The sequence below is a fragment of the Neoarius graeffei genome, chromosome 15, assembly GCF_027579695.1.
Source record: "Neoarius graeffei isolate fNeoGra1 chromosome 15, fNeoGra1.pri, whole genome shotgun sequence".
NCBI lineage: Eukaryota > Metazoa > Chordata > Actinopteri > Siluriformes > Ariidae > Neoarius > Neoarius graeffei.
The window spans coordinates 54,593,265-54,665,353 of record NC_083583.1 but is presented as its reverse complement, the minus strand read 5'-3'; the positions used below and the strand labels follow the sequence as shown (position 1 = coordinate 54,665,353).

The 72,089-nt window shown below is 40.9% G+C and overlaps 3 protein-coding genes across 4 annotated transcripts in view; 2 read left to right on the top strand and 1 right to left on the bottom strand.

Moving 5' to 3' along the window:
- Positions 1–3,425, top strand: part of reep6 (receptor accessory protein 6) — a 15,944-nt gene extending 12,519 nt beyond the window's left edge. Inside the window, exons 5-6 of the transcript XR_009656600.1 lie at positions 1,835–1,858; positions 1,944–3,425. The gene's annotated coding sequence lies outside the window, so the exon portion shown is untranslated. The remainder of the gene's footprint in view (positions 1–1,834; positions 1,859–1,943) is intronic.
- A 9,816-nt stretch (positions 3,426–13,241) lies between these two features.
- c15h19orf25 (chromosome 15 C19orf25 homolog) lies at positions 13,242–18,520 on the top strand. Of its 2 annotated transcripts, none has more exons than XM_060940584.1 (2): positions 13,242–13,575; positions 18,013–18,520. In XM_060940584.1, exons 1-2 carry the CDS (start codon positions 13,431–13,433, stop codon positions 18,183–18,185), a joined length of 318 nt encoding a protein of 105 aa, XP_060796567.1. In that variant the 5' UTR covers positions 13,242–13,430; the 3' UTR covers positions 18,186–18,520. The 2 variants fall into 2 exon arrangements, with proteins under 2 accessions (XP_060796567.1, XP_060796566.1); XM_060940583.1 differs by having other exon boundaries at positions 18,010–18,520.
- A 5,272-nt stretch (positions 18,521–23,792) lies between these two features.
- On the bottom strand, positions 23,793–49,958 carry apc2 (APC regulator of WNT signaling pathway 2). Its single transcript, XM_060940582.1, has 14 exons — positions 49,818–49,958; positions 44,742–44,832; positions 44,242–44,524; positions 42,567–42,675; positions 40,064–40,177; positions 38,032–38,127; positions 35,670–35,762; positions 35,164–35,545; positions 34,954–35,052; positions 30,162–30,301; positions 29,984–30,061; positions 29,771–29,887; positions 29,472–29,686; positions 23,793–29,382 (listed from the first exon to the last, which is right to left on the bottom strand). Exons 1-14 carry the CDS (start codon positions 49,956–49,958, stop codon positions 23,793–23,795), a joined length of 7,548 nt encoding a protein of 2,515 aa, XP_060796565.1.
- Between the last annotated feature and the right edge of the window lie 22,131 nt (positions 49,959–72,089).

Here is a 72,089-nt window from a genome sequence, read left to right as displayed (position 1 = left end):
AGATGGGACAAGTGTATGATAGGATTGTTTTCAATAGGCTACTCAATGCAAGCACCGGGAGTGAGTGAGCTAAAGCTTGCCGCTTAGAAAATGACGGCAATTTATTGAGAACATGTTCACACTGATATTTTTAATGCCAAGTTGCAACTTAACAAAAGTGTGTGCCCCTTGCTGACACGGCCGCAGACACAGACCCGGGTGGAGAAGGACAAGGAGGAGGGGTCGAGGGGGGATTTCACGCTTCTCACGATGTCTCTCAGCTGGAGCCATTTGTCCTCCGCTCCAATACAAACCCCTCGACATCAGTGCCGCGTTTGACTAAATGTTTCGCGCTGTAGAAAAGGTAATGTGAGTGGAGGGCAGCGACTGGGACTGAATGTGCGGATGCTCGCGGTTAGATTTAGGCTACGTTTACATTACGTCGAATCAGCGGATCATCAGATTAACGTTCTTAAAACGATTCGCGTTTACACTAAAACCGTTAGCCGTGCACACAGCAACGCCAATACGCGGATACGCTCGGCTCCGCAGGCATCCTGCGCTCCAAATCACTCCGCCCTGAACAGCGAGTGCCCTCTGGAGGGTGCGCACTCCGGCCCTGCGCAGCTCACACAGCGCCCAAGTGAAGTGCACAAGCCACGATTCAGGACTGAGCCGCTGTCTGTGATCCCAGCGCATATCACTTACTACTTGCAAGTGGAAGGATGGCAAGCCTAAAGACAATCATAACTACACAATGGGCAGTATTTGCATCAGTATTTGCAGTATTTTCATACTTTTATACTCTTTAATGAAAGGTGATACAAGGCGGAAGTCCGGGCCGTTTTTCAGCAGTCGCGTCACATGACCAACGCCAGCGAATCAGGAAGGTGGATGTCACAGTGACGTTGTCCAATGAGACGCCAGCTAGAGCTCAGCACAGCGTATCCATGTATTTTGAATGTTTACACAGCACCGGAGCTGACACGATCTGGATTGAATACGTGGACCCTGGCGGATTCCCGTTTCCAGGCGTTTCCAGGCGGTTTAATGTAAACAGACAGTGCATCCGCGAAGAAAATGAGACAGATACGGTCTAGTGTAAACGTAGCCTTAGAATAGATTCTAATAATTCCAATTCTAGAATTTTAAACTCATAGGTTAACCGACTTTAACCGGCTACTGAGGCTCGGTGGTCGGTCAAGATTTTTTTTAGTTTTCGCCATCCCTAGTAACAATGGCCTTGAATTTCCTCCATTTGTACACAATCTGTCTGACTGTGGATTGGTGGAGCCCAAACTCTTTAGAGATGGTTTTGTAACCTTTTCCAGCCTGATGAGCATCAACAACACTTTTTCTGAGGTCCTCAGAAATCTCCTTTGTTCATGCCATGATACACTTCCACAAACGTGTTGTGAAGATCAGACTTTGATAGATCCCTGTTCTTTAAATAAAACAGGGTGCCCACTCACACCTGATTGTCATCCCATTGACTGAAAACACCTGACTCTAATTTCACCTTCAAATTAACTGCTAATCCTAGAGGTTCACATACTTTTGCCGCTCACAGATATGTAATATTGGATCATTTTCCTCAATAAATAAATGACCAAGTATAATATTTTTGTCTCATTTGTTTAACTGGGTTCTCTTTATCTACTTTTAGGACTTGTGTGAAAATCTGATGATGTTTTAGGTCATATTTATGCAGAAATATAGAAAATTCTAAAGGGTTCACAAACTTTCAAGCACCACTGTAAGTCTAGGCTAACGCTGTACATGTTCTTTTCACTTTTCTTTTCACATTTCTCCTTTTCCATCATTAATTTCTCTCTTCATTTGCACGCCTGTACAGAATGAACCCAAGGTTGACTGAACTGTAAGTGCTCCAGTATTTTATAGTCTGTCTCAGCATTTCTCAGATGGTTTCGGCTGACTAATACATCTCACATCTGTTTCTACAGTCACCGAAAGTTCCACTTCCACAGTCACAGGACACCGAGGAATAAAATCTCCTGGACGTCAGCAGACAATGCTATAATGAGCATATGCAGTTTACTTGAAGCATGTTATTCAGCTCTGGAAAACATTAAGAGACCACTTCGATTTCTTTTTAAATCAGCATGCCTATGTATGGCAGCCATTTCATTCCAGTGTCTGTGCTGGAATTCCAACACAAGCACACCTCACTTTCCTTAATGAGGTACTGATGAGGTGATCACCTGAACCAAATCTTATTTAACGAAGAAAAGTATAAAAACCACTGCTGTGGACATCACTATCCTCTTGCAATAGGACCAGTTTGGATGGCAAAAACAGTGCTAGCAGTACCTTAAATTTAACTGGAATACAAAAATATATATTAATCATGCCAAAGGAGTTAAAAAGAAAAGTTTTGAGTGAGAAAAATAAGGGTTCAATTCTGGATTTACTGACGGAAGGATACAGTAAGTGTCCGCTAGCTTCCATCCTCAAGTTTCAAAAATTATCAGTTCATAAGAACAAGGTCAAGCAGCAGACACTGGAGAGAACAAAGTTGCAGACTGACAGAGGGTGAAAACAACTCTCTACTGACTGGGATGATCATCAACTCCTTCGAATGTTACTCAAAAAACGTACAATGACATCAAGTGGCCTACAAAAAGAATGGCAAATGGCAGCTGGGGTTAAGTGCATGGCAAGGAAGTTTCGAAATGAACTCCTCTGGGCGGGGTTGAAGTCACGCAAAGCTAGAAAAAAGCCCATAAGGAGTGAACCATAGAGGACTGGAGTAAGGTCATCTTCTCTGATGAGTCCAATTTTTAGCTTTTCCCATCACCTGGTCGTCTAATGGTTAGACAGAGACCTGGAGAGGCTGACAAGCCACAGTGTCTCACAATCATTGTGAAATTTGGTGGCGGATCAGTGAGGATCTGAGGGTGCTTCAGCAAGGTTGGAATGGGGCAGATTTTGTTTGTGAGGGAAGGACACATGAATCAAGCCATGTACAAGGTTATCCTGGAAGAGAACTTGCTTCCTTCTGCTCTGATAATGTTCCCTAACTCTGAGGATTGGGTTTACCAGCAAGACACTGCTCCATGCCACACAGCCAGGTCAATCAAGGACCACAAGATCAAGACCCTATCATGGCCAGCCCAATCTCGAGACCCAGACCCCATTGGTCATAAGCCATCAAACAAAGCTGAGCTGATTGAATTTTTGCGCCAGGAGTGGCATAAAGTCACCCAAGAACAACGTGAAAGGCTGGTGGAGAGCATGCCAAGACGCATGAAAGCTGTGATTAAATGTCAGGGTTATTCCACCAAATACTGATTTCTGAACTCATACTAAGTTCAAACTTGAGTATTGTGTTGTTTAAAATTGAATATAATCTTGATTTTTGTGCATTGTTCAAGGTCAGGAAACACTTCATCTTTTTTGTTATTTTGACCACTTGTCATTTTCTGCAATTAAATCTTCTCAGTGACAATATTTTATGTGGAATTTGAAGGAGATGTTGTAAGTAGTTTATGGAATAAAACAAAAATGTTCATGTTCCTCAAACACATAACCATAAATACCTATAAAACACCAGAGAAACTGATAATAGAATAGAATAGAATAGAATAGAATAGAATAGAATAGAATGCCTTTATTGTCACTGCACAAATGTACAACGAAATTTAGTTCATCACAGGAGAGCAAAGCCACTGCATACGTATGCGCTGCCACTCTTGGGCACTTCAGCCCAAGACCGTCCTATGTTAACCTAACATAGGATGGCCTTGGGCTGAAGGCCCACTGCAAAATAATAATTTTGCAGTGGTCTCTTAATTTTTTCCCAGAACTGTATAATACCACTTAAGGAAAACACAAACAGGCTGATGGCAGTTAACCATTGGCTTGCACATATTTCAATCCTGAGTTACTTGAAATAATAATGTTATAGCATTAACTGTTAATCCATATTGCTTTCATACAATCTTTTAATCATTAGGCACAGCAAGTAGCAGTGCTCCAGGTCATGTGTTTGATTGTCCCATGTGCATGTGGGTTCCCTACAGGGTCCTATGATTTCCTCCCCCTTCCCAAATACATGCCAGTAGGTCGATTGGCTATGCTAAATTGCCCTTATGTGATATTCCTGCCTCATACCCAGTGTTGCCGGGATAGTCTCCGGATCAACCATGAGCCTGACCAGGATTACACAGTTATGAATGAATGAATGAATGAATGAATGAATGAATCCAGAAAGTAACTGCAGTGTGCTTATAGAAGTTTCCAGAAAAATAGGTATTTGTTTTTGTAAGTTTTACTCATTTCACTCCCACCCCCTCTCAGTTTATTTACATTGTTCATTTTAATTCATTGATATCTCAGTTTATTTACATGGTATCTAAATTATACTGTCAGAATAATCAGCCTTTTTGGTAATTGGAAATGTTATTTATTATTCATTTCATTATATGTTGTTTCAGTAATTAGAAATCAGATGTTTTTAATGACAATTATTTAATGTTCCATTTTCAATAAATTTGCTTTATGTGACAAAAGGGACTTTTTTTTGACAACTTTATTTCAAACAGTCAGTAAATATTGACAAAGGTAGACATGAAATCACTTACATTCAGAGGCCAGGGTTGAAAATCATTAACAAGAAAAGTTAAATCATTAACTAGAAAAATGACCAAGCATGTGTACCATGCTTGATCACTTTTCAAATGTAAATTTCTTGCTGCTGTAGATAAAATATCACCATCTAAGACTATTCGTGTAAAGGGTAATACAGAACTTTGGATGACAGGTGAAATTTTACATCTGATACATGAAAGGAATAATGTTTATAGGAAGTTTAGAAGGACCTCAAACTGTGAATATTATAAATGATACATTTCACTATGTAACATTGTTCAGTACAAGAAAAAAGCAGCAAAGATTGATTACATTAATTCCAAGCTAACTGAATATCATTGTGAACCCAAAAAGATGTGGAATATCTTGAAAAATATTGGTGCATCAACTAAAAACAAGGCTCAACCGAGCACTGTTGGTCTCGATATTGACAATGAAATATGCTATGATCATGTAAGTGTATGTAACAAGTTCAATGAGTTTTTTACAACTGTTGCGTCATGTCTAGTCCGTAAATATGGTAGAACTCAACTCATCTCATCTCATTATCTCTAGCCGCTTTATCCTGTTCTACAGGGTCGCAGGCAAGCTGGAGCCTATCCCAGCTGACTATGGGCGAGAGGCGGGGTACACCCTGGACAAGTCACCAGGTCATCACAGGGCTGACACATAGACACAGACAACCATTCACACTCACATTCACACCTACGGTCAATTTAGAGTCACCAGTTAACCTAACCTGCATGTCTTTGGACTGTGGGGGAAACCGGAGCACCCGGAGGAAACCCACGTGGACATGGGGAGAACATGCAAACTCCACACAGAAAGGCCCTCGTCGGCCATGGGGCTCGAACCCAGACCTTCTTGCTGTGAGATGACAGTGCTAACCACTACACCACCGTGCCGCCATGGTAGAACTCATGTTCAGCAATTTTGTAACAATGTGGTAAATGGTTTTTGTCTTTCCCAGGTATCTATAGAGGATGTTTGCAAGATCTTGTCTAATCTAAATTCGAGCAAGGCTACTGGTTTGGACCAGTTATCTCCCAAAATTGTTAAAGATGGTGCCGAGCTCATCTCTGAACCCCTTGCCCATATTCTAAATTGATCTCTTTCTTCAGGTAAAATCCCAGATGATTTAACCTCCTAGGGCTTAGCGGTCACATGCGTGGACAGCACTTTTTAGAAATTCGGAACAAGAATCCACATATGTGGACATACTTTTTCTCTAAAAGTACATCTTATCAAAAGATGATGCTTAGTTTTTATTCTAATCAGGTTCTAATAAGCCCAAATAGCAAAGAGAAATAAAAAATGCATGTAAAAAAACAGCTTGGGCCTTAGGAGGTTAAAGATGGCAAGAGTTATTCCACTACATAAGAAAAACAGTAAAACGGATCCTGGTAACTATCGACCTGTGCCAATCCTCTCCACCATTTCCAAATTATTTGAGAGAGTGGTGTATGACCAACTGTACCATTATTTCTCTGATCGGAAACTCCTATATGAGTTTCAGTCAGGTTTTTGATCATCTTTCTCGACCGAAACCTGCTTGGTCCACCTTATGGATTATATAAGATTGGAAAAAGACAAAGGCAATTACATAGGGATGGTATTGCTGGACCTCCAGAAAGCCTTTGATACAGTGGACCACAGTATTCTACTTATGAAACTGGAAGCAATAGGGCTTCACAAATCAGCTATAGACTGGGGCCAAGTTTACATTAGACCGTATTTGTCTCGTTTTCTTCGCGGATGCACTGTCCGTTTGCATTAAAACGCCTGGAAACACCGGGAAACGGGAATCCGCCAGGGTCCACGTATTCAATCTAGATCGTGTCTGGTCCGATGCTGTGTAAACATTGAGAATACGCGGATACGCGGATACGCTGTGCTGAGCTCTAGCTGGCGTCGTCATTGGACAACGTCACTGTGAAATCCACCTTCCTGATTCGCTGGCGTTGGTCATGTGACGCGACTGCTGAAAAACGGCGCGGACTTCCGCCTTGTATCACCTTTCATTAAAGAGTATAAAAGTATGAAAATACTGCAAATACTGATGCAAATACTGCCCATTGTGTAGTTATGATTGTCTTTAGGCTTGCCATCCTTCCACTTGCAAGTAGTAAGTGATATGCGCTGGGATCACACACACAGCGGCTCAGTCCAGAATCACTGCTTGTGCACTTCACTCGCGCGCTGTGTGAGCTGCGCAGGGCCGGAGTGCGCACCCTCCAGAGGGCACTCGCTGTTCAGGGCGGAGTGATTTGGAGTGCAGGATGCCTGCGGAGCCGAGCGTATCCGTGTATTGGTGTTGCTGTGTGCACACTAATCGTTTTAAAAACGTTAATCTGATGATCCACTGATACGGTCTAATGTAAACCCCACCTGGTTTGCCTCATACTTACAGAACAGACAGCAACGTGTTGAACTGGGGAACACATTATCTGAACCAGCAAATATTACCTGTGGTGTACCCCAAGGATCTATTCTTGGTCCGCTGCTGTTCTTAGTCTATGTAAATGATATTGCCTCAGCTGTTACATGTAAATTGCTCCTATATGCAGATGACTCAGCCCTTATTGTGGCAGACAAGAGTCCTGAGGCTATCCAACACTGACTCTCAAGGGAAACGGAATCAATCAGAGAATGGCTGATTGACAATAGGCTCTCCCTACATCTCGGCAAAACCGAGACAATTCTCTTAGCTTCAAAGAGAAAAGTCAACAAAATAAATTCCATTCAGGTGCAATGTACTGGCGACAAACTTGCATGCTGCTCGCATGTCAAGTATCTGGGTTTAACTTTAGACCAATCTCTGAATGGAGAAAGCATTGTGGATAATATAGTTTAAAAATCCAATGCTAAACTAAAGTTTCTCTATCGGCAAGTAAATTGTGTGACCCAAGAAACAAAGAAATGGCTCGTATTGGCCCTTATTCAAAGTCACTATGACTATGCCAGTACTTCATGGTATTCTGGATTATCGAAAAAGTTCCAAAATAGACTACAGGTATCCCAGAATAAATTAATTTGGTATATTTTGAATGCACCAGCCAGAAGTCATATTGGTGCTGAGGAATTCAAGCAGGCCAATATGTTACCAGTGAGTATGCATGTTGCCCAGTTGAAGCTTAATCTTCACAAAGGAAGATTAAGCTTCAACTATACAAAGGAACTCCATTCAGTCAATACAAGATCTAGTGCATCATCCTTGCAGATACCTAGGGTCAAGTCTTTTGGTAAATCTAGTTTCCTTTACAGGGGTGGCACGGTGGTGTAGTGGTTAGCACTGTCGCCTCACAGCAAGAACGTCCTGGGTTTGAGCCCAGCAGCCGGCGAGGGCCTTTCTGTGTGGAGTTTGCATGTTCTCCCCGTGTCTGCGTGGGTTTCCTCCGGGTGCTCCGGTTTCCCCCACAGTCCAAAGACATGCAGGTTAGGTTAACTGGTGACTCTAAATTGACCATAGGTGTGAATGTGAGTGTGAATGGTTGTTTGTCTCTGTGTCAGCCCTGGGATAACCTGGTGACTTGTCCAGGGTGTACCCCGCCTTTCGCCCGTAGTCAGCTGAGATAGGCTCCAGCCTGCCTGCGATCCTGTAGAACAGGATAAGCAGCTATACATAATGGATGGATAGTTTCCTTTACATTCAGGCATGGAACAGTCTTTCTTCAGAGTTACACTACATACAAGATCTGACTAATTTTAAGAAAGCTGTAAAAAATAAATAAATAAATTATTTTAATCAGATATCACACCAGGAGAGAAACACTTTTGAAGAAAAGAAAAGAAACTTTTATTTGTCACATGCACGCTTCAAGCATAGCAAAATTCATCCTCTGCATTTAACACATCTGAAGCAGTGAACACACGCACACACACCCAGAGCAGCCACACTAGAGCACCTGGAGAGCAGTCAGGGGTTAAGTACCTTATGGCCCTTTTGCACTACCCTTTTTCAGCTCACTTCAGCTCGCTTCAGCTCACTTCAGCCCGACACGGCTCGCGTTTCGACTACCAAAAAACAGCACGACTCAGCTCGCTTCAGCCCTGCTTAGCCCCTAAAACTCGCACCGTTTTGGAGTGGGGCTGAAGCGAGCCAAACCGTGCTGAGTGAGGCTGGGGGCGTGAGCAGACACTCCCCTGTGCGCTGATTGGTGAGGAGGAGTGTCCTCACATGCCCACACACGCCCCGCGAGCGCGCTGGGATCTGTAAACACCGCAAACCCGGAAGAAGAATAATTACGAATTACGAGAATTTCTGAAGCCTTATGCGCCTCGCCTCATCTATACGCTCTTGTCAGTATCTGTTAGCGTTGTCGGTGACAACAAGCCACAGCACCAAGACCAGCAACACGAACGACTCCATGTCCTCCATGTTTATTGTTTACTATTCGGGTCGTGAGACTACCGCTTAAAAGATCACTGATGTCACTGTTTGCGCTGCTTAACAACATCACGTGACGTCCACCCACTTTCCCTAACTCCACCCAATGTGTCCACCCACTTCCAGCCAGCACGGTTCAGCGCGGTTGTAGTCGAAATGCAACTCCAATAGCCTCACTCAGCTCGACTCAGCACGGCATGGCTCAGCCCGACTCAGCCGCGTTTGTAGTGGAAAAGCGGCATTACTCAATGGCACTTCAGCCCAAGGTCGCCCCATGTTAACCTAACTGCATGTCTTTGGACTGTGGGGGAAACCAGAACACCCAGAGGAAACCCATGCAGACACGGGGAGAACATGCAAACTCCACACAGAAAGGCCCCCGCTGGCCACTGGGCTTGAACCCAGAACCTTCTTGCTTCTGGGCTCGAACCCAGAACCTCTCATCTCATTATCTCTAGCCGTTTATCCTGTTCTACAGGGTCGCAGGCAAGCTGGAGCCTATCCCAGCTGACTACGGGTGAAAGGCGGGGTACACCCTTGACAAGTCGCCAGGTCATCACAGGGCTGACACATAGACACAGACAACCATTCACACTCACATTCACACCTACGGTCAATTTAGAGTCACCAGTTAACCTAACCTGCATGTCTTTGGACTGTGGGGGAAACCGGAGCACCTGAAGGAAACCCACGCAGAAAGGCCCTCGCCGGCCACGGGGCTCGAATCTGGACCTTCTTGCTGTGAGGCAACAGTGCTAACCACTACACCACCGTGCCGCCCATTATTATTATTATTATTATTATTTATAGTTTGGGTATCTACTTAGTATAGTTACCATGGCTGTCTGTGATAAGTCTCTGGGACCACAATGGAAACAAGTGTTCACACTTTTTTGTGTAATCCTAGTTTTTATGCCATGGTCATACTGTATTTTGTATGTACTGCATTTTAACCTAATAAATAAATAAAAAAAAAACACACAAGAGAGACAAAAGGGACCAATCCAATGAAACAAAGAAAAAGAGGAAAAAGATAAAATAAATAAAGAGATAATAATAAAAAATAAATACATACACATGCTAATCGTTAAGGAATAAAACAAATCAAGTAAAGACATTCAACATAGTACATATAGTAATTGTTTTAGCTGTTTTGTTTTTTTTTTGTACAGAGGAAACTGTTGCAATGTACTATACTGCTCCATTTCTGTCTCGAGCACCAAGAAATGATGCTTCTTGTTTGAGAATTTACATTTACAAAAGGAACTTGTTTTATTAAGGGTTGTTTTACAATCAGGGTACAAAGTTTGTGTCACAGGGGTCCAAAATTCAAATTGATTCAAACTGGTTAAAAAAAAAACCTATCAAACCTGCACTTTTGGAAATTAATACACATATGAACATAGGCATGTGTAATAGTTTGTATTATAACAAGATTAAGTGTGGCTTTAAGCAGGGCTGAGAGAAACAAATGAAGTGATTCTCGGAGAGGACATAGTGCTTTTAAATATAAGGCTGTAAGCTTTGTGTTAGTTGTCTCTAATATTTACACTACCGTTCAAAAGTTTGGGGTCACTTTGAAATGTCCTTATTATTGAAAGAAAAGCACTGTTCTTTTCAATGAAGATCACTTTAAACTAATCAGAAATCCACTCTATACATTGCTAATGTGGTAAATGACTATTCTAGCTGCAAATGTCTGGTTTTCGGTGCAATATCTCCATAGGTGTATAGAGGCCCATTTCCAGCAACTCTCACTCCAGTGTTCTAATGGTACAATGTGTTTGCTCATTGCCTCAGAAGGCTAATGGATGATTAGAAAACCCTTGTACAATCATGTTAGCACAGCTGAAAACAGTTGAGCTCTTTAGAGAAGCTATAAAACTGACCTTCCTTTGAGCAGATTGAGTTTCTGGAGCATCACATTTGTGGGGTCGATTAAATGCTCAAAATGGCCAGAAAAATGTCTCGACTATATTTTCTATTCATTTTACAACTTATGGTGGTAAATAAAAGTGTGACTTTTCATGGAAAACACTAAATTGTCTGGGTGACCCCAAACTTTTGAACGGTAGTGTATGTCCCAATATCTTGACCACATTTTAGGATGAAAATAATCATTTTAGATATGTAATTTTATATTGAAAAGTTAGCTGTCTCGGAGAGGACATTTTTTTTTGACACAATTACATACTAATTTGATCAAAATAGTCTGAAAACTTACTAGCATTCAACATTAAAACTTAACTATGTTTCCAATGATATGGAACCAAATATTTGTTTTATGGTATAAAGAATGATGTAAGTGCATCCCTTTTGGAGCTACCTGTGGTCAAAATAGCACTTTTTCTCAATGACACGAGTAATTTTGCTAAATATGACATATATTGCCATACATTCACCAAAAATAACGTTATCACCAAATTTTTTTTTTGCATGGTAAATAGAGCTATCACAGGGCTACAATAAACAACCAAGTTTATTTAGTCAAGCCTTTTGATATTGAAGATAATAAGTGTTAAATGTGATTTTTAGCTTGCGTACCCTGATTGTAAAACAACCCTTAAAGTGCCATTCCACCATTGGATGTATTTTTTTGGCATAAAATACAATATATTTTATGACAACATGACTAGACAGAGAAATCTTTTAGCTTCAAAATGATATATCAAACATCATTTTTTGACAACGACAAGTATATTAATTTTGCGACCAAAGTCACCTACCCTTTTAATTTCCGCGCGGTAGTGAAACGTGATGTCATCGGCAGGTTCCCCTTCTTGTGTACCACGTCACGTGTGACGTGGCACAGATTATCAGCAATGGCGGATAGAACGCGATTGTCAGCTTCGGAAAAGAAGCGAAGGAAAATAGCAAGTGATGCCCAAAGGAGACGGTCGATGGTGAATGTTTCAAATATGTTTTATTTGAGCAATATATATATACAGTATATACATAAAGTATGTTGCATATCTTTCACACGCACATGTTTCATCATTTGTTGCTCTTTTTCCTTTTTTCCCCATGAACACCCGTACACACACAAAATACTCACAGGACCAAAACACAATAGAACGAAAGAAAACAAAAAACATGAATTAAAAAAACAAAACAAAAAAAATGGGCAGCACGGTGGTGTAGTGGTTAGCGCTGTCGCCTCACAGCAAGAAGGTCCTGGGTTCGAGCCCTGTGGCCGGCGAGGGCCTTTCTGTGCGGAGTTTGCATGTTCTCCCCGTGTCCGCGTGGGTTTCCTCCGGGTGCTCCGGTTTCCCCCACAGTCCAAAGACATGCAGGTTAGGTTAACTGGTGACTCTAAATTGACCGTAGGTGTGAATGTGAGTGTGAATGGTTGTCTGTGTCTATGTGTCAGCCCTGTGATGACCTGGCGACTTGTCCAGGGTGTACCCCGCCTTTCACCCGTAGTCAGCTGGGATAGGCTCCAGCTTGCCTGCGACCCTGTAGAAGGATAAAGCGGCTAGAGATAATGAGATGAGAAAACAAAAAACTCTCCATTAATTTAGTCTCACAGTTCTATTCCCGACTCTCTCCAGCCCCACCCCATTCCTCCGTCAAGCTTGTTGACATTAAGTGTACCATGATTTTAATTTGCCAGATACTTAATTAGAGGTGACCACACCTTATCAAAGTAGGGGAGTTTGTCCATAAGAGTGTATCGTATTCTTTCTAGGTGGAGTGTGTTCATAAGATCACTGAGCCACAACTTTGTAGGAGGGGCCTCTTTCTCTTTCCAGTGCATGAGAAGCAACCTCCTTGCAGTAATAAGACTGTAGGAAAGGAAACATTGCTGAGCGTTGGTCAACTTCATAGTATCATCAGACAACGGTCGATGGTGAATATCGGCACAGCAATCGACAAGTGGAAATCGCGTTCTATCCGCCATTGCTGATAATCTGTGCCACGTCACAAGAAGGGGAACCTGCCGATGACATCACGTTTCACTACCACGCGGAAATTAAAAGGGTAGGTGACTTTGGTCGCAAAATTAATATACTTGTCTTTGTCAAAAAATGATGTTTGATATATCATTTTGAAGCTAAAAGATTTCTCTGTCTAGTCATGTTGTCATAAAATATATTGTATTTTATGCCAAAGAATACATCCAATGGTGGAATGGCACTTTAACTTAGCTTGATGTCCATGAGGTCATATAACCACTGACCAATCACAGCGCAGCGGAGGGCGTGTCTATGCTGGAGGAGGAAGTGGCCGCTCCGAGTCACTAGATGGCAGAGCGCGCTTGATCACCAGAAGAAGAAGAAGCTGTGTACCGCATTGACTGACGCGTCAGATGGTTTGTCAACAGATCCTGTTGTTTATTAAGTATCTTAACTGAGCTTGTGCATGGTGTGTGTTCTCGGGTCGTCTCGGTAAACGTGAAATGCTGTTGCGTGTATTTGAGCAGAGTTAGTTAACATTACTGCAGGAGAGCGACATGAACATGGGATCCAAAGGAAAGAAGAAGAAGATGGTTCTTCCAACTCGACCTGACCCGCCTTCAGTGGAGCAGATCATTGAGGACATAAACCGAGCCGAACCCAGTGATCCACTCTTCGGGTTTTTACAAATCCCAAATGAAGGTGACATATTCATGTTAAAGTCTAAAGTACAGGTTCCCAACCCTGAGCCTGGAGAACCCCCTGTCCTGCTCACTGTAGTGTTTTTCCTGCTTCCAGCACATCTCATTCAAATCATCAGTGAATTAAAAACCTTTCCTGGGTCGAATCGGGTGTCTTTGAGAGCAGGGGACACAAGGGTGGTCTGTACAGGACCAGGGATGGGAGCCTGTGGTCTAAAGGAATAAAACTGTGCTTTCATCTCATCTCATTATCTCTAGCCGCTTTATCCTGTTCTACAGGGTCGCAGGCGAGCTGGAGCCTATCCCAGCTGACTACGGGCGAAAGGCGGGGTACACCCTGGACAAGTCGCCAGGTCATCACAGGGCTGACACATAGACACAGACAACCATTCACACTCACACCTACGGTCAATTTAGAGTCACCAGTTAACCTAACCTGCATGTCTTTGGACTGTGGGGGAAACCGGAGCACCCGGAGGAAACCCACGCGGACACGGGGAGAACATGCAAACTCCACACAGAAAGGCCCTCGCCGGCTACGGGGCTCGAACCCGGACCTTCTTGCTGTGAGGCGACAGCGCTAACCACTACACCACCGTGCCGCCCATAAAACTGTGCTGTTATTGGAAAATAATCAAATAAATGATAGACTGGATAGCACAGCTATTAATTTAAAAAACCCTACAGGTTGTACTTTAACCGTTTATAGTTACATTTAATGCTGTGGAACAAACCAATTTAGTTCCTGTCATGTATTAGGAGCTATAAACAGCCGTTCTCTCACCAGCTTGTTTTTGCTTTTTTGATGTTATTTAATAAGGCAAAAAATCCAAATAGCTTGACCTCTGATCAAAGTTACAGAAGAGTTGACACTGGCAACTCCTTAACATCACAACACCTGAAGATGTTTGCATCCATACAGTGGTGCTTGAAAGTTTGTGAACCCTTTAGAATTTTCTATATTTCCGCATAAATATGACCAAAAACATCATCAGATTTTCACACAAGTCCTAAAAGTAGATAAAGAGAACCCAGTTAAACAAATGAGACAAAAATATTATACTTGGTCATTTATTTATTGAGGAAAATGATCCAGTATTACGTATTTGTGAGTGGCAAAAGTATGTGAACCTTAGCTTTCAGTATCTGGTGTGACCCCCTTGTGCAGCAATAACTGCAACTAATAAATGGTTCTGGTAACTGTTGATCAGTCCTGCACACCGGCTTGGAGGAATTTTAGCCCATTCCTCCATACAGAACAGCTTCAACTCTGGGATGTTGGTGGGTTTCCTCACATGAACTGCTCGCTTCAGGTCCTTCCACACCATTTCGATTGGATTAAGGTCAGGACTTTGACTTGACCATTCCAAAACATTAACTTTATTCTTCTTTAACCATTCTTTGGTAGAACTTGTGTGGTTAGGGTTGTCTTGCTGCATGACCCACCTTCTCTTGAGATTCAGTTCATGGACAGATGTCCTGACATTTTCCTTTAGAATTCGCTGGTATAATTCAGAATTCATTGTTCCATCAATGATGGCAAGCCGTCCTGGCCCAGATGCAGCAAAACAGGCCCAAACCATGATACTACCACCACCACGTTTCACAGATGGGATAAGGTTCTTATGCTGGAATGCAGTGTTTTCCTTTCTCCAAACATAACGCTTCTCATTTAAACTAAAAAGTTCTATTTTGGTCTCATCTGTCCACAAAGCATTTTTCCAATAGCCTTCTGGCTTGTCCACGTGACCTTTAGCAAAGTGCAGGCAAGCAGCAATGTTCTTTTTGGAGAGCAGTGGCTTTCTCCTTGCAACCCTGCCATGCACACCATTTGTTGTTCAGCGTTCTCTTGATTTTGGACTCATGAACATTTAGCCAGTGTGAGAGAGGCCTTCAGTTGCTTACAAGTTACCCTGGGGTCCTTTGTGACCTTGCCGACTGTTACACACCTGGCTCTTGGAGTGATCTTTGTTGGTCAGCCACTCTTGGGGAGGGTAACAATGGTCTTGAATTTCCTCCATTTGTACACAATCTGTCTGACTGTGGATTGGTGGAGTCCAAACTCTTTCGAGATGGTTTTGTAACCTTTTCCAGCCCGATGAGCATCAACAATGCTTTTTTTGTAGGTCCTCAGAAATCTCCTTTGTTCGTGCCATGATACACTTCCACAAACGTGTTGTGAAGATCAGACTTTGATAGATCCCTGTTCTTTAAATAAAACAGGGTGCCCACTCACAGCTGATTGTCATCCCATTGATTGAAAACACCTGACTCTAATTTCACCTTCAAATTAACTGCTAATCCTAGAGGTTCACATACTTTTGCCACTCACAGATATGTAATATTGGATCATTTTCCTCAATAAATAAATGACCAAGTCTAATATTTGTGTCTCATTTGTTTAACTGGGTTCTCTTTATCTACTTTTAGGACTTGTGTGAAAATCTGATGATGTTTTAGGTCATATTTATGCAGAAATATAGAAAATTCTAAAGGGTTCACAAACTTTCAAGCACCACTGTATACACAAACATGAATCACAGTATTTAGTTTATAATCACCAGAGGTGGACAGTACCGAAGTACATTTACTTGAGTACTGTACTTAAGTACACTTTTTGAACATCTGTACTTGAGGTTTTTTTTTTTTGGAAACTTAAGACTTCACTACATTTGAAAAGCAAATATTGTACTTTTCACTCCACTACATTTCTGTCAAGGTCCTCATTACTATGGAGCGGTTTTGAAAGTGGATGTTTTTTCTTTTCTAAAACGTGATTGATTTTTTTTCGCAGGTGACACTGAGACAGCCGCTCAGTAATCACTAGGGTCGCGTCACGTCCATAGACTGTATAAAATCAAGTTCAGTGATTTCTCAGCAGCATTATTTAACACGATCAGTTGATGGCAGAACAGAATGAGGCGGTTCTTCTGGGGAACGCACGCACTCGTGGCCATACCTAGAACCCATGTTTCAGTTTTCTGAAAGGATTAAAGATTCGTTTTGTTTTAAATGTTTGCTTTGTTTACCTAAAACGAACCACATCACGGCCGACAAAAACTCGCCATGCAACCTGCGGAAGCATATTGAGTTATTGAAATGTTTTATTCCAAGAGAAAGCTTGCAATGAAGTTGTCTGTGCTTTTAGAGTTAGCGATAACGTTGCAATAGCTATGCAGTCTGGTTAGTCAAATGACTTTCTATGGATTTTCCTGCCAAGTTGCCATAGCTTTGTCTACGGCTAACGTTAACGCATAGCAAGTTAACTTGGACACTTAGTTAGCATGTAAAAAAGGAGTTATGCTAATATAAATAATGCTAACTTATCTGAAGTCCTTTCAGAAATGTTTTAGCATAATCTTGCCAAATAAACAGAATGTAGAAATGTTTCTTTTCTCGTAGCGTTAGCTACACAATATGATTTTGAGTTTGAAAAGAGTTTGCTAGCATGTCAGGTGGAGTTTCACTGACTAGCTAGCTTAACATTAAACCACCATGATGCACAGCATGCGTTCATTTTGTGAATTCACATTTCTGACTGGCGGCATGGTGGTGTAGTGGTTAGCGCTGTCGCCTCATAGCAAGAAGGTCTGGGTTCGAGCCCCGGGGCCGGCGAGGGCCTTTCTGTGCGGAGTTTGCATGTTCTCCCCGTGTCCGCGTGGGTTTCCTCCGGGTGCTCCGGTTTCCCCCACAGTCCAAAGACATGCAGGTTAGGTTAACTGGTGACTCTAAATTGACCATAGGTGTGAATGTGAGTGTGAATGGTTGTCTGTGTCTATGTGTCAGCCCTGTGATGACCTGGCGACTTGTCCAGGGTGTACCCCGCCTTTCGCCCGTAGTCAGCTGGGATAGGCTCCAGCTTGCCTGCGACCCTGTAGAACAGGATAAAGCGGCTAGAGATAATGAGATGAGACGTTTCTGACTTTGGTAACAGCATTAGGTTTTGTAAGCGTTGTGGCAATAATACAACGATGCGTTGACAGAAGATGTACTTAAGTATTTTTAAAAGCAAGTACTTCAGTAAAAATTTGACTGGACAACTTTCACTTGTATCGGAGTAACATCTGACCAGTGGGATCTGTACTTCTGATTTAAGTAATGAAGTTGGGTACTTTGTCCATCTCTGATAAACACACAGAATATACTATGCACAACAGTGTGAAAGACTATGTCCTATATTGGTTTATCAAAGAAAATGATTTAAAACTAAACGGTTAGAATTTTAATAATGGTATAGGCATTGATTTTACATCTTGATAGTTTTGCTCTGACTTAGTATCCGAGATAAATTTGCTACCAAGTCCAGTGAAAAATGGAAAGGTTGTCATGGTACGATTTTGCACAGTAGTTTCAATCTTTTTCTTTTTTAATCACATTTGTATTGTACGTGGAAAGAAAGTTTCATTAATCTAATGCCATCTTCTGTATTTGAAAGCAGGATCAACGAGCAATGAAGTGGAGGCCCACTACATGCAAAGCCGACACTACCTGGAACTGAACGAGCAGCTACAGGAGGCTCGCGCTAACCTAGCACGGAGAAGAGACGAGCTCAGGATGGTGGGGGAGTCTTTAGAGCAAAGTGTAGCAGCTGTGAAGGACCGAGCACTCTGATCTGTTATCATGTGCTCCTGCGGACTTTTTACTTCTTGGTATTGACTTACTACGTGAAACGGCCAATATGGGGACTTAACTGCCTTTGGAAGTACTTCAGTGCCTCAATCAATGCACTGATATGTTTGCATGTTAAAACATCTTGAAGTCCTCCATGGATCACAAGACATTTTCAGTCACTATCTGAGGCCCAAAGGCAGCTTTGGGGGGGGGGGGATAATAAAAGTTAAAGGGAAAATAAAGTTCATGTTGTGGGGATTTTATGTGGATAACTGTTGTGTAGAAAAACAGACTGGATGCTGTGTGCCCATAAAACACTGCACCAACAAAAACTATCATTACCCTAAGAATTCTGTCATTCCTTTTGACGTTACTGCTTAGTCATGCTGTATCTTAAAGGGGTACCAAATATAATATATACAGTTGCTGATGTGACAAAGTAACGTATTCTATCAAATTTATATACTAGAAAACAACGAAATATCTTGGTAATTGTAAATATAATAGTCGGTACGCTAAACGGCACAAGAGTCGCCATTTTTAAAAGACCGTGACGTCAGCGCTACCCACTGCACTAGGAGAGAAGCGTGTAATCATGGCGTCGGGCGCATCAAGTGAAAGCGACAGGTCTGTCGAATCATACGAAGAGATCCCGCAAGACACACTGCAAGCAGGCTATGGCTTAGAAGGGTACCAGTTTGAACCAGTTTGTGTAGCCGATCACTTACAATTCATCCTACTTTCCGATTCACACGTGCTAGTCCCAACCTCAATGAGCCAACACAACTGGGCACATACATATGTCATGAGTGTCACGCAGAGAAAATGAACGTGCATTCTGATTGGATAAAATTAATATCATGGCGGGCTGTTCAAACTGCGGAAATAGTTTGCTCAAGCTACTTTCAAAACATTATAACTTTCCAACCTTAGAACAAAAAAACTTTTCTAAGTCTTGAATAAGGTTCGTTAATGTGTGTTTTATTGTTATATTTACTCTATATATTGCCCTCTGTTCCCCTTTAACTATATAATTTTTTGAAGATGCCTAGAACAGTCTAAGCATGGCTGAATTGTTGTACTGTTTGTGCCTGATGTAATATAAGCGCTGCTTCTTCTCTACCTGGAGTATTGTTTCTTAAATTAGTGACCTTTAATCTCAACTGTCACTCCGTATCAATCAGTTGTACTGAACTCCCTGCATAATGTGCATTCATTTTGCCCACTCTTACCGACCAACAGGTTCTATTCTGGTTCGGACACCAACTTTTGAACCGTTCAGAGCATTTCGACCAAAAATAAATTGGTGTGAACCTGAAAAGTTGGGTCCCTGCTTGAACCAAAATATAGCTAGTTAGCTCATCCAACCTGGCCTGCAGTCGTTTGAGCTTATGCGATCACGCGTCGTCATCCGTCCACAATTTACAAAAATCGCTATGCCTCCTCCTACAGGATTGATTGGACTTTGATCAAACTCTCATACAATGTTCCCCAGGTGCGTGTGCATAAAAGTTGTCAAGATGGTGGCACCACCTGTCATATTTACGATTTTATGGATGTCTTGGTCAGTATGAGCTACAGCCTCATTGAGAGAAATTTTTTTTTCCCATTGTAAACTGATGACGTTAATGGGTGTGTCATTAGTTTGGAGAGGAAGCAGAGTGCAGCAATGGAAAAGGATGCATCTTAAGAAGAAATGGAACAAAAACATCTGCAACAGGGCGGCACGGTGGTGTAGTGGTTAGCGCTGTTGCCTCACAGCAAGAAGGTCCGGGTTCGAGCCCCGGGGCCGGCGAGGGCCTTTCTGTGTGGAGTTTGCATGTTCTCCCCGTGTCCGCGTGGGTTTCCTCCGGGTGCTCCGGTTTCCCCCACAGTCCAAAGACATGCAGGTTAGGTTAACTGGTGACTCTAAATTGACCGTAGGTGTGAATGTGAGTGTGAATGGTTGTCTGTGTCTATGTGTCAGCCCTGTGATGACCTGGCGACTTGTCCAGGGTGTACCCCGCCTTTCGCCCGTAGTCAGCTGGGATAGGCTCCAGCTTGCCTGCGACCCTGTAGAAGGATAAAGCGGCTAGAGATAATGAGATGAGATGAGACATCTGCAACAACATAACAAAAACTTGCAGGTAATCAATGCACTGTACCATTTTGCTCATCCTGTTTACTCCCATTGAGCAATGTGTAACACCCTCCATTCATGACTCATCCTTGATTACAAGCGTTCTGCTCAAAACTGGTTCGCTAGCTGACACCAAGGTTCAAAGAACCCTGAATGGAACCAGTTCAAGAACCCATTCCGTGTTGGTCAAAAAGGGAGTCTGTGACTCCTAGTACAAAAGCTCATAGTTAGCCCAAGGGCATTAGCTCAAAATTGAGTCCAACCCGGAACAAATTAGTAACAAGCTGAATTTTTCAGAATATGTTCAGAATACCCTTAGGAATAACATACTAAAAGTCCCCGGGAATCCACCTTGTGCTCTCTGAGAAATTCAAGATGGCGTCCAAAATGGCCGCCGATTGGAGATTTTTCAATATCTCAGGGATAAAACACAATATAAATGCAATTAAAATGTTAAATTATATGTTCTCTCATAGAAGCAATGCAAATTCACCATTGTCACACTGTTAAAATTAAAATTAACCAAGATTACAAGGTCATTAATGTGGAAATTACATGATATTTGATGGTTGACATGATTGACAGATTAGCTTAGTAGGCTACCTACATACATGAACATAATGTAAGACAACAATTAGACATCAATTTTCTTAATATTTAGTGCATCTTTAAGCTTTGATAAAATATTAAAGGGAAATTAAATTTGAGAACTCTATCTTCTAAAACTACAATGCCAAGCTGTTTCAGTACACTTCTTCAACATTCCGGCGACTTTCATGACAAAAAGGTCTGCCTCAATAAAAGCTCTTGCTTATAAACAATGAGTAGACTTAAACACTTCTCAGTGCCTCAGTTGTAATGCTTGGACCTTTGTTGTACCATCAATGAAGTAGGGAATTTATTCAAGCTTGTTTAAGGGTGGAAAAAAATTAATCTTTGAGTTTCTAGCGCCAGTCTTTACTACTAGCAATCCCAGTGTGTTCAGACAAAAAATGACTAAACTCAGCATGACCTTTTAAAAATGACTGAACTCAGCATGACCTTTTAACATGCCATTTTTCATTTTACACCACCAATTTACTTTAATTAATATTAATGAAAATAAGTGCTCCAACCCCTAGTAATTGTGTTTGTTGTTTTGTGAACAGAATAGGATGATACGGAGTGAATGAGTAACCAATGGAGCCACACTATACACAAATATACTGTTATAATAATGTGTACATTGTTATTATATAATGTTAATACACAATGTAATTAATACACACGTTGGAATTTACTCTCCTACCCTACAAAACATATATTCTGACCTTTTAATTGCATTAATATTTTGTTTTGGGCCTGAGATATGGGCAGATCTCCATTTGGTGGCCATTTTGGACGCCATCTTGAATTTCTCAGAGAGCACAAGGGGGATTTCCAGGGACTTTTAGTATGTTATTCCTAAAGGTATTCTGAACATATTCTGAAATTTTCAGCTTGTTACTAATTTGTTCCGGGTATAACCCTATTACAATGGGCTAAGTTTATAATATAGTTCTGTAACGCATACAGAATAGTCTGAAGGTTTAGCCAGGTTAAATATCAAATCAAGTTCTGTTTAAAGCGTCTGCAATAAATGCATTTACAGTATACAAGTGAACTGAGAGGACACTGAATAACTTGTAAGAAAGTGAAGAAGAAAATCAGAAGCATTAAAAAAATCACACTGAAGCTTAATGTGAACATTTATTATGGAAAATCTACCATTTACCATCACTCTATAATACCATTGGTCTCAAATACATTCAGAGTTTAGGGTTTGGCAAAGTAGACATAACGTTTCAGTGTACAACAGAGCTGGGAGATGGATTGAAAGACTTTGCTCCAACCATCATCGTCAAGAGCACCAATCATGACGTTCCTGCTGACGCTTATTTAAATGCAGTAACACTTGAAAAAATTTCACCAATGGACCTGCAACTAAGCTCTATACCTCTAACAAACGAGAGCGAAAGAAATACTGTATTTCTTTTTATTCGTTACAATTTTTGCAGAATTACGATTAAGATTTACCTTTTTTCTTCTAACTTGAGGATGTTGGACTGTAAAACTCAAAACTTTGTGTGAATGATTGCAATCTAAACAACACCCTGAATAATATGGGTTTGTTCTTTGAACGTTTCTGTCTATGAAAAACCGGCCAAGCTGCTGCAGCGATTGCTAGCGAGGCTTAAATGCATACAAATGGCTTTAATCGGTGTAGGGCTGCGATATGGAGTCATTGGACTGATGCATTTATATGTAATTGAGAGAACACGCATGATATATTTCTGTTGTAATTCTTCAAAGCCCGTTTTTAGTTGATCAACTCATCATATAGCTATCTGAGCAGAAGTGTTAGTTTTCTGTTGTCCATACACTTGTTTTGCGGTGATTTTAGCCATCGCCTTTGAATTTAAAAGCAACATCAGTTCCACTTTCAGTTGATCAGAGAGGTTTTGCATTGCTCTTCTTGAGTATTCCCCCAAATCACATTTGATTTTTCTTGCTTTTGATGACACAAGCATACCTGATCAAACACAAACTGACATTACCAAAGCATTCAACAAGCAGAAACACTGTACAACCACCTAAGTGTATTACATATAATTGTCAAACAGTTTAACAAGTAATAGAAATGTGATTATTTCCCTCCCCCCCCATAATTTCCTCTATTTTTATTCCAAGAGGAAGGTTCAACATTAATAACATACATTATGTGCACTAAGTGACTATTAAGCATGCATGCAGTAGTGCTGCAGGGTACTTTCTGCTTATTGAGAAGCATTAAAGAGACTTTGACTGCAGTTATATACAACAGCATCACTAAATTCCAACATTACGTTATGCTCTTGCGCTTCTAAATTGGGCTGATCTACCACAAATATATTTGTCTGCAATAATAAATGTGAAGGCTAAGGGCTTTTAGAATCATTGACAGTGTGGGATAATGGCATCCAAGAAATAACTGTATGTTTGTAATGCATACATGTTTGTGTTTTGTCTCTTACACTGTAACAGTCTTTTCAGGTTTTAGGTGGAACTTTTTTTTTTAATAAATGAATGAGTCCCTAATGTTGGATGATTTGCATATTATTCTTCATGAATGCCGAGCTGTATACCGTGGTCCATAAAGCAGAGTATGTATTTTGTGTGATCGGGATTTCCAACAGAACAAGCGATGTTTCGTCTACGTAACTTTACAAAAATTTCAAAAAAGGACGTCTTCATGATTATGGTAAGCTCCACATGTAGCTTAAATCCATTGTGGTTTGATGAAAGATTCTACTGTTCATGCTAATTTGTCAACACCCGACTTCCAGTGATAAAAATACAAAACCCATGAATACAATGTTGTTTGTCAAAAGCAACATCCGAGGTATATAGATAATGTTGCTCAATAAACCACCTGAGTTTTTATAGCATCAGTAATAAGTCAACCTTGCAACTACGAGACAAACTGGGCACTACGATTCAAGTTTTTCACCTGACTTCTCAGGGATTGTTGGTGCTTGGCTCTGTGTTTCTTGAGAGCAATAGGCCATAGGGCTGGGGACATAGTTGAATGGAGTGACTCTGACGGCCTTGCTGGGAGCGCTCTGACGGAAAGGACCTATGACCCCACTATGACTGGTCTCCATTGATTGATAGGTTGAAGTGGAAGCTGTGCTGTAATTTTTGAGGGATCCATCAGAATCTCCATCTTGCAAGTTATTCCCAGAAGCCAGGCTGATTCTTCTGAGAAGGGCCATCTTAGTGACCTCTTCTGAAATCACAGAACCATTTTCAATCGTAGGTGATGTGCTTGAGTTGGTTTTATTGGTTGATAGGTCCTCTGTTTGAACTGTTGCATCACTTGTTTTGCGTGATATAAGTGTAATTGTTGGCAATTTTCCTGGAAGTGGTGGCGGCATTGGTTTGTGTCCTTCAGGGGACGGCACCAGAGGGAGTGCAGTAGGTGGGAGAGTGCTCTTTAATATCTGGGGAACATCTTCATCACGGATTCTCCTCCAGGTGACTTTATTGTTATTATTCCATGACCCAGGTCTATTCTGCCTTTGTTTTGTGTCCTTCTCACTCTTGGCCTTGACACTTGAGTCTGAAGATGATGAGCGCAATGAGGAGCGACTGGTAACACGACTTAAGATATTTATACTGGGGGAGGAAGAATACCTTTTGAATGTCTCCTCTCTTGTCTCCTTTAGATTTGGCTCAGGTACAGTTCTCTGCGGCACCCTGCAGGGACTTTCTGAATTTGTTCTCCTGGCTGGACGTTTCACTGTGAAGTTCCTATCACTGGAGTTTGCCCTTGGTAGAGCCATGCTCTGCTTGAGGATGCCTTGCTCATGACCATTCCTTGGCCCTTGGGGTCCCTGCATGCTTCTTGGACCTTGTGCTGCAGGCTTCAGCTCTTGGCAGCGAGAAGAACATAAGAAAACTGCTGGGCTTCCCGGACATGTTCTTCGAGGAGATACATGTTTGGATGGAGGAACAGATCGTGAGCAAGGAGCATTCTGTCTTGATTCTTTGATAAAAGTAAGTTGTCTAAGGAAACCATTGTGATCTGATTCACCACTGCATGAATGAGCAGAAGCCATGCGAACTAAATCCAGTCGACTGGCTGGTGAAATTCTCTTCCCTGATAACTGACTATTTTGTCTACTAATGCTAGTAAGTTGGTTGGTTACCAATGGTGAGATTGCTCTTGACTGCTTTGATGAATTCTGCATGAATGGTATTCTGACAGGAGATTTCTGCGTTTTGTTGTCAGTAGATCGTGGGTTTTGATTGGACATGGAAGTCCCTCTTTTTTTGTCTGGTGGACTGTCTGGATCTGAGGTCACTGTTTTCTGATTTTGTTTAAAGGTTTGGGTAGGGGGGTTTACTTTTTTCTGAGGTTGCCTTGAGGGAGTTGAACTTTGAGACGATCCTGATGAGGAACTCTTTGGAATCCTGGCAGGAGGAGTTGAACTTCTCTTGGGTAATGATAATGGAGTAGAGTCACTAAGGTGCCCCAACCTATGAAGACTTCTGGACCGGTGTTGAGCTAAGGAAGGATTTTTTGGGCCATCAGGTTTAGGCATCACCTTCTTAGGTGGTGGCCGCTGTGAAAGCATTTTCTCTTTCTTAGGCGTGTATATCACTGTTCTTCCTCTGAAGACTACAGGCAAGTTTGGTACTGGTTTACGTGGGGCAAAATCAAGCGGCTTATTTGCCTTTTTGTTTTCTTTGACCGCCTTCTTCTTGTCATTGATGTCAGGCTTTGGGGTAAAGCTAGATCCAGATATAAATGAAAGAACAGAATCTGATTCTGATGATGGTTCCTGGGACTTTGAGGCTTGTAACTTTGTGATTATTGTATTTGCACCCTCTTGTATTGCCTGCCAGTCAACACTGTTGAGCTCTGAATCAGATGCCATTTCTTCACTGTCCAGATCATCTTCAGGATCCCAATGCCCAGTTTCCTTTTGAGAAGTTTTCTGTTTTTGTTTACCCTCTACTTTTCGTTTTCTGCTAGCTTGTTTTTTCTTTTGCTTTGGCATAGCAGATGTTATGCATTTTAGCAAAAGATCATCTTCTGAGTCCAGGCTGACAGAACTTGGTGAAGTGTTGTCTTCATATTTCTTTTGGCCTTGCTGGGCTTTTGGGGTACACTGACCTGTGCTGGATATTACGTTGTATTTATTTCTCAACTTTACATGCTGAGTTTTCCCCTGTTCCTCAAACATCTCTACATCACTCAAAGAGCTGAGAGATGAGCTGAGAGAATAACATGGTGGTGCTTCTTCCATAATTAGATTTTGTTTGATTCGGTGAAACCCATGTCTCTGGAAATTGTCCACCCGACCTTTTGAATTAGCATAGTGGAGACCTACGTTAGTTTTGTTTAAATTGTTAAATTGCTTCTGTCTGCTTCTTGCCATCATCCCATCACTGTTAGCCATATCATTATTGTGGAAGCCGTACATGGCTTCCTCTGTTGCTGCTGGATGATGCATTGATTGAAAAGCTGCAGTTTCTTGTACTTTACTTCTAGAGTACGATTTCTGACTTTGGTACACCTCTTTACTTTGTTTTCTGATTGGAAGCGCTATATGGGGCATACTTTGTGACAGACTCTGTCCCTGCTTTTGTATTTGTCTGTTTGGGGATTGGCTTTGAACTCTTTGCTGAGTCATCTTTGCTGCCATTTCTTTACTTTGTATAAGTAATCTTTGGGTAGGAGTCATATGTTTAACGGTTTTGTTCATTTGGTTTGTTACTATTTCAGACTGAGATGCCATTTTAGATGATTTATGGAAACGAGAAAATAGACGTAACTCTTCAATTCTTTTTGCCTCCGTATCAATAAGCTCCTGTGTCTCTTTATTTCTGGAACGCCAATCTCTTGACCCTTTCATTTTGATGGGGTATTGAAGAGTCTCATCACTTAAGGAAGTGGTACTTGAGAAGTAAACAGGAGTACCTTCAGCGGAATCAGTGTATGAAGAATCATCATGATGAATATCTTTTGCAGACATTCCAACCTTCCGCCCAGAACACATCTGATTGTTGTTATTCTGGAGCACCATGTACACTGGTAACTGCACAGATCTTCGAGCTTGGGTGTTAAGTACTTGGTTTGACTGAAGTGTAGACATTATAGTGGGTCTTACTTTCTTAAACCTCGAGGGCATGGCTGAATTGATGCATTCTTTGAGAATTTCAATGTCATCATCTGAGTTGCCTTCACTGTACTGATCTTGATCCATACATGACGAATAATCAGCAGCATTCCTCTTACCAGAATATACTGGATCACTGTCTTGTTGATTTAACAAAGGAGTAAGTTTAAGCTCTACATCTTTTTGAACATAGTGCTCATGCAGAGGAAGGGCACTAAGACTAGATGCACAAGAAAAGTTCTCTAATGGTTTTTCAACAGTGAAGTAGATCATTGTATCTAGGTCTTGTGGCAAGTTAAACCTTTCCTTCAAGTCAGCAATTTCCATGAACTTACGCAAGCCATTTTCCCACTGGCCTCCAATACCACCAATATTTTGCTGCTCTTGTCCACTTGCTTCAGCACAGCATGGAGTCTTACTGCGACTTGGTGGCATGGTTTGTCCTGGGCTGTCTGGGAGATCACTTGGACTCACAGTTCCACTTATCATTTCACTACAAGGATCACTTTGTATAGAACTGGCAATCGATGGGGACTCAAAGCTACCCAGTGAACTTACAGAGCTACAACGACTCATCACAAGTGGAGTCTCATGAAGGTAGTTCTCAGAGGAACTGGATGGAGTCCTGTCCTCATGTATGACTGCTACTGCTTCCCTAAGAAACGTCTTTTCATGTCTCATTGGAATCTCAATGGGATCAGAAGTACTGCTAGTAGTGGGACAAGTTTTCTGGTCAGTCATAAGAAGTTGACTATCACTGAGATCCTCAAGTGTTTCATCTTCTTCTTCCTTCTTAATTATATCACCATCTTCCACCTCAATTATTTCAAGAGATGAGTCACTTTCTAAATCATTTTCACTTTGTCCATCGAGGTCTCCATCACCAGAAGAAAGAGAGGACAGAGAGCTACAACGTGAGAAGCAGATTGGTGTATTCTCCACTGAGTACTTCTGTGGTGTCTCTAGTTGACCAATTGGGCTTCTTGAAGAGCATATAGGAGAGAACTTGCTCATATTTTCTCCAGTTGTTCCAGTGGGGATCCATGCTTGCTTTTTCACTGCCTGGGATGCCTGACCATTGACAGTACCAAACATGCCATTCTGGGTTAGTGGAACATGTTGATAGGAAGGAGAGAGTTTTATGGTAGGTATACTGGCATCAGAAGATACTCTGGTTGATACAGTTGCTGGTGTCTCTATAAGAGGTTCTTGGCCCTTTTCTTCTTCTGTGCTGCAGTCAGGCAATTTTAAATCTTTTGCCATGTCAGAATCTCTCTCAGGTATCTCATTCTGACATATTAATTTGGATAAAGTGGCACCACTATTTAGCAATTCCTTGTGAGCTACGTTGAGCTCAAGCTTGTTTGGACGTCTTTGTTCTGCTGGCTTTATGGAACTTTGAATCTGATCATTACTACTACAGCAGCCATCACTATTGCGACCACTGTTAAGGCTGTCATTGGATAAAGTTGAGTTCACTGTTTTTAGCCGTAACCGAGCATGGGCTTTGCTGAGATGGTCTTTGTGTGAGAATGAATTATCAGAAAGACGGCAGGGGGAACATAGTTTAGCTCGTGCCTCGTGGAGATCATCAGGTCCATAATTCCAATCTGCAAAATGGTCCTCAGAATTGAGACTAAAGCTATCCTCTGAGGATGTGTGCATGGTAATATCTTCCACTAGCTTATCAATTTTAGCCACAGTGTTGGTGATCTTTTTTGCTAATTTGTCAGCTGCCATGGTCACTTCATCATCAGGAGGTTGTGTCCTTTTATCCTCTGTTTGTAATGACTCCATATCTCTCTCAGGTTCTCCTTCTCTCCTGCGGGGCTGATTCTGAAGGAAGTTTGAGTTATTCAAAAACATAGACAACATGGAAAATGTTCCTGTTTCTATGCTACTTGAAACATTTGGGGCCTCATCATCATCAAAACATCCAGAATCTGAGGCATAGTCCTTGGCCAAGCTTTCAATATGTCGTAGAGGCTTGTTAATGTTCATATGCCTTGGGCTTTGCTTCTCAATTGAATCAAATGTTTCTGCCAGGTGCTTTGCATCTAGCTCAGCCTCTAGTGCTTTCTGCTTTCTCATATAAAGTGAGGGCATGCAGGAACCTGGAGATATAACAGCGATATCTTTATACTTGAGTGGACGGTTGGTGAGGAGATTTCTCAGAGCAGCAGCACTTCCCATGGCTATCATCTTGTGCTTTGAATGAATGAGATTACGTAGCATGCTAACAGCTCCGAGGTCCCACAGTAATTCTTGGTCCTTTGGACTTCGGGCAGACAGATTCCACAGAGTTCCGCATGCATTGCTCACAATTGTTAAACTGTGTGAACGCAGGTGTTGTAACAAAGTCTGCAAGCAGTTATGATCTCTGAGGACTTGTCTAGTGAGCAGGAAAAGGGAAAATGTTAGTGAGGAATTGAAACAGGGCCCCGAATAAAACATTAGATCAACAAGAGCTCAGAGTAGTACCTGTAATCATCACGGGTAGCAATAAGACTGGATACATTACGCAGGATACCTCCACCACTTTCAATGATTGCGAGGGAGTTGGTCTGACACTGGTATGTAAGAGTACTGACCAGAAATCCTAGAGCACCATCAATGGAGCAAATTGCCATCTTATTTTCAGTGCTATGTGCTGACAAATTCCATAAAGCACTTAACACACTTTTTAGGGTGGATTCCTGTGTAGAAGAATGAAGCAGGAGCTTTAATAGACAGTAGCATGCAAACGCTGTAACTGTTATCCATTAATACTTGTATTGTACCTTTGTAGCCTGAAGTGCACAGGTCATTAGTGCTGATACACTGCCAACATCACGAAGGGCTCTCTTACTGGTGATGTCAGCACGCCATGAAAGGTTCCTAAGAATACTTGACACCACCTATAAAAAACAAAATACAGCAAATTTCTTCAGGCCAAATTAATAATACATGCCCTCGAAATGAACATGTAACTTTAAATGGAACATTTGATTTACCTGATGTAACTCCTCACTATCAGATGCCAGTTGAGCAACAATGGCTTGAAGACAGCTTTTCTTAGAGCAAAGTGTGGCCTGAAGAAATAATAATAACAATAATAAAACATGATATCAATGTAAAATGTCACAAAACTTTTCTTGCTCTACATTAAATCTCTGTACTGTTTTGGTTTACCTTATTTACAACATCTCCATATGTAAGGTTAGTGAGCGCCATCCCAGCGTATCTTCGCAGTGCCATATTCATAGGCTCATTTTGCATACCATATAGTTCCTGTTCTAATTGTATAAGCTCTGCAATCGCCTGGAGTCCACCTGAAACAGAGCCGCAATGAACCTTCTGGAGAGGTACAGTAAATTTTTACACTTACAGTTACAATACACTGACAGTAAGCGTTTTTTTTTTTTTTAAACGTTATCAGTGTGCTTCCAACACACTAATCTGAACATCCCACACAAACGCTAGTCTACTAATAGACTATAGCCGTCTTATTTCACTTCCAGCTAAGACTAAATCGTGTGTAGATGTTAGGACTTTCTCGAGAGAAACCTATGAAATCCTTAGAAACCGTTGCGCAAACAACAATAATAATTAGTAATCTAGTTTAACTTTAGCAGTATAATTCCCATTAGTATCTTTGTGCTTTCATTATTATTATTATTATTATTATTAGGGCCCGAGCACCGTTCGGTGCGAGACCCTATTGTTTTTTGAAGGATTATTATTATTAGGGCCCGAGCACCGTTCAGTGCGAGACCCTATTGTTTTTCAAAGGATTCTTCTTCTTCTGCCGTGTTTGGCCTTATTTGAGGCATTTCCCTTTCTCTCCCCCCCACCCCAAATCTGTCCCTCTGAGTTACATGGAGTCAACAGGAAATCTTTTGGTGGAGACGGTGGGGACCTCGACTGGCTATCGTAGCCTGCAGGGAATCGGCCGTCAGACATTCTGTCGCATGTCCCAGACCCGGTGAAATGTAACTGAATTGTCTTGGCCAGGCCTAAGGGTCCCATCTGCATCTCATCATTGCTGAGGAGTGTGCTCCCATCACCCAATCAAGCATCCAGCCAGAGCAGGTCATGATATATTTTTTACCATATTAACATGCCGTTGTGTGTTATGCCTGATGTAAAGACTCTCGTCTCTGCGAGCCTACCACACAGATTTAATACTTGTCATTTTTAGGGCATACCTAACAACGTGTTTTCTTTCTCTCCCCCCCCCCCGAGTTACATGTTGATCCTGGGATTGAGATGCTGGCCTCTTCTGCCCCTCGGACCTGCTTGATCCATCCTGGTGCCCTGTGTCTGGTCGGAGTTTTATCGCCCCACTCCTGTGAAGGACGGCCCCATGAGGACAGTTGAGGGTTATACCTGTTAAAACTGTTAATATTATAGTCAGGCTGTCTGTTGTTGCCCAAATGAGGATGGGTTCCCTTTTGAGTCTGGTTCCTCTCGAGGTTTCTTCCTCATGTCGTCTGAGGGAGTTTTTCCTTGCCACCGTCGCCACAGGCTTGCTCATTGGGGATAGATTAGGGATAAAATTAGCTCATGTTTTAAGTCGTTCAAATTCTGTAAAGCTGCTTTGCGACAATGTTTATTGTTAAAAGCGCTGTACAAATAAACTTGATTTGATTTGATTTGATTCCCATGCACGAAAACTCATGAAATTTGATACACACATCAGTCATTGTCATCGCTACTCAGCCACAGACTTTTGGCCCCAGGCGTGGCCCAGGGACTTCATAGCGCCCCTTTTTCCATTTCACATTGAAATGAATGGGTAGAACTTTGGAATGATGATGTCATAAGGCCATTTGGAGTGAAATTACACATGGTCATTTTTAACGTACTGTACTCCTCCTCGACGGTTCATCACATTCATGTCAAACTTGGCAAACATGATGCCAAGATATTGCTGAAGTTGAATTGCTAAGGGATTTTTGATATGTTGTAATATGTTGAAATATTATAACATATAATATGCCAAGATATTGCTGAATGTGCAAGAAGGTCCTGGGTTCGAGCCCCGGGGCCGGCGAGGGCCTTTCTGTGCGGAGTTTGCATGTTCTCCCCGTGTCCGCGTGGGTTTCCTCCGGGTGCTCCGGTTTCCCCCACAGTCCAAAGACATGCAGGTTAGGTTAACTGGTGACTCTAAATTGAGCGTAGGTGTGAATGTGAGTGTGAATGGTTGTCTGTGTCTATGTGTCAGCCCTGTGATGACCTGGCGACTTGTCCAGGGTGTACCCCGCCTTTCGCCCGTAGTCAGCTGGGACAGGCTCCAGCTTGCCTGCGACCCTGTAGAAGGATAAAGCGGCTACAGATAATGAGATGAGATGAGATTGCTGAATGTTGAACTTGATATCTTGTAATATGATTCTGAATATGTGTCTTTTGACACATGATGAATTTTAACCTGCTCCTCCTAGACGGTTCATGAGATTCATGTGAAATTTGTTATATGTGATGCCAAGACGTCGCTGATATTAAATTGCGAAGGGATTTTTGATATCTTGTAATATGTTGAAATGGCCTTATGATTTTAATATCTTGCCACATAAACAGGAAACGTGTCAGAAAGCCACAGTGCATTGACTGTATGGTCGGACACTTCTTACTTCAATAGATATTATGATTATTATGATAACCTGAAGCCCAATGGGCCTGCCTGTTATAGCGCCACCACCTGGCCAAGCAGGAAATGTGCCAGAAATTGGCAATACCTTAACTGATTGATCTGACACTTTACAAAATATTGTGTATTATGATTGTGATGATATTCACGTGTAATTCAGATGCCTAGCACAGCGCCACCATCTGGCCAAGCAGGAAATGGGGAAAAAATGTTCAGTTCATTGATGGATTGATCTGAAACTTTACAAAATATTGGATATCGTGAGTCTGATGATATAACTGTGCACACTCAAGCACACACTCAGTCATATGCATATTTATGCATACACACATACACTCACAAGTATGTACTCACATGCACACACAACATCTATGAGCACACTCTCTCTCTTTCACACACACACTTTCTCTCTCTCTCTCTCCCTCTGACAAACAGACACACACACGCACACACAATAATAGCAGAGCTCCAGCGGAGCACCATACCTAAGAAAAAATGGTAAACCCATCGAGTCGATTTTTTGTGATGTGTACGTGTACCACCAGTCATACACACCGCCTAGTGGCCAGTGTTAGTAATTACCAGTCATACACACCGCCTGGTGGCCAGTGTTAGTAATTACCAGGCATACACACCACCTAGTGGTCAGTGTTAGTAACTACCAGTCATACACACCGCCTAGTGGCCAGTGTTAGTAATTACCAGTCATACACACCGCCTAGTGGCCACTGTTAGTAATTACCAGTCATACACACCGCCTGGTGGCCAGTGCTAGTAATTACCAGTCATACACACCGCCTAGTGGCCAGTGTTAGTAATTACCAGTCATACACACCGCCTAGTGGCCAGTGTTAGTAATTACCAGTCATACACACCGCCTGGTGGCCAGTGCTAGTAATTACCAGGCATACACACCGCCTAGTGGTCAGTGTTAGTAACTACCAGTCATACACACCGCCTAGTGGCCAGTGTTAGTAATTACCAGTCATACACACCGCCTAGTGGCCAGTGTTAGTAATTACCAGTCATACACACCGCCTGGTGGCCAGTGCTAGTAATTACCAGGCATACACACCGCCTAGTGGTCAGTGTTAGTAACTACCAGTCATACACACCGCCTAGTGGCCAGTGTTAGTAATTACCAGTCATACACACCGCCTAGTGGCCAGTGTTAGTAATTACCAGTCATACACACCCCCTAGTGGCCAGTGTTAGTAATTACCAGTCATACACACCGCCTAGTGGCCAGTGCTAGCCAGTAAAGAAATAAAACAAAAGAGACTGGCTAGGATATAAGAAAATTCTACAACCCAGAAACAGATGGGAGCTCCGCTTTTAGGCAGTGCCTAAATCTATATATTAGTGACCTGCCATCATTGTGCATTTTGTTGCAGACATATGAAAACTCTGCATGTACACACACACACACTGCAGACACAGGAAAGCTAAGATGACTTAAGATTACAACGTGAGATAGAGATAAGGAGGAGACACGTATAGTTTTGTACATATATAAATGTACATTTTCACACCACAGAAACACACACACACTTACAGTCTTTGTCTGTCTATCTCTCATCTGTCAAGCAGTCATGGCATTTGCAACATGCACATCACCTTTGAACATTTGATGAATATATGACATGTGACTGTTTTGTTGGGTGGCGGAATGTCCTGGGTTGCGGAACCACACGCGTGAGGGCCCGTCAAGGCCGCTAGCGGCTTTAATTATTATTATTATTATTATTATTATTATGTTTATTGCTACACAGTTCTTTTTTCCCCCTCATTATACTATCGCTGTTACATTTACACTTTTTGTTTATCACTTAGGTAATCATATCATTTAATGCCTTCACTATGTCTCAGATAATTTTTCCTCTATTAGTATCTGAGTATTGTTCAAGTTTCAAATTTGACTTATTTTTCATATATCTTCAATATTTAGTAAAAGGTTCTTTTTTTTTGTATCTCAGGCTAGGAAATTTTCTTATCTTTTATACGTAGTATTATAAGTTTAACAACTGGTATTTAGGATTTTTAATATTAGTATATGTATATTTAGCTTTTATATCAGGTGAAGAGCCATATTTGTGGAAACTCTGATATTAAACCATTATCATTGTCATTATCATGTTATTGCATGCTATACATTTTTGAATAATTAACATTTTGCTCAGGTTTATTCTACTGTCATATGCAATATTTCCCAGTTACTCAACAAAGCAATGGGGATGTGATCAAACATATGGTCAGAAATTGACATTTATTGATCATCAATATTTATCAATATCAATTTGATGTTAAATTTAGATGATAAAATATTCCATTTACCAAGTTCATTCATGGCCCTTCGATAGTCCTCCTCAAAGGAAAGTTTCATTATGGCACAAATTGCCTGGCAAATCTGGGGATCTAGGGGCTCTGGGATATCTGTGTAATTCAAATTAAGAATAAGACATGCATTTTTCAGTATTACAGAGAGCACAACACTGTGAGTAAACATTATGGCTTCATTAGGTTAGTTTATTTATCTGTACTTACCTGTGGTCTTTGTACCAGTAGGTGATGGGGTTCCTACATGGTTCTCAATCCAATCCCAGCCATTCTCACAGTGTGAGCGTATCTGCTCCAGCACATGCAGTACCCTCATCTCACGCCGTGCTTGGCCCTCATCAGGTTGTGAGTACACAATGTTGTGTAGAGCAGCACTAGCCCGGGATCGAGCCTCTCGGCTGCAGCCTGTGGCATCGGGAGTCTTTCCAGTACTTACATCATGCAGTATTTGCACAAGCAATGGGACACAGCCAGACTTGCGCATAGCAATGCAGCTTTCCTGTGAGCTGGACATGGCTAGCAAGACACGGGACATCTCCTCTCGATCTCTAGAGGCTAGCATAGACAACAGCCAGAACATCATCTCCACCTAAAGTGTACAGAACAGCATATTCAGTGCTACACTGGCGTATTCTGGCTAAAAGAGCAAAAAAATTGTGGTTTTTAAATCTGTATGACTTGTATGATACATAGTAAAAACATTAGTGCCATACTTTGTTCCCGGCTTCTCCAGGTGCCTCCATAGTGCTAGTGCTTGCTCCAGTTTCTATTTCAGGCGCTGATGCTTTGGAAAGGCTGTCAACATTCTGTAAAAAAGCAAAAAAGATACACATGCGCATTTGTTACACTTGTAATTAATAGTGCTTGAAATCATACAATTCCTTGTGTAGTGTTAATTAAAAAGAGGTATAAAATACTAGAATCTAAGATACAAAAAAATTCCATTGCATTCTGTGGCTACAGTAAAATATTTCAACTGTAATATTTGCATGGAAAGTCCACCGACAGTCAAGGCAGCAAATTCACCCTTTCGAGGATTCGAGCCAATCACTATGGCAACCTTTGCAGTGGCTTGGGATGGGGAGGCATGTGATGAGGTCTACCCAGAGTAATGTGCATTCTGCACTGAATATTCTCAAAATAATCAGGCTTATGTGCAATGGAAATAAGAAAATTAAATATGTACTGTATTGTCTTGAGAAGAAGATGCTTTGTTTATCCATAAGTCTGTGATAAAACTTGATCATTTTTACATATATTTCTTATTATTCTATCCACATTCACTGGATATGAGCAATCACACACTCTGATTGGCTACTCTATTACTAGGCTATCAGCTCATATACTGTGAGTAGAGAAAAACAAAATGGCGGAGCGCATCAAGTCAGATATATCACTTTTTTATCAAGTACTTAAAAGAAACAGAAATAACTAAAGAATGTAGTTTTTCCTCCGTAATATCTCCTGTTCCACAATCCAGCCCAGATGATGGCGGTAATGCATCTTTGCCAACCGCCAAAAAACCCTAAAGAAGAAGAAAAACAAAATGGCGGATCGTGTTGCTGAACCAACCGAGGACGAAATAAAAACTCTACTCAAAAACACAACCCCAAAAAATATTTTTTAAAAAAGCAACAAAATATGGAATGAAAGTATTTGATGGTAAGAACGTATCTTTTTATTTTTCAAGAATTATTATTATTATAGCATTTTTCATAAATTGCTACTGTCATTTTGCCAGTTTGTTTACATTCTAAGTGGAAATGATTTTGTCGGATGTTTTGTATAAAGTTTTTATTTATCGAATTTGCAAAATTAAAAATAAAAACGCTCTGTTTCTCAAAATCCAGTGAATGTGGATAGAATAAAACAGTTATTCCACTCAATCTCATCGCTATGCGCCTCGTCGGCTATCAGCTCACGTACGACTTGATTTCATGGAATAACTGTTAAATGTCACATGTGGGGTAATTAGTCTATTTTTAGTCGCTGCTACATTCTAAGTTGTATCATTAGTAATAATAAACACATATATTATTAAGCATACAGTGGGCAGGGCTGAAAATGAACACTATGTAGGAAGAATTTCCTTGCTGTTGACCAAAACTGGCTTAAAAAATAAATTAAATATCATCTCATTATCTCTAGCCGCTTTATCCTGTTCTACAGGGTCGCAGGCAAACTGGAGCCTATTCCAGCTGACTACGGGCGAAAGGCGGGGTACACCCTGGACAAGTCGCCAGGTCATCACAGGGCTGACACATAGACACAGACAACCATTCACACTCACATTCACACCTACGGTCAATTTAGAGTCACCAGTTAACCTAACCTGCATGTCTTTGGACTGTGGGGGAAACCGGAGCACCTGGAGGAAACCCACGTGGAGAACATGCAAACTCCACACAGAAAGGCCCTCACCGGCCACGGGGCTCGAACCCGGACCTTCTTGCTGTGAGGCGACAGCGCTAACCACTACACCACCGTGCTGCCCAAAATAAACTAAATGTTTCAAATAATAAAAAATATACTATAAACAGTAAGCCATAATAAATGAAACAAAGTAAATATTTGGTGTGAGACGACCCTTTGCTTTAAGAAACAGCAGTCTCAGGTACAATGAGTGCAGTTTTATGCGGAAATGAGCTGTAGGTTTTACTGAGCATCTTGCAGAACCAGTTCTTCTGGACACTTTGTCACACTCGCGTCTTAATTTTGCACCAAAACCCAGCAGCTTTCCTGATGTTTTCTTTTTTAATCTGAAAATTGCTCTCTTATGGAATATGCTGCTGAGATACAAACATTTTTTTTTCTGTAGCGTTTAATTTTGTGCTGGAAAATGAACGTTTGGACTCTAAAATGTTTTTGTAGTGACTCGATAATGTAGAAGCCATAAAATAGAAATCTATAACAAAGTTTGTATGGGGAAAAAAAAAAGGGTGCCTAAGACTTTTGCACAGTACTGTAGCTTAAGGAAGTTATTATATGCCATGCTGAGCCAGGTGTTAAGTGAAATATGATAAAGGTGCTGGGATGTTATACAGATGTTTGGGTTGGGAATGGTGATGGTCTTACTTGATTCTCTGATTGGCCATTCTTCTCCTGGGGACAGCGCACGCCTTGTGCCTCCTGTAGCTCCTTATCCAGCTGCTCTAGACGGGTCATACGGATCTGCACGGACATTACAGACTTATTGTACATAAAGTTTTAAATCAAACACTGTATACAGTATGTTTTATATTGTACGATGGCGTATTAGGGCTATTGTAGGCTTAAAAAATTGAACTGAGGGAGGGGGTAATACAGTATTCCGAGAAACTTGAAGATGTAGTTGGTGGAACTCAGTTTTAATTTTAATCTATTTGTAGTCTAAATGGTTCACAAAGAGTTTCATGGTACTCTAATAGATTTTGCTGAAGGATATTTCTCTTGGCTGTAAAAATTCCCTTGAGAAGTAAGCATGCACTGAACTATGTGTTTAGTCAAAATATGTTACTAGTGCCCCTTTTCCACCAAAGCAGTTCCAGGGCTGGTTCGGGGCCAGTGCTTAGTTTGGAACCGGGTTTTCTGTTTCCACTGACAAAGAACTGGCTCTGGGGCCAGAAAAACCGGTTCCAGGCTAGCACCAACTCTCTGCTGGGCCAGAGGAAAGAACCACTTACGTCAGCGGGGGGGCGGAGTTGTTAAGACCAACAACAATAACAAGACTGCGAAAGATCGCCATTTTTAAGCGACGAGAAGCAGCAGCTGTACAAACACGAAGTCATCCATTATTATTGTTGTTGCTGCTGCTGCTGCTTCTTCCGTGTTGTTTTTGCTTCGATATTCGCACCAAGGTTTATGCAAACGTAGCGACGTAACTGACGTATACAGCGACGTAATGACGTATACAGCGACGTAACTGACGTATACAGCGACGTAATGACGTGGCACCGCGAGCTATGGAAAAGCAAACTGGTTCTCAGCTGGCTCGCAAGTTGAACGAGTTGTGAACCAGCACCAGCACTGGCCCCGAACCAGCCCTGGAACTGATTTGGTGGAAAAGGGGTATGAGACACCATTATTTGTAACTGTCAATACTGGATTAGTAAAGTTCATTTTTTCTTGAAGATTTTTGTTCTCTGAGAAGTTTTTCACATCATGCTTGTTACAAGTAACCTGCTCTGTAAATAGCCAAGGGAAACAGAAGAAGAGCCGCTACATGTACATTACCGTTCAAAAGTTTGGGGTCACCCAGACAATTTAGTGTTTTCCATGAAAAGTCACACTTTTATTTCCCACCATAAGTTGTAAAATGAATAGAAAATATAGTCAAGACATTTTTCTGGCCATTTTGAGCATTTAATCGACCCCACAAATGTGATGCTCCAGAAACTCAATCTGCTCAAAGGAAGGTCAGTTTTATAGCTTCTCTAAAGAGCTCAACTGTTTTCAGCTGTGCTAACATGATTGTACAAGGGTTTTCTAATCATCCATTAGCCTTCTGAGGCAATGAGCAAACACATTGTACCATTAGAACACTGGAGTGAGAGTTGCTGGAAATGGGCCTCTATACACCTATGGAGATATTGCACCAAAAAACAGACATTTGCAGCTAGAATAGTCATTTACCACATTAGCAATGTATAGAGTGGATTTCTGATTAGTTTAAAGTGATCTTCATTGAAAAGAACAGTGCTTTTCTTTCAAAATTAGGGAAATTTCAAAGTGACCCCAAACTTTTGAACGGTAGTGTACTTCTTTAATATATCATATAAAATGAATGCATAACTACGTTGCCTGTCGAACACAGTCAACTATTTTGTTTTGTCTTTACTCGTCAGGGAATAATGAACAGAGATTTCGCTGTAGTTTTTGTTGTCAAATAAAAGGTTGTCCAATGAATACCTATCATCAAAATCTTTCTTGAAAAAATTAACGCTACTTATTAGCAAGAGTAAGTGACTGTGACTGGACTTGTATACGTTTGAAGATACTTTTTACACAAGTTATGTTCTATGTCATTAGTTCTACTACATAGACTAATCTGTCATACACCGAAGAACATTTTACAACTCTCAGATGCCTCATTTGCTATAAATGAAATATATTTTGAATTTTTATTCACCTGTGTTCTCTGAACCATTTCATCACTGGTCCCAAAACGTTCCTCCATGACTGAGCGCAGTTGCTGGACCTCAAATTCTAACTGCTGGCGAATAAGGTCCATTTGTATGGAGAACTGAGACACAAAAAGGAAATTTATGCTACAATAAACACACACATATTATACAGTACCAGTCAAAAGTTTGTACATTACATTCCTACTCATTCATAGTTTTTTTTTCTGTAATTTGACTATTTTGTAAATTATAAAACAATACTGAAGACATCAAAATTATGAAATAACATCTGGAACATATATGGAATTATGTTGTAAACAAAAAAAGTGTTAACCAAAATGTTTCATATTTTAGATTCTTCAAAGTAGTCACAGTTTACCTTGATGACGCATTACACACTACCGGCATTACCTTAACCAGCTTCATGAGGTAGTCACCTGTAATGGTTTTCAATTAACAGGTGTGTCTCGTCAAAAGTTAATTAGTGCAATTTCTTGCCTTTTTAATGCGTTTGAGATCAAACAGTAAATAGGAAATAATAAAATACAGTAAATAGCCCTATTCCACAACTGTAGTAATCCATATTATGTCAAGAACCTCTCAACTAAGTACAGTTATGGTCAGAAGTTTACATACTGTGACAAGAATGTCACCTTGGATTATGTCATGGATTATAGATTATGGCAAATATATCATGGCGATATTTGGGCTTTCGGTAATTTCTTTGAACTGTTCTTTTTCTGTGGCAGAATGATTGTACAGCATACAGCTTAAAAAAAACCACTAGAATTTGGTGCACAAGTTTTAGTTTTCTTTGGGTTTTCTGAAATCAACACAGGGTCAAAATTATACATACAGGGTCAAAAATATACATCCAGCACACCTAATATTTGGATAATATGTCTCTTCGCAAGATTCACCTTGACCAAACATTTTTGTTTACCATGAACAAGCTTCTGGCAGAATTCTGGTTGAATATTTCATGACTCTTCATGGTAGAATTGGTAGAGTTCAATTAAATTTGGTTTTTTCTTGGCATGGACTCGACTTATAAGCACGGTCCATATATTTTCAATAGGGTTGAAGTCAGGACTTGTTTTAAGCTTAATGTTAGCCTGCTTTATCCTCCACAACCAGCTCTGATGCGTGTTTGGGTTCATTGTCCTGTTGTAACTCCCAAGTCCCAAGCCGTGTTCAAGTTTCTGATGGTTTATGCTGAAGAATTCTGAGGGAGTCTTTCTTCTTCATTATTCCATCCACTTTGTGCAATGAACCAGTTCCACTGGCAACAAAACAGCCACGGAGCATGATGATCCTACCACCACCACCAGCTGGTACAGTGTCCCTCTGTACATGGTGGTCATTGTGGCCAAACAACTCAATCTTTGTCTCATCTGACCATACAGCTTTCCTCCAGAAGGCTTTTTTCTTTGTCTGTGTGGTCAGCTTCAAACTTTAGTTAAGCTTGAAGGTGTCAATTTTGGAGCAGGGGGTTATTTCTTGGATTGCAGCCTCATAGTCCATGGTGATCTGAACTGTAGACAGTGATCCATCAACTTCCAGTTCATGGCAGGGCTGTGCCATGGTGGTTCCCGGGTTGTTCCTGACCAATCCAAGCCAATTTCCTTTCAGCTGAGGGTGACAGTTTGGGTTTTCTTGAAGCAAAGTGGCTTGGCAAAGTGACTCCACCTCACAATAACTTGGACACAATTGTTTGAACTGATCTTGGAATTTGCAGTGGTTTAGAAATGGCTCCAAGAGACATTCTGGAGTTATGTACATCTGTGATCCTCTTTCTCAGATCTGCACTGAGCTCCTTGGACTTTCCCATTTTACTGCATGTTGGTCAATCCAATGAGTGCTGTAAACAAACCCTTTTTATGAAGGCACAGAGAAGCTACCAGCTGTAGTCAATCATGATCACTAACAGGAAGTTAAGAGACCTCGGCCTTGGCAAGATAAGAGACATTTTGGAAGTTTCAGCACCTCTGAATTAATAATCTAAGTGAGCGTATGTAAATTTTTGACCGTGTATATATAATTTTAATCCTGTGTTGATTTCAGAAAACCCAAAGAAAATTAAAACTTGTGCACCAAATTCTAGTGTTTTTCTTTAATTTTATTAAAGATGTACTGTATGCTGTACATTCTACCACAGAAAAAAAGAACAGTTCAAAGAAATTACTGAAAGCCCAAATATTCCCATGACATTCATATCCAGGATGACATTTATGTCACTGTATGTGAACTTCTGACCACAACTGTAAATAGAAATGACATCCATCATTACTTTAAGACATAAAGTGTTTTTTAATTAATCAAAAAACAAAACAACAACAAAAAACCCCACTGAATTAGAAGGTGTACAAACTTTTGTCTGGTACTGTATATTTGTGCATTCTACAGTATAAACCTCTGTATAAATTTAGTTGCTGGAACAATCATTTCATCAAAAGCAGATAACATGTCCATAAAAACAACGATGTAGAACACATCTAGAACGCTTACTGTGTCAATTCGAGGCAGCTCTGCCAGTCTCTGTGAAAGCCCCTGCAGCTGAGAATAATACCAGCGGCGCTCCTTCTCCTCTTTCTCAATTTCATTCAGCAGTGTAGTCCTGTGAATATCATACAGTTATCCAAGTATTAATAAAAGCCAAAGTAAAGTGTTCATATTCTTCTAAACAGCCACATTAAACTCTGGATATTCATGCAATTGTCCAAATTATGCCAGTCATGTAGCAGCAATGGGCGGCACAGTGGTGTAGTGGTTAGCGCTGTCGCCTCACAGCAAGAAGGTCCGGGTTCGAGCCCCGTGGCCGGCGAGGGCCTTTCTGTGCGGAGTTTGCATGTTCTCCCCGTGTCCGCGTGGGTTTCCTCCGGGTGCTCCGGTTTCCCCCACAGTCCAAAGACATGCAGGTTAGGTTAACTGGTGACTCTAAATTGACCGTAGGTGTGAATGGTTGTCTGTGTCTATGTGTCAGCCCTGTGATGACCTGGCGACTTGTCCAGGGTGTACCCCGCCTTTCGCCCGTAGTCAGCTGGGATAGGCTCCAGCTTGCCTGCGACCCTGTAGGACAGGATAAAGCGGCTACAGATAATGAGATGAGATGTAGCAGCAGCAACAAAATCAGGCCGATACAAATCAAGAGTTTCAGTTAATTCCATTACACAACATTAAACATTAGAATGGGAAAAATATTTTCTCAAATTTTGATTGGGGCATGTTTGCTGGTAGCCCTGCGATGACCTGGCGACTTGTCCAGGGTGTACCCAGCCTCTCGCCCATAGTCAGCTGGGATAGGCTCCAGCTTGCCCATGACCTTGTACAGGATAAGCAGCTACAGATAATGGATGGATGTTTGCTGGTTTGATTATTTCAGAGATTTTCATGCAAAAGAGTGTCTAGAGTTTATACAGAATGGTGAGAAAAACAAAAAGCATCTAGTAAGCATCAATTCTGCAGGCAGAAACGCTTTGTTCACAAGAGAGGTCAGAGGAGAATGGCCAGACCAATTTGAACGAACAGGAAGTGTATGATAACTCAAATAACCACCCTTTACAACTGTGGTGAGCAAAAAAGCATCTCAGGATGCACAAAACAACCCTGAACCCTGAGGCAGATGAGCTATAACAGCAGAAGACCACATTGCATTCCAGTCCAATCTCAGGCTACAATGGGCCCAGGCTCACAAATCAAGGTTGTGCGTTTTTTCCTATTCTCATGTTTTATGTGAACATTAATTGAAGCGCTTGACTTTTAACTGCATGATTTCATCAATTGTGCTGCTGCTACATGATTGGCTGATTGGATAACTGCATAAATGAGCAACATTTATTGACAACATCAGTCAATATTTAACATCATTTAATTTACGTGTTGGGAGGTCTAAATATGATGAACGTGTAATAGCAGTATAAAATGCTATTAAATTATAAACATACAGGACTTTACAATACAATAAATGCATGTGTTTATATGGATAACTCACACGTCACATCACACAGTAACTACTTTCTAACACTGACTACACAGAAGAAGAAAAGCAGCACGAGATGCCGTGATCATACAAATATGTAATGATGGACTGTGTAAACTGCATGCGTTAACCATTTTAGGTAGCAGCATACAAAACAGAGAACCGCTTTGAGTAGAGGATACGTATATGAAGTGCAAATCTTGCCTCTCTTTACGGAGTTCCTCTAGATGCTGGGCAGTGGCACGGCCCTCTCCTGTCACAGCTGGGTGGAGGTGTGTAGGGTGCACGGCCGTACCCTCACCAGACACGGAGGAGCACTGGTGAGATGATGAGCAGATGGAGCTCCTCGATCTGCTCATGCTGGATGATGGGAGTTGCATTCTGTCCTCCCCGTCATTCGTTTGGTTGGCCATGGTCTCTGGGAATGCACGCAGGTTGTGTGGCTGGTATTTGAGCTCATAATAATTGGTCAAGTCCATATGCAGCTCTGCGAACAAAAGTTTTTTCTGTTTAATCTTACTTTGCTTACGTTATTTTATGGCACTGATTCTCTATTGGATCTCTGTTCTACATTCATATGTTAAAAGGTTGCTTTGAATTGTTGTGATTCAAAATTAATTAACCCTGTACTGAAACTATAAAAGCTATATTAACGTTGTCATATAACAAACAAGAAAATGATGTAAAATGAAAGTTTTTGCTACCTTTCAGCTGGTCAAGCACATCCGCTCTCCCCGACGAGGCGAGAGTGCAGGCTTCCTGCTCCAGTTTGCCTTGCAGATGCTTTAGAACCTCCTAAAATGGCAAGAAAGATTTTCAGTTATTATCTGCATTCAGTGGTCAAAAGTCTTTATATACAGTATATAAAGCCCAACATGGCTCCACTGTAGTTTGAGAATCCATTAAAAAAGGAAAATAATTAAAATAGCCACTGAACATAACATACTTTCTTCTCTGTAACCTCAGTGTGTGTGATATTCACATGGCTTCTTGTTTTATCTAAAGACTGAATCAACTGACCTTCATGATACAAGCTTAGCAGGGATTATCCAGCTGTGTTCAGCATCTGGGCATGTGCCATGGAAGGAATCATGGGATTGGAAGCCCAAGCAAAATATCATGGAAACCCATTATAGTGGGAGCTCTTGATTTAAGGTCAGCTATTTTAAGTTGAACTGATGGTTTCTGTTAAAACAGGAGCTCAAAAACAGGTCTTGTAAGTCTTTTCCAGTAATGTTCATGCATGAAGGTCATAAAAATTTAATTAAAAAACAAAACAAAAAAACCCCCCAAAAACCTCCACTGCTGCCAGGTTCCTGTTTTATAGTAAGTAATCAGAATTAAATCATATATTCATATATATATATATATATATATATATATATATATATATATATATATATATATATATATACACACACTACCGTTCAAAAGTTTGGGGTCACCCAGACAATTTTGTGTTCTCCATAAAAAGTCACACTTTTATTTACCACCGTAAGTTGTAAAATGAATAGAAAATATAGGCAAGACGTTTTTCTGGCCATTTTGAGCATTTAATCGACCCCACAAATGTGATGCTCCAGAAACTCAATCTGCTCAAAGGAAGGTCAGTTTTATAGCTTCTCTAAAGAGCTCAACTGTTTTCAGCTGTGCTAACATGATTGTACAAGGGTTTTCTAATCATCCATTAGCCTTCTGAGGCAATGAGCAAACACATTGTACCATTAGAACACTGGAGTGAGAGTTGCTGGAAATGGGCCTCTATACACCTATGGAGATATTGCACCAAAAACCAGACATTTGCAGCTAGAATAGTCATTTACCACATTAGCAATGTATAGAGTGGATTTCTGATTAGTTTAAAGTGATCTTTATTGAAAAGAACAGTGCTTTTCTTTCAAAAATAAGGACATTTCAAAGTGACCCCAAACTTTTGAACGGTAGTGTATATAAAAGGTGTAAGAAGTAGTATGTCTATGATGTTCATAACCATTTCTATTACTAAATATATTGTGAAGATTAGGAGAGGGAAGGTGTGTTTATAGAGTTGATAATGTCTTTACATGAGAAATGCATGTACACGACAGCCACTGTTTTCCCTGCACAAAGGCTGAGAAAAAGACTGTCTCCCTTTTCCAGTGCATGGGTTTTTTGGGGGGCTCGTTTAACTTTTTTTTCTGTGTGTTCTGTGTTGTAGCTGTGGTAGAAATTTGACTAAAACCTGGTAAACACACCTGCTATATTCAACACACTTAAATAAAGGTACATCTAAAACTAGCTGTTAGGTTGGATGCTGGATGACTGTATGTTGTTGACTCTCGACTGCCGATTACAATGTTGTGCAAGTTCACACTTAACAAGGGTTAGCTCAAAACTCAGTTCACACAGATTAAAATGAACTAGTTCATGTTCATAGGTCCATCCATCCGTAACCACTTATCCTGTGCAGTGTCGCGGGCAAGCTGGAGCCTATTCCCAGCTGACTACGGGCGAAAGGCGGGGTACACCCTGGACAAGTCGCCAGGTCATCACAGGGCTGACACATAGACACAGACAACCATTCACACTCACATTCACACCTACGGTCAATTTAGAGTCACCAGTTAACCTAACCTGCATGTTTTTGGACTGTGGGGGAAACTGGAGCACCCGGAGGAAACCCACGCGGACATGGGGAGAACATGCAAACTCCGCACAGAAAGGCCCTCGTCGGCCACTGGGCTCGAACCCAGAACCTTCTTGCTGTGAGGCGACAGTGCTAACCACTACACCACCGTGCCGCCGAAATTTGTGATTAGCAGTTAAAATATCAAATTTCAGGATTTACTTGGAGTCTACTTTCCTGAAACAAATCACTAGTGTCATGACCAGTGCATCAGAACACATCACTGTTAGACAACACAAGTGGAACATACAATATGGTCATGTAATAATTTTCCAAGGTGCAATCCCGAGATATCGTAATATATCCTATATCACATTATGAAAGCTCAATTTCTGTGTAATATCCCTATTTCCAGCAAGAGTAAATGATGCTCATGTTCATTTGTTTCAAACTGATTCGTTCAGTTCACCATTCACCAGAAATATGAGCACAGTCAATGAACGGCACTCATTTAGCACTTTCATGCATAACACTGGCATGAAATTATGGGGTTACTCTAGAAATTCACTATTTGTGGTTTAAAAATCTGTGATCACTAGTTGTTGCTGGTGTTGTATCTTCTATAGCTTGGCTTTTATGTATTAGCTGAACAAATCAAGCACATACTGAGATTCCTGAAGTAACGCAAGACGAATATCTTGTTTCTTATAGACATGTACTGAAAATATTAATGGCTGTATTAAAAACACATTTTAATATGTTTTAGTTTTATTACCTCCGCCAAGGAGGTTATGTTTTCGGTAGCGTTGGTTTGTTTGTTTGTTTGTTTGTTTGTTGGTTGGTTGGTTTGTCTGTTAGCAACATTACGGAAAAAGTTATGAACGGATTGCTCTGAATTTTTTTCCAGAGGTGTGACTGGGCACAAGTAACAATCCATTAAATTTTGGCGGTGATCCGGATCACCGTCTGGATCCTGGAATTTTTTAAAGGGCTCTTGGCGGAGGTCTGCGCTCTCCGAGTGCTTTTCTAGTTTATTTACTGTTTTTTTTTCATGGTATTACCCAAGAACATCTCACACTGGTGAGTCACACTAAGATGGTATTATGGCTTCAAAATCAGCAGTCACTGAGACTTTGTTGCTTGGTTTGAATAGCACTTTATTGATAATATCACTGTTCTTTATAAATTTGATTCTGGTTTGTTTAATAGCTGTTTCCTGATTGTAAAGAAAGTCTAAGACACAGTCTAATGCCGTAATCTATATGAGGCCAGTCAATTTTAAATGACCCACTGTTTAATTACCTCAATAAATTATGTCATAATTGTGTATAGTATTCTGAAGGGTAGATGTTTTGAGCTTGTGGGTGGCAAATCGTCCAGGGGATGATGCATGCTTTGTGGTTTCAACATATTAAGTCTGCATTTTGGCATTAACTTCTCGTCATTTTGCCCTGAACTTCCTCTGGACCTCAGTATTTGTGTCTAACACTAACTTTGCAGTCAGATCTAAATGCTAAGTGAACTGGAGGCCTGGGCTTAGAATCATAATGAGCCCTTTAGAGGGGTTCTTTTTTTATTACAAAGAATTTATGTCTCCCAGCACAGCTCAGAATAGGACTGACTGGGAAAAGCAGGATCCATCTGATTAATGCTTTGGAGTAGACTTTTTAATGGATTTAAAGCACTAATTCAGGAGAGCTAAAGTCAGAGAGAGCTAAGCTGCATTAATTCTTGTGGGATGTGATGTGATTTGATGTTTTCACTCAAAGATGACCAATACTATAATATGATTTGATGTGAATTTTACAATAGCTGTCAAATATATTTCAGTCATGCTACAAAGTTCATGTTCAGATTGGCATGAGAGTAACAAGATGAAATAAACTAAATAAATGAAATCTTAACACACAGGCCATCAGGGAGATCCCCAACCATGTGACAGGCTTTTGTGTGTCTAGTTCTTTCAAATGTTATGTAAATTGAATAACTGAAATGATGATAGGATATTGGGTAAAGGGTATTTTAAAATGATGTATTAAATCGAAGCAGGGTCAGTGGATAATTGCTAAACACAGCATGATGGAATAAGACATAATAAGAAGTAAACTCGAAACGGGACTCTTACTGGAATCCAACACGAAGCTTTAGAGTAATGATGATAACTCAAACATGCACCACATCTCCAAAAGCCAGGATCAATAGTGCGGTTAAGCTGGATCGTCTAATGGTTTCCATCCTTTGCTGCCAGTCTAGTCTATATACAGTACAGCAACGTTTTGATGTAAGCTGTTCTGTGAGTTACGGGTATTTCTGTGCTCAGGTTGTGAAAGGTGGCTATGAACCATTAGTGTCTCCAGACATTTTATGGAAAGTAGGTCAATGTTAAAGCACATACAGGCAGTGGTGACTTTCTACTTGTCACGAAGCATTGAGCTGAGATAATTAGGTAATTTGTTCTTATATCTTGCACTGTTGCCAAGGGTGTATATTTGTGGAAGGTTTTAGGTACATTATAGGCATTTAACAGATGCTCTTATCCAGAGCAATGTACAACATACCCAGAGCATCCTGGGGAGCATTTGGGGGTCAGGTGCCTTACTCAAGGGCACTTCAGCCATTTCTGCTGGTCCAGGGAATTGAACCAGCAACCTTTTGGTCCCAAAAGGTTCTCTAACCATTAGGCCATGGCTTCCCCCATATATGGCAAGTGTATATGGCAATATTGGGCTTCCAATGATTTCTTTGAACTGCTCTTTTTCTGTGGCAGAGTGATTGTACAAAATACATCTTATAATAATAATAATAATAATAATAATAATAATAATAATAATAATAGAATTTGGTGCACAACTTTTAATTTCTTTTTGGTTTTCTGAAAATCACGGTCAAAATTATACATACAGGGCCAAAAATATACATACACTCACTCAGGTTATTATTTCAGTGGTGCTGAAATTTCACAAAATATCAAAATGCCTGCAAAGGCCAAGGCCTCTTTACTCCCTGATAGTGATCCTGTACAACTGTGCAAGTTCTTGGGTGGTGTAGCCAACCAATAAAAGCCCAATATTGCCATGACGTTCATGTCCATGATGAGTGTATGTAAACTTCTGGCCTCAACTGTATACTGTATATCTTTGGTGCATGGGCCCCTTTAAAGTCAACACACACTCACCTTCATATCAGAGGTCTCATTTTCCAGTTTGGATAAATGGTGTGAGTTGTCCTCCAGCTCGCGGCGCAGGTGCGAGTTCTCCTTGCGGAGATCCTCCACCTGCCGCACCAGCTGGTCATAGGAGGCCACCGAGTTGGACATCTTCACAAAATGGGGTCCCTGGAACAGATTAAAGGCAGGGGTTAAATAGTGACAAAAGCCATCACAAAAACAATTTCAGACAATCTCATGCTCAGTCTCTGCTCATGGTGGATTTTAGAGCTGTATTTACTTAAAAAAAAGTATATAAAGACAATTTCTTGGTTACAGATTTTCTATTTTTCTCAGATTGAAGTTTAGTACTGGAAAAATACATTTAATAAAATTCATCGTATTAGTACATACTCATACTGCTATTTTCTGAACTCTGTGGCGTGGTGCTTATGCACAGGGTGTGTGTGTGCTGTAGTGTTGCAGTTGTGTGTGTGTGTGTGCTTGTCATTCTGCTTCTAGCTGCAGCCACCATCTAGCTCCATGAGCGAAAAGAGAGGCCAGGTGCGTGAGCCCTCTCCTGATGGTTTTACGGCTGCTACACCAAGACTCTCACAGTGCCTCCTCGCTGGCACACCATGGGTAACGCCGAACTGTGAGGGATCTCGGAGCAGGTCTGAGCCCCAGAGGTGCAGTGTGCAGGCCCACCAGTGTGTGGATACACCCTGGCACTCACCAATCAGCCCCCTGCTGCCTTGTAGGGTAAGCCTCCTTAGGCAAAGGCTAGGAGAAGGGCAATCCGTAATAAAACCACCTGCTGCCTTGCAGGCCAGCGTCTTGACGCTAAGGCTAGGAGAAGGACACTCTGACCCAAAACCTACAGCTACAAGGTCGCCTCAGCCAACAAAACGGCAGGTACTGGATGGCACTGGCAGCCGCAGCCTTAACCCTGCATGCAGGCGGCTCAGAAGCATGGGTCGTTCGGTGCTGACCCGAGACAACAGCATTGTTCGGCAGCGCCCTTAGCGTCCAAGCAGCCCTATTTAGGGACAGCACTGCTTGCCCAAACTGGGAAGGGCCTGGAAAACCTGGCTCAAAGAAAGCTTGTCTCATCACACCCCTGGCTGGCTGGCCGTGGTCAACAGGCATCCCTTTCAAGTGGTACGAGCAACAGAAGAAAGAAGAAATCAGCTTTGCAGAACATTGTATGCTGGAATGTGCGCACGATGCAAGACTCTGAGCGAGCCAATCACCCACAGAGATGCTCAGCACTCATAGCAAGAGAACTCGCAAGACTCAACATCGACATAGCTGCACTCAGTGAAGTCAGATTTGCCGAACAAGGATCACTCACAGAACATGGAGCAGGCTACATCCTCTACTGGTCTGGACGGGTGCAAGAAGAGGAGAGAATGTCAGGAGTTGGCTTCATGATCAAGACAAAAATTGCAAGCAAGCTTGAAACCCTACCAGTGGGTCACTCAGACAGACTAATGTCCTTACGGATTCCCCTTGCTGAAAACAAGTTTGCAACTCTGATCAGTGTCTATGCTCCCACCTTACTGGCAGACCCCACCACTAAGAATGCGTTCTACTCCAGCCTCAGAGAACTCCTGCGAAAAGTGGACAAAGAGGATAAAATCATTGTGTTGGGAGACTTCAATGCAAGAGTTGGCTCTGAACACGGGTTATGGCCCAAAGTACTTGGAAAACTTGGGATAGGGCGCTGCAATGACAACGGCAGACTGCTCTTGAAGTTATGTGCTGAACAGGAACTTTGCATTACCAACTCTGTCTTTCAGCAAAAAGCCAGATTCAAGACCACATGGCAACACTCACACTGGCACCTACTGGACTACATCCATGTCCACCAGAAAGTCTGATGTACTTCACACCCGGGTCATGCCCAGTGCTGACTGCTACACTGACCGTTGCCTCGTCAGAAGCAAACTTCGCCTAATCACTCAACCTCCACCTAAGAAGAAAGGTCTACAAGCAAAGAGGCTGAACATAGAGAGACTTGTGAGCCAGAGGGAGACGTTTCAACAGGCAGTGGCAGAGAAACTGCAAGCCGAAACAGAAACCACAAGACCTAATGATGAAGTGCAGACAGACCCAGAGACACAGTGGAAGAACCTCAAGACAATGCTGCAGTCAATAACAGAGGAGATTGCTGGATTTACCTCCAGGAAGAACAGGGACTGGTTTGACAAAAGTGATGATGTCATCCAGGGCCTCTTAAAGGATAAGTGTGCCTGTTTTGAGAGATGCCTAGCAAGACCTAATGATCCAGTGGCTAAAGAAGCATACAGAAGAGCATGCCACAGAGTGCAGAGCAGAGTGAGAGAAATCCAAGACCAATGGTGGATCAACCTTGCTGAAGAAACCTAACATCATGCTAATGTGGGCAACACAAGAGCTTTCTATGATGCGCTCCGGAGAGTGTACGGCCCCACCCACCAAGTGTTAGTACCGCTCCGCTCTACAGATGGCAGCACCCTTCTTACTGACAAGGAATCCATCCTGCATCACTGGACAGAGCACTACGGGAACCTCTTTGGAGACAAGCGCCAAGTCCAAGAAGATTCCATCATGAGAATCCCCCAACAGCCAGTCGGAAGAACTCAATGCTCCACCAACTCAAGAAGAAGTGAAGATTGCAATAAAGAAGCTCAAGTGCCACAAAGCCCCAGGTGTGGAAGGCATACCAGCCAAAGTATACAAGCTGGGTGGAGACGCTTTCCAAGCAAAACTCACGGAATTCTTCAGGACTTGCTGGGAACAACGATCTGTGCCCCAAGACTTGCGTGATGCCGTCATTGTCTCACTCTACAAGAACAAAGGCGAAAAATCAGACTGCTCCAACTATAAAGTCAGTGCAGCTTCAGAGCCAAGAGAGGAACCACTGACATGATCTTCGTCCTTCGACAAATCCAAGAGAAGTGCAGAGAGCAGAACATCGGCTTATATGCAGCATTTGTTGATCTCACGAAGGTGTTCGATACTGTCAGCAGGAGTGGCGTTTGGAAGATCCTCAGCAGACTCGGTTGCCCTCCCAAGCTTCTCACAATCGTCCAACAATTGCATGAAGGACAGAAAGGCCAAGTCAAGCTGAACGGAGACATGTCCAACACCTTCCCCATCGACATCGGAGTGAAGCAAGGATGCATCCTTGCCCCCACACTGTTTGCTGTGTTCTTCAGCATGATGCTCAGAGAGGCCAAACAAGATCTAGCTGAGGGAGTCTACATCCAGTACTGCACAGACAGAAGCATCTTCAACCTGAGAAGACTCCTGGCTTGAACCAAGATGCGTGAAAAGATGGTACTAGACCTATTCTTTGCTGATGACTGCGCCCTTCTAGCCCACAGTGAAGAAGATCTACAGCTAGTGGTCAACAACTTCGCAAAAGCTGCAAGTGCCTTTGGACTGACAATCAACCTCAAGAAGACGGAGATTCTCCATTAGAAAGCTCCTGACACCACGTACAACCCTCCTCACATCACAATTGACGGCAAGCCACTCAGCATTGTAGAGGATTTTACCTACCTAGGGAGTGTCATCTCCAAAGATGCCACAATCTCAAAGGACATCGACAAAAGACTCGCAAAAGTGAACAGCTCCTTTGCCAGGCTACGGAAACACGTCTGGGTCAACCACTCTCTCCGCATGCCCACCAAAATCCTCGTGTACAAGGCCGCTGTCTTGACGACCCTGCTCTATGGTTGCAAAGCATGGGTGTTGTACCGTAAACACATCAAACTCCTCGAGCGATTTCACCAACAATGCTTCCGCACCGTTATGAGGATAAGGTGGCAAGACTACACCATGAACAACACAGTGCTGGAACGGGCTAACTTGCCTAGTGTGGAAGCCATCCTCCTCAACAGACAGCTGAGGTGGGCAGGCCACATGACGACAGCCGTCTCCCCAAAGTCGTTTTCTTCAGAGAGCTTAGTGAGGGGAAAAAGGAAAGCTGGAGGGCCATACAAGCGCTACAAGGACCAGCTCAAGTGCCAGCTGAGTGCTGCCAACATTCCCACTACCACCTGGGAAAGGATCGCCAGAGACCGTCCCACATGGAGGTCAACCATCAAGGAAGGCACCAAGGCCTTTGAAGCTGCTAGGAGAGCTGCGGCGGAAGAGAAGTGCCAGTGCTGGAGAGCGGCTTACCTTCAACCAGTCAACCCAGATGAAGGATACACCTGCACACTGCTCCCGAGTGTGCTGGTCAAGAATTGGCCTGCACAGCCACCTCAGAGCCTGCTGACTGATTCCCTGATCCTTGGACCAAGGAAACAGTCATCATCATCATCATTTTCTGAACTCTATTGTCTGTTGTACTGTTGTGATTTTTTGGTATGCCACCAAGAAAAAAAAAACCACTTAAGTTGACCAATTTATTCTGTATTTTCTCTCATTCGTTCATTTGGCCACACCTAATTCCCTGTCCTTTCCAGCCCACACCAACAAAAACACAGATACCTCAAAGATCATGATGATATTACAATATGCAATGCTTTGATCCACACCATATTTGAAAATAAAATGTGTGGAGCCTAAACTACTGATAGTGCCAAACAACATCCTGTAGGCTGTAAAGACAGCTTTACAGAAATTTGGATGTAGATTCAGATCCCAAAGCACCCTGAGAACCATGAGAGGAACCCACCCTCTTCTGGCTGACATCCCATAGTGGGATTGTAAATCATAGTGCAGATCATAGAAAAGCATTCAGAAGAAGAGTGAAGAGTGTGCTGAAAGGACATTCAGTATGAGCATATTGTGAGTCCTGGGTCTTTATGATTACAGCAGTTCTGAAAAGGTACAAATATATAGTATTCAATTGAGATTACAAATTTGCCAACTTAAACTATTATATAAGAACCAAATGTGGGTAAATTTAAAGTTACAATAGAGCCCATATTCCAATAAATGAAACAAATTTCCATTAATACATTGGCAGGGCCTTGATGCCTGAATGATAGTCATGGAACTGTGTAGAAAATAAATAGCCTCTTCACTCAGGGAACTTAATGCTGCTACAATGTGGTAATAACACTTGATTCATTACACACTTTCCCAGGCCATGTAGTTCACGTATGTACTGTATGTTCCATACTGTTAGACTGGTTGTGTTGCATTGCACTGTCCTCACTGTACTGAGCTTACTACTTGTACCACATCTATTTATTGTCTCATACATTGTTACTTTCCTAATTTGTCTTGCATATCATCTAGTGATTCACCATATCACTTTCGACAACCCCATTTCCAAACAATTTACAATGCTGGGTAAAATGTAAATAAAAACAGAATTTGATGATTTGCAAATCATTGAAATGCTATTTTTCATTGAAAATAGTAAAAAGCTAACATTTCAGATGCTGAAACTGAGAAATTTTATTGCCTTTTGAAAAATCTATACTCATTTTGTATTTAATGCCAGCAACACATTTCAAACAAGTTGGTACGGGGCAACAAAAGACTGGAAAAGTTGTGTAATGCAAAAAAACAACAAAAAACACCTGGTGGAACATCTCACAACTCATTAAGTTAATTGGCAACAGGTCACTAACACGATCGGGCATGAAAAGAGCATCCCAGAGAGGCTGAGTCTCTCAGAAGTAAAGATGGGGAGGGGTTCACCACTCTGTGAAACACTGTGTGGGCAAACAGTGCAACAATTTAAGAATAACGTTCCTCAATGTAAAATTGCAAAGAATTTGGGATCACATCATCTATGGTACATAATATCATTAAAAGATTCCGAGAATCTGGAGAAATTTCTGTATGCAAGAGACAAGGCCGAAATCCAATATTGGATGCCTGTGATCTTCAAGCCTTCAGGAGACACTGCATTAACAACAGACATACTTCTGTAGTGGAAATCACTGTATGGGCTTCTGAAAACCATCAACCATCAACACAGTTCATTGCAGCATCTACAAATGCAAGTTAAAATTGTACCATGCAAAGGAGAAACTATATATGAACAAGATACAGAAACACTGCCACCTTCTCTGGGCCTGAGCTCATTTATGATGGATTGAGGCAAAGTGGAAAACTGTCCTGTGGTCTGACGAATCAAAATTTTAAATTCTTTTGGGAAATCATGGATTTCCCATCCTATGAGCTACAGCGGAGAGGGACCATCCGGCTTGTTATTTGCACACAGTTCAAAAGCCAGCATCTGTGATGGTATGAGGGTGCATTAGTGCACATGACATGGGTACCTTACACATCTGGGAAGGCATAATTCATGTTGAATGATATATACAGGTTTTGGAGCAACATGCTGGCATCCAGATGACATCTTTTTCAGGGAAGGCCTTCCTTCTTTCAGCAAGACAACGCCAAACTGCTTTCTGCACATATTAAAACTGCATGTCTCTGTAGTAAAAGAGTCTGGGTGCTAAACTGGCCTGCCTACAGTCCAGACCTGTCTCCCACTGAAAACATTTGGTACATTATGGAAAGAAAAATATGACAAAGGACACCCTGAACTGTTGAGGAAACTGTATGTCAGGCAAGAATGGTCAACATTTATCTTTCAAAACTACAGCAATTGGTCTCCTCATTTCCCGAATGTTTACAGAGTGTTGTTAAAAGTGGAGGTGATGCAACACAGTGGGAAACATGCCCGTCCCAACTTTTTTGAAATGTGTTGCTGGCATTAAATTCAAAATGAGTATATATTTTCAGTTTCAACATTTGATACGTTGCCTTTGTACTATCTTTAGTTTTATATAGGGTTTCCATGATTTTCAAATCATTACATTCTTTTATTTTTATACATTTTATACAGTATCCCAACTTTTTTGGAAACAGCGTTGTATAATACACTGTACCAAGGGTTCTGAGAACGCTGTTTTGCTCTACTGTGTATGTGTATATGACTAGAATGACTGTAAAGAATATTATTGCAATATTCTCTGTCAGTCTCCCTATTGGTCCAAACAGTATCAAAATTAGAGCAAGAAAGGAAGCCAAGAAAACCTACACTTGGACTGTGGCATTTAAAACAACAACAACAACAACAACAACATTTTCTGGTGTTAATTCAAATACGAACACACCATCTGTTCATACTGGCATGTTCACTAATTATTTAATATTATATTTCTATTATTATTAGGCAGATTTTTCTTCCTGAGTAGTGGAAACTGTGAGAAATGATCAAAGATTTCCCTGCTCCTTTTCCATTTTTGACACGGGCACTTCTCAGACATAAAGTCAGCTAGGTATTGTTTTGAAAAAAAGAGAGAGAGCGAGAGAGAGAGAGAGAGAGAGAGAGAGAGAGAGAATAATGCGGCCATCCATCATTTTTACTTTTCATCTCTGTTGCCATGACACAAAATCAGAGGACACTGATTAATACATTTCCCCACTAATTTCTCTTTTTCCACATGCATTCCCTGATTTTTTGGCTTTCTATTATTCTCTCAATTATTACAGCGCATGCTCTTTTCTCGATGCAGAGCTCCATATTAGTGAATCAGGCTTTATTGTGCAGTGCTGTCTCTCGGCACTGCCGCGGTGGGGGAGGTGGACTTCGGCCTCACACATCTAAGAGATTTCTGTTAAGGCTTGCACAAATCATCCAGGGGAAGCATCTTTAACAAAACAGCACCATTGAGGCTATAAAATGAGCCCGGTGTTCAGGATGTTTGCAATCAGAGCACAGCAAAAAACAACACTTGTTCATTTATATTTTATTGTAGTTCAATACCCGATTTAATGTAATGCTTCATCATTGTTATAAAGCAATTTAAAAACTAAATCAGCCAAATCCTTGCACCCCGTTTAAGAATAATTCAATCAGTATTTTCTCACGTATTCAGTGAACTGAGCGTTCATCAAAAACCAACCTCCAGTTACGAGTGACCCAATATCTGAGCAGAGCCAGACATCTGTCTTTAAGAACAAGCTTAGTTCCATATGTAAAGGCAATTCATGACTGTGATTTGATGAGTAGCTCAGGCATGCTGATCAATACTACATTCCGGTTGAGTGTGAATGGTAAAGCTGGGGGGGGGGGGGGGGGGGGCTTTGTTTCCATTGCAAGCTTTCATTTCATGTTATCCAAACGGCATTCAGTGAAATGTGACCACGATCAACAACTCACAGCGTGAGCTGAGCACATGGTAGTACGCATGCCATTCAACATGGCCAATTAACACGTCTTGATAATTGCTCCGAATCAATAAGTCCATCAAGTCATTTGGTATCTCATGGCACATGAATTAGACAGAACTGGAAAGAAGGAAATAAAAGCGAGGATGTGTGAGAGTGATTCAAACAGCAGATTGGTGAGGATGCGGCACACGGAACACGACACAGGGATTTAAACACAGCTGCTTCTTTCCTTCTCTGATTTAAAAGACTGAATTTGTGACTGGATGGGCACCAGGCTCTGCCAGTCCTCATTTTGCATCTTAATTAGCTCTTGGCTATGCCTGAATTTCAATTATGCCATACTGGCCAGAATGGAAATGGGACTTTTTCTTTTGCGTCCTTCAGTTTCTTTTCTGCTGCTCTTCCGACTATGCTTTATCTGTGGCAAAGCTGCCTGAATAATCTATCCCGAGATCTTGTCCCTTAAGGGAAATAATTCAGATGGAGCCCAGCACTGGTAAGCTGCCAATGAGGTGTTGCCATTCACAGTGTTTCCATAGTAACACCAAATCCATGCTCTCATTTGCCAAAAATAGCAGCTGATACAGTTGTCCATCTGTGCACTACAGATTCCTGAGTGACATCTATGAGGTGTACTGTAAACTAAGACAAATCTTGGATACATGTAATAAAACAACAGTCATTTCTATTCTGTTTCTGTTGTTTCTGTTATGCGCTTTCTGGTCTATATTAATGACATGCTATAAGTTTTGTGAAATAGTCAACAATGACAGTAATGTTAAACACAACATGAGTATAGTTATTTATAGTACAGAGTATCACTAGTTTGCGTTTCATTAAGACGGGAATTATGCTCACAAAATGCAACATTTCAGATGAGATAAAGTCTGTATCTAAGACTATACCAGTCTGCATATCCATGCAACATGCATGCTGACTATACAACATCAGTAGAACCCTTTGGGGTCTACTGGATTGATGTGAGTTACATAACAGGCACAATTAATGTTTCCACTGATGTCTATACAGGACATTACAATTAACTTGATTTAGCGTAGTATTTTAGCCTGAATTCTGTGAAGACACATGAAAATCTGAAAGCTGAAGAATGTGTATGTGTACAGTGGTGCTTGAAAGTTTGTGAGCCCTTTAAAATTTTCTGTATTTCTGCATAAATATGACCTAAAACATCATCAGATTTTCACACAAGTCCTAAAAGTAGATAAAGAGAACCCAATTAAACAAATGAGACAAAAATATTATACTTGGTCATTTATTTATTGAGGAAAATGATCCAATATTACATATCTGTGAGTGGCAAAAGTATGTGAACCTTTGCTTTCAGTATCTGGTGTGACCCCCTTGTGCAGCAATAACTGCAACTAAACGTTTCCGGTAACTGTTGATGAGTCCTGCACACCGGCTTGGAGGAATCTTAGCCCATTCCTCTGTACAGAACAGCTTCAACTCTGGGATGTTGGTGGGTTTCCTCACATGAACTGCCCGCTTCAGGTCCTTCCACAACATTTCGATTGGATTAAGGTCAGGACTTTGACTTGGCCATTCCAAAACATTAACTTTATTCTTCTTTAACCATTCTTTGGTAGAACGACTTGTGTGCTTAGGGTTGTTGTCTTGCTGCATGACCCACCTTCTCTTGAGATTCAGTTCATGGACAGATGTCCTGACATTTTCCTTTAGAATTCACTGGTATAATTCAGAATTCATTGTTCCATCAATAATGGCAAGCCGTCCTGGCCCAGATGCAGCAAAACAGGCCCAAACCATGATGCTACCACCACCATGTTTCACAGATGGGATAAGGTTCTTTTGCTGGAATGCAGTGTTTTCCTTTCTCCAAACATAACACTTCTCATTTAAACCAAAAAGTTCTATTTTGGTCTCATCTGTCCACAAAACATTTTTCCAATAGCCTTCTGGCTTGTCCACGTGATCTTTAGCAAACTGCATACGAGCAGCAATGTTCTTTTTGGAGAGCAGTGGCTTTCTCCTTACAACCCTGCCATGCACACCATTGTTGTTCAGTGTTCTCCTGATGGTGGACTCATGAACCTTAACATTAGCCAATGTGAGAGAGGCCTTCAGTTGCTTAGAAGTTACCCTGGGGTCTTTTGTGATCTCGCCGACTATTACACGCCTTGCTCTTGGAGTGATCTTTGTTGGTCGACCACTCCTGGGGAGGGTAACAATGGTCTTGAATTTCTTCCATTTGTACACAGTCTGTCTGACTGTGGATTGGTGGAGTCCAAACTCTTTAGAGATGGTTTTGTAACCTTTTCCAGCCTGATGAAAATCAACAACGCTTTTTCTGAGGTCCTCAGAAATCTCCTTTGTTCGTGCCATGATACACTTCCACAAACATGTGTTGTGAAGATCAGACTTTGATAGATCCCTGTTCTTTAAATAAAACAGGGTGCCCACTTACACCTGATTGTCATCCCATTGATTGAAAACACCTGACTCTAATTTCACCTTCAAATTAACTGCTAATCCTAGAGGTTCACAAACTTTTGCCACTCACAGATATGCAATATTGGATCATTTTCCTCAATAAATAAATGACCAAGTCTAATATTTTTGTCTCATTTGTTTAACTGGGTTCTCTTTATCTACTTTTAGGACTTGTGTGAAAATCTGATGATGTTTTAGGTCATCTTTATGCAGAAATATAGAAAATTCTAAAGGGTTCACAAACTTTCAAGCACCACTGTGTGTGTGTATATATATATATATATATATATATGTGTATAAAGTGTGTGTGTGTGTGTGTGTGTGTGTGTGTGTGTTGTAGAATAGAAACATTTCACATATATACACACACACAGGTAAGTCAAAAAGTTCTAAGACAAATGAAAAAATTCTTTATTTATGAAAATAACAAAGCTGTTTCTCTACATATCCTCCATTTAAGTCTAAACACTTCTGCAAGCGATGTTTCCATCGGAGAATTCCTTCATGTTCCTTTTTTGAATTCCTTTTGAATTCCTTTTGAAATTATAACATCTGTCTTAGAACTTTTTGACTTACCCTTGTGTGTGTGTGTGTGTGTGTGTGTGTGTGTGTGTGTGTGTATATATATATATATATATATATAATGTTTTTGTGTATTTTGATTATTTTCTACATTATAGAACAATACTGAAGACATCAAAACTATAAAATAACATGTAGAACATATATGGAATTATGTGGTAAACAAAAAAGTGTGAAAAAAGACAAAATATGTTTCATATTTTAGATTCTTCAGCGTAGCCACAGTATACCTTGATGATGCTTTACAGACTATTGGCATTATCTTAACCAGCTTCACCTGGAATGCTTTTCAATTAACAGGTGCCTCGTCAAAAGTTAATTAGTGCAATTTCTTGCCTTCTTAATGTGTTTGAGATCAAACAGTAAATAGTAAATAATAAAACATATAGTAAATAGCCCTATTCCACAACTGTAGTAATCCATATTATGTCAAGAACCGCTCAACTAAGAGAAACGACATCCATCATTACTTTAAGACATGAAGCATCTTTAATATCATAAAAATAAAGAAAAAACATTGAATTAAAAGGTGTCCAAACTTTTGACTGGCATCATAATAGCATTTTGTATAAATGACCTTATTACCAAGCAAGAAGTAGAAATTTGTATATTTTCTTGGCAAATATTTGTGAATTGATTGAATTTGCAACAGACTACATATTTATATTTTACAGTCAACCTCTTAAGGCCAAGGGTGCTGGGAGATGAGATTCGTCTAGACAGACATACCCAAAATTAATCAAAAATAGTTCCACAATTATCCGGTCAATATACATAATCTTGGTCTCAATGGATTTGGACCTCAGAATATATATTTCCGTAACATACATATTCCATAACAATCAGTAACATTGTGACTGTTACTATGCCTGAATAAACTGGGATAAACCAAAGTAGAAATATACTTTTTTTTTAGTATTGCCTAAAGTTTATTCTAGATTAGATGGTGGATAACACCATGATAGCAATGATTCCATGTACAAAGATGTCACTTTTTACATTCAGCAACTCCTTTACAACTGAAGGGGAAAAAAAACAACAACAAAAAACATAGAAATACCACAAAGTACATACTATAGATACTACAAAAGTTTTAGTAAGTATATAACTCACCAAAACAGCATTAAAAAAAAATTACTGGAAGTCAATTACAGTAGTGTTCTTTTGGACCCAGTATTGAGTCTGTTAGGAAATTAATATTAGCATTCTTCTTCTTCTTCATCTTTCTCTATAGACTTAATCGGTTTACTCTCCAAGTGAGCCTGCCTCTAATAAAACACTCATTTAAAACCCCTTTCCTTATTTAATTGCTTTTTTATTGTTATTTTATTTGTTTTGGTGTGTGGCATTAATAGTGATTAAATTACAATAAAATGTAATAAGAAACTCCATGTCTTCATAAACAAGCCTGGCAGTGTAAATCCAGGTAAGAATAATTTTCATACTTAAAATAAACATTAACGTTGTCACTGGTTTAAGTCAGCTATGCTGTCAGACGGGGTTAAAGAATGTATAGTACATCATGTTCCGCTGTGTTCATGGGACAAAGCGCTTAAAAGTCCAGGACCGACTGAATGAAACGACAACTCAGAAAATACAATAAACCAAGAAGCTTCATCTCCGGAAAAATATGATTCAACCTTGTCTGGAGAATTAATGAAGATTTATTAAAAATTAGGCAATTAGGCATCTAAAGGATTGACACAGATCAACTGTTTCTCACATCCCGAAGTGGGAATGTAATAAAGACTGAATGGTGTGGCGTTCTTAAGGGCCTAATTTCTGATATTGCCTGCTTAACTAGGCCACAAGCAGCAGGAGGTAGAACAAAGAAGATGGAGGGGAGGATGATCCCTCGATCGCCCCCTCCCTCCCTCCCCTTCTGCATCTCCCTCCACCCTTTTACTCTGAGATCGTCTGGTTACTAAGGAAACAGCACCTATGATGGGGTGGTGGCGGCGAGCCTGAGAATTTCAATTCAAACAGCTTTAACACCAATAATAGCACTGACACTACTGTATTCCTGAGAAAAGTCTCAAAGTTAAAGCAATGATTACTTTAAATACTACGAATATTTATAAATCACATTTTTAGCTGGTCTTCAAGAAATCCACTAATAATTTGTAAAATAAAATCTATATAATGTGCTTTTGTGCTCTATACATGAGTACAGCAAATCTGTCCTTATTGTTCCATTGTTTAAAAAAAAAAATACAGAAACTGTTCATACATCTTTAAGTTCTGCACTACACTGATTCCAGAAGATGGAGTAACAGAACAATACCTTTTGCTTTGGCACGATAAGATAAACTGATCGTCAGAAATGTGAATCTGTGACAGTATGTTCTATAAGTGAATAAGTAAAATATATTAAGAAGAGAAAAAGCTATACGAGGTTTTCCTAACAGCTCTCTTGTAATATTTTGTAATATTAATGAAATGTGTCCTGAGTCTGACAGGCCTTTATGGTCAAAGATTTGCTAGCAGAGAGATGTAGAAAGACTGCATTTTCTTCTGAAGCTTGGTTATGGTCATTTAATTATTCAGTGGGCCGAGAGCCCTGAGTTACACCAATATGAGTCATCAAAATTTCATCTCCAATGCATGCTGCACAGATGAAACACAAGGGGTTTGTCATTAAATATGCAGGGTTGTATTCCTAATACTTACGGTACCAGTTATGACAAAAAAAAATTAATAAAAGTTAGGATTTAAGCCAAAGAACTTGGCCTGGAGTTCTTGATATCTGCTGTTTTACACAAAATCTTTTGGGTAGGAGTTGCTGAACAGTAAGGAGACACGGAGATAGTGGTTTTTTTTTTTTACTAGTGGAGAAAGGGGGCTAATGGGAATTTATAGGAAGTTAATTACACTATCAAAAAATTAATAGAGGATATTACACGGTTGCGTGACAATATGAATTTTATCTTCAAGTGGTGATTATATTCATGAGTGAGCGAAACGAACGAGTGAAAATATTTTCAAGACGAGAAGATAAACTTCATATCTTCGCACTACCGTGTAATGTTCTTTATATTATATGGACACATCCACAAAAAAAAGCAAGTTAATCAAAAGTATTTTAATTTTGAACCAGTTCGGCATTTTGACAATGCGTGTCCAGTCAGTGGGAAAACACTGGGAGTGATGTCATCGGCGTGAAATATCGGGAAATATTTCACTCAGAGCAGCAATGTATTTGTATGAAAAATGCGAGTTTTTCAACACGAGAAGATAAACTTCACATCTTTAAAACAACGTGTAATTTTTAAAAAAATTATATGGACACATTCACAACCAAAACGTACCGAAAATTTATCAAAACTATTCATCGATTTCCTCAGGAGTGACATATATATATATGTTATTTACCAGCAGGGAGGTCCGTATGGTGAAATACCGTGACCGAGGTCTTGAAAGTACTGAGCGAGGCCCTCTGGGCCGAGGTCAGTATTCAAGGCTGAGGTCACGGTATTTCGCCATACGGACCGACCTTAAGCTGGTAAATAATATATTTATTTTTTTCTTTACCAAATTCTAACAGAAAACGAGAGCGCCCGAAAGGGAAAACCGAGCCGCCATTTTGAATCCTCATTCACGGCTGTAATGCAAATGGCTTTCTCCTCGGTATACAAGTGCACCTCCATGACAGGAAAAAAAAAACATTTTGCCAACTATGTAGTCCCCTATTTATACAAATGGGAGTCATTCAGGATTCAGCCATGTTTTTGCTTGGCGTTAGCAAGTTACAGGGTTTTAGCTTTCTCCCGAAATGTTTTATTTTATTTCTTCTTCCTCAGGGTGGTAAAACTCGCTTTTGCTGTGAACACTGTCATTATCGCTGTCCATGCTGTAAAATTAATGCTATTTTGAATCCTCATTCACAGCTGTAATGCAAATTGCTTTCTCCTCAGTATACAAGTGCACTTCCATGGCAGGAAAAAAATTACATTTTGCCGCCTCTGTAGTCCCCTATTTATACAAACAAGAGTCATTCAGGATTCAGCCATGTTTTTGCTCAGTGTTAGCAAATTACAGGTTTTTAGCTTTCTCCTGAAATGTTTTATTTTATTTTGGATACGGACCCGCTCGCCAGCCAGTCAGAGTGCAGGATTTGATGAAAACCGCACCACGAAAAAAAAGTTTATTTTTTTCGCGTTCCAAATCCTGCGCTCTGATTGGCTGGCGAGCGGGTCCGTATCCTACAATACGGACCCCAGTTACGGACCCCGGTTACGGACCTCTGGCGGCTCCCTCGTTCACAAGAACAACAGATATAGTAGCATTTTTTGTCAACATTTATCTTTTTTTATAAGATTTATTTATAAGATTATCAAAAATCTTATAAATTTTTGCCAGCATTTCTCAGGAGAATAGCATTAATTTTACAGCATGGATAGCGATAACGACAGTGTTCACAGCGAAAGCAAGTTTTACTACCCTGAGGAAGAAGAAATAAAAGAAAACATTTCAGGAGAAAGCTAAAACCTGTAACTTGCTAACACCGAGCAAAAACATGGCTGAATCCTGAATGACTCTTCTTTGTATAAATAGGGGACTACATAGGCGGCAAAATGTAGTTTTTTTCCTGCCATGGAAGTGCACTTGTATACCGAGGAGGAAGCCATTTGCATTACAGCCGTGAATGAGGATTCAAAATGGCGGCTCGGCTCGTTTTTCCCTTTTGGGTGCTCTCGTTTTCTGTTAGAATTTGGTAAAGAAAAAAATAAATATATTATTTACTAGCTTAAGGTCGGTCCGTATGGCGAAATACCGTGACCTCAGCCTTGAATACTGACCTCGGCCCAGAGGGCCTTGCTCAGTACTTTCAAGACCTCGGTCACGGTATTTCACGATACAGACCTCCCAGCTGGTAAATAACATATATATAATTTACCAGCTGGGAGGTCCGTATTGTGAAATACTGTGACCTCGGCCTTAAATACTGACCTCGGCCCAGAGGCCTCGGTCAGTATTTAAGGCCGAGGTCACGGTATTTCACGATATGGACCGACCTTAAGCTGGTAAATAATATATATTTTTTTTCTTTACCAAATTCTAACAGAAAACAAAAGCGCCCAAAAGGGAAAACAAAGCCAAGCCAAGCCAGCATTTTGAATCCTCATTCACGGCTGTAATGCAAATGGCTTCCTCCTCGGTATACAAGTGCACTTCCATGGCAGGAAAAAAAACTACATTTTGCCGCCTATGTAGTCCCCTATTTATACAAAATTGAGTCATTCAGGATTTAGCCATATTTTTGCTCGGCGTTAGCAAGAGTTACAGGTTTTCGGCTTTCTCCTGAAATGTTTTCTTTCATTTCGTCTTCCTCAGGGGAGTAAAACTTGCTTACGCTGTGAACACTGTCGTTATCGCTATCCATGCTGTAAAATTAATGCTATTATACTGAGAAATGCAAAAAAAAAAGTTGACAAAAATTGCAACTATGTTTGTTTTTGTTGTGAATGAGCGATTCGCCAAAGGTCTGTAACCGGGGTCCATAACCGGGGTCCGTAACTGGGGTCTGTATCGTAGGATACCGGACCGCTCGCGAGCCAATCAGAGCACACGATTTGATGGAAACCGGGCTGCGAAAAAAATAGAGAGATTTATGTCACGGTTTTGGTTCTCCATGTTCCGGATGTAGCTTGTATGAAAAATATGAGTGGTGTATTTCCCAGTAAAACACTCGTGTCCATATATTGCAGTGTCTTGCAAAAGTATTCATCCCCCTTGGTGTTTGTCCTGTTTCACTGTATTACAAGCTGGAATTAAAATGGGTTTTTGGAGGATTAGCACCATTTGATTTACACAACATACCTACCACTTTAAAGGTGCACATTGTTGTTTTACTGTGACACAAACAATAATTAAGAAGAAAAAAAAACAGAAATCCGGAGTGTGCATAGGTATTCACCCCCTTTCGTATGAAACCCTAAATAAGAGCTGCTCCAACCAATTCACTTCATAAGTCACATAATTAGTCGATTAAGGTCCACCTGTGTGCAATCCAAGTGTCACATGATCTGTCACATGATGTCTGTATAAATCAACCTGTTCTGGAAGGACCCTGACTCTGCTACACTACTAAGCAAGCAAGATGAAAAACCAAGGAGCCTCCAAACAGGTCAGAGACAAAGTTTTGAAGAAGTATAGATCAGGGTTGGGTTATAAAAAAAATCCCAAACTTTGAATATCCCAGAGAGCACCATTAAATCCATTATAGCAAAATGGAAAGAATGTCACCACTACAAACCTGACAAGAGAAGGCCGCCCACCAAAACTCACAGACCAGGCAAGGAGTGCATTAATCAGAGATGCAACAAAGACACCAAAGATAACACTGAAGGAGCTGCAAAGATCCACAGCAGAGATGGGAGTATCTGTCCATAGGACCACTTTAAGCCGTACACTCCACAGAGTGGGGCTTTTAGGAAGAGTGGCCAGAAAAAAGTCATTGCTTATGAAAACACATTTGGAGTTTGCCCAACAGGATGTGGCAGACTCCCCAAACACATGGCAGAAGATTCTCTGGTCAAATGAGACTAAAATTGATCTTTTTGGCCATCATGGGAAATGCCATGTGTGGCACAAACCCAACACCCTGAGAACACCATTCCAAAAGTGAAGCATGGTGGTGGCAGCATCATGCTGTGCGGATATTTTTCATCTGCAGGGACAGGAAAGCTGGTCAGGACTGAAGGAAAGATGGATGGCACTAAATACAGGGCAATTCTGGAGGAAAACCTCTTTGAGTCGGCCAGAAGTTTGAGACTGGGATGAAGGTTCATGTTCCAGCAGGACAATGACCCTAAACATACTGCTAAAGCTACACTGGAGTGGTTCAAAAGGAAACATTTACTGTAAATGTCTTGGAACGGCCTAATCAAAGTCCAGACCTCAATCCAATTGAGAATCTGTGGCATAACTTGAAGATTGCTGTACACCAACACAACCCATTTAACTTGAAGGAGTTGGAGCAGTTTTGCCTTGAGGAATGGGCAAAAATCCCAGTGGCTAGATGTGCTAAGCTAATAGAGACATATCCCAAAAGACTTGTAGCTGTAATTGCAGCAAAAGGTGGCTCTACGAAGTATTGACTTTGGGGGGTTGAATACCTATGCACACTCCAAATTTCTGTTTTTTCATCTTAATTATTGTTTGTGTCACAAAAAAAACCCCGTTCACCTTTAAAGTTGTAGGCATGTTGTGTAAATCAAATGGTGCTAAAAATCAATTTTAATTCCAGCTTGTAATGCGACAAAACAGGACAAACACCAAGGGGGATGTCTTTTGCAAGACACTGTATAATGCATTATTATACATGCAGGACACTTTTTCAGTGGAATAAAATAATGTATTCTATTCCCTTCTAGCGGGTTTCATTAATTTGGCTTGATAGCATACAATATTGTTAGCATATTGCTTATCCTACTCGTATTACGCCACTCTACCCAATGGAGAATGAGCACTGAATATGGTTTATGATACTGCATGGTTGTCAAGACATGATGTCACACGTCGGAGCTGATGCAAATATCCAATGAGAAAGTTTTCTGATGCACATATGCAGAAGCATTTCTTTGTGCCGGCCATGGGCATTGCCATCATTGAATGTGAAGGGGACATGTCCCCCTCACATTTCATAATTCTTCGTTTGGAACCCCCCCCCCACATTTAACATAAAATATTAGTTCACCCAGCGCCGTTTCTATTGCTTCGTGAAAGAATCCATTCCACTTGATCGATAAGAGAATACACAGACCACTGAAAATCCACTCTGGGTTTTCCGGGCGTTCCCTACAACAACTCACCGCGCGCGAGTGAAGTGAATCTCAGCGCGAGCAGAGAAGTGTTGGTGCAGCTGCTGGAAAGTGGAGGAGGTGACGTCAGCCCCATTGCAACCTCACAATGTCTAGCTTTTGCTAAAACCTTATTCTTTTGTTATCTGCCCTCAAAATTAACCCTAGGACACGTTAAATTAATGTCCAACTAAACAGTGAAATAAGCTTAGCCTAATGGGGTATTCTTGGTTGATGATGAATTGTTTGCAGTATTTGCTCCTCCCCAGACACAATGGACATGACATTCTTTACAAAGAAGCGGAAAGTCAGTCAAAATTTCCCCACAGGACAGGGTTTTTTTGTCCCAATGGAAATGTTAGTGCAGTTAGCTGGCTAGTCAATGTTAGGAGATGTATCAGCTAGCTTAACGTTAGCTATCATTTAATTCAAACCCAGTAGGCCTGCCTTACTGTAATGCCAAGAATGAGGTCAAGTCTGCTCTGATGATATTTATTGATTCCTTGTTTTGTCTGGTCTTTGGCAGTTTTCTGGAAAGTAAGATGGGAAATCAGTGTATGGGGAAGGAATAGTAGAGAGGAAAGCGATGGAGAGAGATGGATGTTATTCCAGGTGGATTGTGAAGGAAAGGGGGATAAAAGTTATGAAGTGGTAGAAATTGTGGTGGCACCAATGTAAGAAGGAGTTCTATCTATAAATCTATTTGTTATACTAATCTGTAAATGTTACTGTAGTACCACCATTGCATGTAGGTTGACAAAACTGCACTTGTTCATTGTGTGAAGTTCTCTTTTATGCGTCGTTGCTTGACCCAGTGTAATTTTGTGTTATGAAGACTGCATGATGCCATGCCATTTTTGTTATATCACTAAATCGGAAAAAAGTAAAACGCACCCACTAAAGTCACTGTTGGTGGTGAACAAAATTGCACCTGTTCATTGTGTGAAGTTATTTTTTATGCGTCACCGTTGCTTGACACAGTGTGATTTTGTATTATGAAGTTTGCATGATGCCATGTCATGCCTGTTCATTGTGTGAGATTATGAATATTCTTATTTTTAAACATACAGTTGAGTGTCACTATTGCTTGGCCCAGTGGCATGTTGTGTTACATCTAAAACTAAATAGAAAACACAAAATAAAAAGTAAAATGCACCCATAAAGTCATTGTTGGGATAAATTGTGTCACATTCATCTCATTATCTTAGGTGTAGCGGTGGGTTTAAAAACAGGCTGATGAATATATGGACTAGTTGAATGAGGACTTATTGCTGAGTCTCTAAAATAGTCATTGAATTAAGTGACTTTTGTAGGTAAAATTAGGTGTTTAACAACCTGTTAAAAATACACCAGAATGCAGGAAATGGCATCTAATTAATTAAAAATTTTCTGGCGGAGGACCCCCCGCCAGTGTGTCCCCCCCACATTAAAAATGCTTCTGACGCCCCTGGTGCCGGCGGCACCCACAGTAAACTGTCGCAGTGAATTGAAAATACCATAAGATACGCATTACATGCAAAACTTCCGTGCTAGTGAGCAACTGTGACAATTTGTAAACAAACATGGTCGCTAGGTTTGCTTTGTTAAATATGGAAGATTCTGAGAGAATTTTGAAAGAGAAAGATGCATTGAACACCTGAAAGTAGACCCCGAAGCCGCCGCCAGGCGCCGCTAAAACCGCCATTTAGAATTTGAGCCGCCGCCAGCCAATAATTTTGTAAGCCAATTTGAGCCGCTATCTAATAAAATTTGGCTGAGCCACTAAGAATTGTGTACATCAAATAATGGGTTTATCCACATCATGAGCTACAAGAAAAGTGACACAAACATGATCAACTGTACACACTAGTAGTAACACAATAGAGACGTATAGGCATACACTGTAGAGATTTAGAACTGATATCACAGCACAGACAGCCACCACAAGCTTGCCGTTGTGACTACCTGTCTGGCTTCCCGCCCCTCACACCGTTACCACGATACACTGGGGAACCCGGGAACCCACCCAGAGCATCAATCGATTCCGATATCGACGAGATGGCTGCATTCTTTGCCGCTGCTGAGGGAAAGTGTAAAGGTATTTTTTTTTTGTTTGTTTCACATACTTCGAGATTGATAAAAAAAAAAAAGTACTCCACCACTCTACTTTCATCATAGTAAGATAGCTGCCAGTCCTTCACTGGTCATTGCTAGTGAGAGTAGATAGCTAGATGCCTTCCTCGAACAATCCAGATTAGCTTATTATTAGCATTGAACTACAATCTTGCTAGATTTATATTTACAATGAAGTAAGAGACCAGGGGACCTGTGGTAATTTGCTATTTATTCCCCCCATTTGTTTGATCCGTTCGCCCGGATATATGCCACACAGTGACGTCCAGTATCAGCCATTTGTAGCCATAAACATTTTGGTGGCTGCAGCAGCCATTAAAGTTTTGGCTGAGTCAGCTAGCCAGCCAATAATTTCATCAGCCAGCCATTATCCCGAAAACAAACGGCTTCGGGGTCTACCTGAAAGGAATGAATAATAATAATAATGGCTGGGTTTTTTTCATGATATATCAGATATATTCCATTCAGCTAACTTGTCTTCGACTCGTTCATTATCATGCTAGCTGAATGGAATATATCTGATAGACCACTCAGTGCCAACCAATATTATATAACTACTGTACCTTTAGTCATACAGCGACTTGCCACTGGGGCAGTACCCTCTGTTTGTACTTATTTGTATCCTTTATATACTGCCTGGAAACATATATGTACCTTTTTGACCTCGAATAGTTACCTTGAGGTCTGATAATGAGTCCTAGGGGGTACGTTAGTGTCGATTGTATCTTGGAGAACAGAAATGGACTCCTACTGTATCCTCATTTCTGACAGTGTAGGGAGACGGTGACTCTTCCAGCGAAGTCTTTCTCCCAAAATTCAGTTATTTCATTTATAAACTTCATTTAGAGGTATAATCCTGTTCTGACCATCTCGCAACAGTGGGCTCAGTGACTTTTGAGGAAGTGAGGGTTAAAGGAATAATATCCACATGGTTAACTTGGTATCACAGGGAGACAACAAAACCAATCACTATCTCAAACAAGGGTTGACATACTGGTAGAAAGATATACTGTATGCTAACAGAGAAATCTGAAATCCTTTGATTGATTTAAAATGTCCAAATTACAATTTGTATTTGAAACCTATTAGATTAGAAAATGTATTTCTGCATAGTTTTGATAAACTAGTGCTTAACAAAGAAGTATAAAAAATATTCCAGCAGCTCACCAGTGACTCAGCAGAAAAGTGTTCACCC

Excerpts from the sequence above, each read along its gene's own strand:
- c15h19orf25 (XM_060940583.1), top strand. The coding sequence starts at position 13,431 with ATGAACATGGGATCCAAAGGAAAGAAGAAGAAGATGGTTCTTCCAACT. Across the intron at positions 13,576-18,009 it reads TTTACAAATCCCAAATGAAG|CAGGATCAACGAGCAATGAA; the intron begins GTGACATATTCA and ends TGTATTTGAAAG.
- apc2 (XM_060940582.1), bottom strand. The coding sequence starts at position 49,958 with ATGTCCAACTCGGTGGCCTCCTATGACCAGCTGGTGCGGCAGGTGGAG. Across the intron at positions 35,053-35,163 it reads TACTGGTACAAAGACCACAG|ATATCCCAGAGCCCCTAGAT; the intron begins GTAAGTACAGAT and ends TGAATTACACAG. Across the intron at positions 29,687-29,770 it reads GTGCACTTCAGGCTACAAAG|GAATCCACCCTAAAAAGTGT; the intron begins GTACAATACAAG and ends TCTTCTACACAG.